We start from the raw sequence: 61,041 nt of genomic DNA, 5'->3' as shown, positions 1-61,041 counted from the left end.
CCTACATAATTATTAAAGTAATTAATTTAATTTTTAATGCTACGATTGGATGATAAATTTTTTTCAGAAATTATTACATTTATCATATTATTAAATTATTATTATAAATTGGTTATATGGTATTTATATCATACTATAATATAAACTAGGTAATTTTAAATTTAAAAAAAAGTTTCTGTAAATATTGTAAAACACTAAAAATAGATTTATATTATGATAAATAGATAATATTTTAGAATATTCAATATTTATTTTGGCGTTTAACATAGGTAACCTATAAATATTATAGGTTATCTTAATTAGGTACCTAAATATTTTAAATTTAAACCTTGGTAAGTGCATTTTTTCAGAAATTATGTATAAACATTAAACACATTATATAAAGGTATTATACCAGTATACTACTATCCATATTTTATTAAATCTCTATTAGGTATATTATATCTAGTTGTTATAGTCTATTACTTACCATAACTTTCTTGTATACCTGAGTGGCTGAGTAAAAACGTATAATTATTACATTTTACAATATTAATTTGATAATCTTGTATGTTTTAATAAGTTACAAATTGCACTCTAATTACTTTTATTTATTAATTATTTTCATCATCCCATATCATGGTTTATAGCAATGTTTGTTTTTGGATTGGTCAAATACCAATTATAAGTAAGTAATTTCTATGTTATGATCACCAGCCATTGCCATAATAAATTAGATACATAGGCTTGAATGGGAAGTATCTTAGATAAATGTGTATATTGTGTTTTTTTTAATTTATTAAGAGTTTTTGATTAATATTTTTTTTTTAATTCTGGTGTAATTTTTAAACGAATTTCATTATTTGATCATAATATACACGACCATAGTCCATAGGTAATACATAATATTTGGTCCTCTTTGGCTTAATATTACGAATAAATCGATAAATTATTAATTTAAAATCATAATATTATAGTAATATAGTCCATGCGGTCATGCAATTGTAGAGTACGTATAATATGTACCTACATTGTATGTGCACTAAAAACTAGGTATTAAAATGTATAAGTGCGTTGTATACGTATAATGTATATTCACCCTTAAAATGACAAGAAATTATAAAGATATTTTAAAATAAAGGTTAGGTAGGGTTATGTAAAGCAATTTTTTTTTTATAAAATTATGAATAAAAATATATTTGTTTATTCACAATGGTATCGTATGGTTCATGTGATGATATTGATAGGTAGTGCAAATGATGCAGCAGTTGCGTTAATAGCTTTCTCTCTAGAACTAGATAATTATATGTGCTGTATTTAGTCTTTAACGTTTAATGGTTTGTAGCGGATGTCTAGATAAAATTAATCGGTGTTCCTAAGCAGTATTAATGGGTTAGCTAATATTGGCTGATAAAACAATTTATAGAACAGATGTGTATTATTTTGAATAATTTATAATAAAAAATATATATAGAAGTATTGCAAGTATACTTAATCAATTGCTGTATTATATAAAATTACAATTTTTATTTACGAAACTATTAAAGAAAATAAAATAACCTATAGGTACATGGATGAAGATAAATATTACATTTACTTATTATAAAGGTGTTATAAAGTGTCCATGAGGGATGAGGGTCCTATTTGTGAGTTTAGTAACACATCAACGTAGGTTCTCCATGCGCAGGATATATAAACATATATATATAATTTGCCTATGCAAAACGCCTAGGAAAGCTCGTTCAATCAGGTTTTATTATTAGTTATTTTTTAAATTTATACCCGTAGGTGATTAGTGGTTACAATGTATAATAATTGTATATACAGTTATTATATTTAATATTATGTATGGTAGGCCATTCGTATTCGCTAAATCTTCTGCTTACTCGTGGTCAAATATAGGCGTGCAGTGAGCACCATGAATATAAAAACTGTGTATTTCATTATTTTCATGTATTAAAAACGATATTGAATCGCGGTCATATAAAGGTATTTTGATCAATAATGAGCGACAAACGTATAAACCGTTAATAGCAACACACGAAGATATAATCATTGAACTGTGTTAAATATTATTAACTTGTTCTTGTAGATTTAACTACTTAGAGTTCATACCAAAATACTTAATGTACATATAGATGATAGATTATAGAATGTAGTACGTTTGATCAAAATCAAATGCAAAATTCAATTAAAAAACAGTAATACTGTAATATTATTTAAAATAAAAATATGCGTGTTTATTGATTTTATTATGATTATATTTAAGTTGTTCTGAAGTATAAAATTAAAAAAACTGCAGAGGTCTGTGGAAACTATGTACCGCAGATATCTATTAATTATAATTATATCCAACTTTACTCACTTCATCCCATAACAATGGAAGTGTAGATTTATATTTAAAATCGTTTTTCAAATGAATATTTGATGACCTATCTTTATTGCTTTTAAATTTATATAAATAATAAATATAATATCAATAATGCATATCACTGTTTTAAATAAGGTGCCATAGCCCATAATAGATAAAATGTTAAGACGATTGCTTTAAGGTCCCATTGAACGAGATTTTCGTATGGCCACAAAGGGCACTATTTTGATTTTTATGCGATATAAGTGATTAAATGAAACACAAAACGAAAAACGCTTTCTTTGTTACCAATGGCTATAGTTTTGATAAAAACATAAAATCACAAAACGCTATCGTAAAATGCAAAATTGCAATCTTTAGATTTTGGATCTCGTCTGACTTATAAAATTTTTGCTACCTATTTTTATTATTATGGTTTTTAGAATACAGTAAGTTAAATTTGATAACGTTGTAAGCTGTCATAAAAAGCAATATTAACATTTTTAATATCAAAACCCAGAAGTCAGGCAAAATAATTTATTAGTAATAATTAGAATTAAATATAGAATTATTTAATTAATGTCTACATACATTTATACATATAAAACTTTGTTAGTACCTATACTCTCATTAACTGTTGTAATAGCTTTTGTAGTATACCTTATACCTACCTAGCTATTTAATATTATTATTTATTACAAACACTTACATTATAATATTATAGGTATGCTATAATATCTAAATATACATGCTGGAGTTGAGCACTTGAGTATAGAATAATAGTTTTTCTTTGAGAGTATTTACTGATTTATATGAGAATTAATTAACCTTGACAATTTATATGTGATCGTGAACATTTTTTCGTAGTTTGTGGCTTATTAGAAAGTACCTAGACATTGTGGTATCGTAGGTATTTATTTTATAAACAATAACTACGTTGGCATAGAAAAAAACATAAATGTATAATAATATAATATGAAATAAAACATTATATAATTTTGCAAAATTTGTTGTCTGTAGATATACAATGCAGTTAATTTATTCCTCGTAAAAAAATATTGCTTAGTATGCTAATTTGTTATGATTGTATAATGAAGTTAAATAACCTAATATATTATGAACTTCTAAGTCGATGCATTAGCTTTAAAATTTTAAAGAATACGATTATCTTGATTTATTTTTCTCGTTGATTTAAACATGGTAAATTGAAAAATATTATTATTATCTATTATGTGCTACATTTTCAAATGGCTCTATTATACATGTATAAAAAGAAAATAGTTAATGTTTTATGATATACTTGGTTAATATATTATTGGTTGTTTATTAAGTTTCATTATTTAAAGTATATTTTACTATATTTTTGTGTAGGTACCCACAGTAATTTCAAAAATATTATCTTAAAAATATAGTTATATATTTCTTTTGACGTACAGCCAAATCATACAATAATATTATTCAATATACGATAAAGTTATAATACTCATAATTTAACCTTTCCAATGAAAGTCAAGTCAATATATATATATATATATTTTGTTAAAACGTTATTTTTAATTGTATATTTATAAAACTTTTCTTGCTACTTAATATTTATAAACATTATACATTTTACGGAATAGAAAAAACAATTTGCACAAAATAATATTTGGTTTAATAAATGAAAACTAAAAATGCTGAAGATGAAAATCTAAAGTATTTGTATGTTTGCGTCATACCCGAAAATACACCAACAACGTTACTCAATACGTATATTTTATTATTAAATTTCATTAATAAATTGAATATTAGGTAATTTATTAGGCTAAAAATTAAACTAAGGAAATCAATTTTTAATCTTTTAATTGTATTATAATTTAATGCAAATTAATATTGATATAACTAACGCTTAATTTTTAGAAAAAATTTTTTTTTTTTTTTTTTATATATTTTGTGTTTATAACATATTTTTAGTTTGAAAATTAGTTTTAGCAATTTAAATATTGAGTTAAAAGAAATAATTTTTCAAATACTAATTACATGCAAAACATATACATTACCAGTATGTTTAAAGAAAGATAAGTGGGGAATATAGTATTTTTTGATTGAAATAAGGATTAATGATAGAATTTTAAAGGCAATTTTTGTGGATTTAAAACCGGACAATAACTGAGCGCCATTGTAATGATTATTTAGAACAGTTAAAGATAACAAGATAGATGCAATAATAGTATTGTCTAATGCTTTTTCTAACAAAAATAATGTGTTAAAAATTGATTTTTTTTTTTTTAATTGGTTTATTTTTAGTAAATCATAATTGATATTAGATTATTTTATTTTAATCTTATTTATTTAAATTCCTTGTAATGATTTTTTCACTTCTTAGTATAATTGTTCTAAACAATTCATGAGAGTTAAAATTTATAAATTATAATGAAATGGAAGCTATTATATTCATGTCACTTTTAGTGACTAAATTAAGTTATTTAATTGCTATAGGTTATATCTCCGACCTAGCCACACTGGACTTAACGGAGCCCTATCATATAAAAACTGGAGGGGAGAGTAGCTTGATGTTCATCGGATGAAATAAGTACACGCAGAAGCAGAAGACGTTTAGCGAAGACGCTTGAATGGACACATTGCTATATTTTCAGTTACATAGGTACCCTTAAAAAATCACATTCGGAGCTTATTGTACAGGTAAGTAATTTATTTATTGTATTCTAATCCTTATTTTATTATTATTTTTCACTATAGTGAATTTGAGTAAATTATAATTATTTTAGTAGGTATTTACAATATATTAGTACATACCTATATTAGGTATTATACTTACTATATAATATATAGGTATATATATATATTTATTTAATTTTAAATTAAATTTTATATTACTAAGTATTAATTCTTAATAATTATTGGCTATTAATTATTATATATAATTTTAAAAAGTATTTATGAATGACGGATGTCCTTATTATTGGATGATCTCCCGGTAAAAATAAAGTATACCTATATAATTGTATTGCCGTACCTGTACGACAAAGCACATTGTATGACTTTTAAGTAAAACAATTGATATTTTATAAAACTATAATATTAATTTATTACATTAATATTATGTTATAATAAATAAATAATTATTTATATATAAATAAATAATATGTATTATAATTTAATTTATAAACACAGTATGTTAAAATTGTTTATAGTTGTGTCGTTTAGAAAATGCCTTAATGTGTTTTATCTTTTAATTAATTTAAGTACAGTTTAAAAAACATAATTTGTTTTACTAGAAAACAAAATTATAAATGAACATAATATTACATAATATACTCGTATGTTTATCGAAGTTTTTTATTGCTATCAACTCTGAGAAGAAATTAAATACTCTGCAGATAAAATAATTTAAACAAGTTTAATTTTTACAAGTTCACATATATTTTGATATTTCGTGGGACTGCTAGAAGTCTATAAATATTAAATATGTTAATAAGTTGATTCTGATAAATTATAATTTATTATACATGCAAGTATATATAAGAATAAGAATAATGATTCTAAATTTAAAACATAATATCAGTCTAGTTTTTATTACCTTTTAAAATAAAAAGTAATATACTTTTATTTAATTATTTTATTTAGTTAACTTGGTCCTATTTAGGTAGTTTGTAAATTTTAAATAATATATGTATTGTTATTGCTATTATTATTATTATTGGACTTGTAGTATTGCCTATAGATATGTAGGTATTAATATTTTATCTAGTATGTATAGTTTTTTAAATAATTTTTCTTTGAAACAGTAAAATACAAAATATATTTAACTTTAGGTACGTAGTAAATAATAATGAACATTTTGGTATTTTATTTAACATTATTATATGCTGTTATTGTGTTAACAATATTTGTCACAAATGTGCAAACAATATTTGAATATAAGTATTTATATTTTCATTTTTTATTTAACGAGAGTTAATGTATACATGTTTATTAGAGCACTGGTAAATTTTAATTATTTTTGTCTGTATGTCTAGGTATGGTAAGTAGTACCTAAATAAGAACTATCTTTAAGTTTTAGGATAAAAAAATTGTTTTTACTTTTGACTCTTATATATTCATTTAAATATTTATGAATATTATAATTTTAAATACTTGTTTTATAATAAACAAAATTTATTGAGACTCTTTAGGCTTTATAGCTATCGCCTATATGGCTATTGGCTATATATATAACTTTATTAAAAATACACTATACACGTGAGACTAAAATATAAAAGGTACAAAATAACATATTATAAGCTATTAAGAATTGTTTTTGGATTCATACACAATATTTTATGCAGTACCTGAGCAGTGAGCTTTTCATTAAATGTAGATTCGTATCGAGAAAGTAAATCATTACATAGTTATAGAATTTCTAACTTAGAAAGTAATAATTGTCACCTGTTGGTAAATATATATAAGTATGCGTCTGTAGGTACTTATTATGTGTATATTTCATAAATGGGACAAGTAAATTATAATTATCTAGGTACACTTAGTATAATAAACAATATAAAAATATTACTGTTACAAATAAGTAACATTTTTATTTTAATTGGTTTCAGTTACAAGTTACTTAAAAAAAAATTAACTTTGCTTCTTATAACAGTGGTAACTTGAATGTTTTAAGTCTATAATTTTACAATAATATGTTTTTTTGTGTCTGTAGACACTTTTTTATGGTAGAAAAAATACTTTTACCAACAATTTTAAGGTAGATTTTTTGGTATCGAATTCGATATTATATCTGGTTATACTTTGTTAAAAGTAAAGCCTACAGTACCTATTTGTCAAAATAATAAATAATTAATAAACCCAAAAAAATTGTTCATTCATTTATTAATATTATTATTTTGCAATATATTTGACAAAATAAATTTTGTTTTTTACGTAATTAAAAACAAATAACCATAGAGATTTGAAATTTTCAACAAATATTTATGTTTGCATTTTCAATGATAACATTTCTTTTAAATATCTTGGCCCTATTTATTCTATTCAAAGACATTTAATTTTTTTTTTTTTTTACTTATATAGTATGATAACAATTGTTTATGAGAAAAAAATTATTATAACTATTTTTAAATGAAACTTAAATAGATATTAGATTTATTTTATGTTTTTTATTAAATTAAATTAGCAGTACTGAAGACCCCAGAGAGTTTACATGTTTCCGTCAGGTCAGTGGAGTAGCCAGGATTTTTTTTGGGGGGGGGGGCTGATCAATTTTTTACACAGCGGTGGTTTAGTAATATACAATAAATTATTTATTTAAAAAAAAACAATAAAAATAGTAATCAATTTTCTTAACTTTTCGGGGGGGGCTGCAGCCCCCTCAGCCCCCCCCTGGCTACGCCACTGCGTCAGGTTATGCTGGAATAGACCCGGGAGAATTTCCCATCGGGAGAATTTACAATCGCCCTAAACTTTAATACAATGTTCTTTTTAATACCAAGCGCGAAACTATTTTAAGCATCTCAGTTTTTATATAGTTATTCTGTATTTAAGTTATACTTAAACGAAAAACTAAGAATTTAAATATTAGTTGTAAATCAAAATTCGAGACTTGAAACTTTTTGCTATTACGTAAATATATTCACAATACATAATAATTTTGATTGATTTTAAATTATCTTTACCATACTATAATTATTAGTTGATCCCGCACGTCCGTTAGGTATCCGTGAAAAATTTAATAATACTAATAGATTTACTTTGTCTTAAAATGATATAAAATTAAAACTACTTTTTCACAGTAATAGAATATAATATATGCTTTAAATAGTTACAAATAACTTAAAAGGAGCCAAATTCATTGAAAATTAAACCATGTATAGAACACTATAAGTATAAATTATAAAATGTATTATAACATAAATTACCGATACTTAAACATAGATCATAAGTAGATACTTATAGTTTTTACACCAGTCTCTTAAAGTTATTAACAAAAATTTTTTACTGTGTTAATAATACAATATATGATCTATAAAGTATTGTTTGATATTGAATTACAAATATTTCTTATAGAAGTTTCTTTTTATTTTGGAAGACAAAAGTAATAGGTATCTATATTATTCTGAAATAATCAATATTTATTTGAGTTAAATTTTTTAGTATTTACGATTTACTTATTCGAAAACTATAAATCCTTTTAACTTAAAAGATATTTAAAAATGAAAAAGCTTTGTTCTAAATGAAATTTTATATTTCCATTTTCCACCTCTATCCATACAGTTAGGTTAGAATATTATGGCAGTGGCACCGAATCTATAATTCAAGAGCAGCAACCACTCCTTTTTTTCAGTGGGCGGGGTCTGCGTGTACCCAAAAAGCTATGTATGTAAGTTATAAATGTATAGGTAATTATGTTTACCAAGCCTTAAAGAATATAGGGATAAACAACTAGCCGATAAATAACATACGTAGCATAATATTTGTTTTGGTAAGTTATGTAGCCATGTATGATGCAAATGGTGGTGGGTAACAAGAAATAAAGTTTACCCTCCCTTCAATTCAGTTTTAATAAAATTCGGTTCCACTATATTATGGCTTTATGAATCAAAGGTTTAAAATCAACGAACAAGGTATCAACTAGGTATCCGGAAATTTTTTTCCATTTTATATGTTGTTGAAACACCACTTTAGGAATATGGTTTACGTACTTTATAATTTTTTAAAAAAAGCAACTAATTAAAAATACCTTAATCATATTATAGACCTCCTTTATCGTATGTCAGACGTCTATAAAATCAGATAAAATAAGGTGGGATAAGAAGGTATTACAGTATTAGTTTTTCAAAACAGTTAGTGTTAGTGTGTTAGGTACATTCATAATAATATAGTTATTATTATAAAATTCTTATTTTAATTTAATAAATTAATATAAATACAATTTAGTATATTATTTTAATAAGATAAAAACTTAATATTTTCTAATTACTGTATCCAAAGTAGTTAATCATAATATAATATATCCATAACCTAATAATCATAGTTTGCAAATATAAATATAACATTCTACATACAACATATACATCATACACCTATACCGGTGACATAGGATCTATATATCTACCTGTTTTTAATTATTGCTGAATGATGAATATATTGACAAATTGTAATAGTGATGATGTGTAGGTACTCAATGTACCAAACATGTCATGTCTGTCATTGTTCTCATTGTATTCAAACTAATAGGTAGATATTATATGTATAATGTATATTAATATTTAATAGTTTTATTTTTTGTTAATCCTTTTGTTCTTTACTATTGTTTCATACGCATGCAATTGTTATCTATGTATAGACTTAAAATCTTTGTGATCGTTTAATTGTTTGTTAGTGTGAAGATGTTGCACACTAATATCAGTTGTAACATAACAATATGAGAAAATATATTATACCTGATAGAAAGTCCTAGTGGGCTTTTAATTTCGGAAATTTTGATATGATTTAGGTATAACTAAAAATGTATTGAGTATAGGCAATTTGGATAAAAATAAATGACAGTAGATAGGTACAACATACATTTTTCAAAACGTACAAGTTTATATTAAACACGAAATTTGAAATTACTCGTTTCGTAGATCATTAAATAATTAAGAGAACGTCACATTCAAGTGTTAATCTTTGTCTTATAAACGTGCGATATAGCAAATTCATGTTCAGCAATTTAAATTTTGTGTAGTAGGTATCCTTTAATAATAGAGTGAATTGACCCATTATCAAATTTAAAGGTAGGTAGCTAAGAATAATACAAGAACATTATTTGTGTTTTTACGATATTTTAATTCTTAGGCAAGTTATAAGCAATTATGATTTTATTAGGAATTTTAAGCATATAAAAATAAATTTAAATTCAATAAACGCTTACATCATATACTATAATAGTATAATCATTAAAAATGTATAAGTTTCTATGTAAAATATTTACAAACCTAGCTATTTTATATGTAGCACATTATAAATAGGTATTTATATTGTAGATATGTATACCTACTACATTTCTGCATATTATATTACAATTATTATTATTCGTACTATTTTAATTACAATTATCTGTTTTTTTCTGAAAGGCGTTGATTGTTGTTATTTTTTCATTACAATTATACAAACTAAGAGTAATAACTAATAATATATTACTTTATGATATAAACATATTACAGGCGACAACTGACAATATAACTACTAAATATTATACATACCGCAGTTTTCAATCACAAACCTTTAGACTTCATAAGAAAAAAAATCTAAAAAAATAAAAAGTTATTGTCGGTACACGCGCGCTGCATCACGAATGACGCACATATTATTCTCAGTTTACATACACAATACAACAGTATTTCGTGCGAAGTTTTACAAAATCATTTGTATTATAAGGTATCGAGTGTTTCAACTATAAAAATAACTATTTTTGTATTTTCCTGTATAGGTAATTATACTAATATTATATTACTAATATAATATTGGTTAAATGTAATGACTAATGGACTTGAATTTCGAGAATTTTTTTAGCACCCAGTTATCATGTATTATAGGCTTTAGCTATTATAAATATAATTTTTAATGATAAATTAAAATTTTTAATCATGAATTTTTTTAAAAAATTTTTTTCAGAACTAATTTTATTGATTAAATCTATCAGCCATGCCGGACAGAGATACTAACTCTTCGATGAATAGTCACGATGATACGTATAAGTGTTCGTTAGGCAGCGATGACTTTATACTCGTAGAAGAAGTCGTTTCCGGTCGGAAAACAAGTACTGTGGAAGCGGTGCAAGGAATTTGTTTGTGTATGAAGCAAAAACTCTTTAAAACAGTGGCTATGAAAAACGTGAGGCGTAGGGTACCGATATTGAAATGGTTACCATGTTATACGATTGAAGATGGACTTGGTGACATAATGTCCGGCGTGACAGTAGGCTTGACTGTCATACCACAATCAATGGCGTATGCCGGATTGGCGGGTCTCCCGCCGCAATACGGTCTTTATGGTTCGTTTCTTGGGGCGTTCATCTACACGTTCGTTGGCAGCTGTAAGGACGTGCCTATGGGACCGACGGCCATTGTGTCGCTAATGACTTATAGCACACTGCACGGCTACGGTCCAGAGTACGCTACACTATTATGCTTCCTCACCGGCGTCATACAACTAGCCATGGGAGTCTGCGGGTTGGGCATAATTATCGATTTCGTATCCGGTCCCGTGTCGTCGGGATTCACATCCGCCGTGGCGTTGCTAATCATCGCATCCCAGATAAAAGACCTGATCGGTGTCCACGGTACCGGGTCCAGTCTGTGGGAAATGATGTGTTCCCTTTATAAAGACATCAACACTATTAGCTACGGCGACACTGTCATCGGGGTCGGGTGCATTGTGTTTTTGTTGGTGTTGCGAGTTATCGCCGAAGTCCGTATCGGTCCCACAGACCCTGAACAACAAAGCTGCGTTCAGAAATACACAAACAAGAGTTTTTGGTTAATAGGATCGATCAGAAATTCGATAATTGTCATCAGCTGTACTATCATGAGCTACATGTTCATAAGTGCTCAAGACGAAAAAAATGAATTGCCGTACAAGATCATCGGAACAATTCCAGCGGGTCTTCCGGAATTTCGTTTACCTCAGTTCACAATGCAAAGGAACAACGAGACCATAGGTTTCTTCGAAATCATGTCCACGATGAAGTCAAACGTGGTCGTTTTGCCGCTGATTGGTCTGCTGGAGAACATATCTATTTGTAAGGCTTTCGCCAACGGCAAGACTGTGGACGCGACCCAAGAACTATTGGCTATTGGTCTGTGTAACATTGGAAATTCGTTCGTTCAAAGTTTTCCAGGTTCTGGGTCGTTTAGCAGAAGTGCTGTGAATAACGCCAGTGGAGTACGTACCCCTTTGGGTGGATTATACACCTCGATCCTAGTGATCGTGGCTCTGTTGTTTTTAACACCATATTTTTATTACATACCTAAAACTTGTTTGGCAGCGGTTATCATAACGGCAGTGGTGTTCATGGTAGAAGTGAGGGTTGTCAAACCAATTTATCGTTCGAAGAAAAGTGATCTGATCCCGGGGATGTTCACTTTTTTCGCATGTCTATTCCTGCCTTTAGAGATTGGTGTCCTATTTGGCATAGGGCTGAACCTAACTTCGATTTTGTACCACGCAGCTAGACCCAAAATATCCATACAAGAGTACAAAACTCGCGCCGGTTTCAAATATTTAATGTTAACCCCGGACAGATGTTTGGTATTTCCGTCGGCCGATTACGTCCGTAACCTGGTTACAAAACACAGTCTCAAGCGGGATATGCCGGTAGTCATAGATTGTTCTCATGTGTATGGAGCTGACTTCACCGCCGCTAAGGTCATCGAAATGCTTACTAAAGATTTTTCGGACAGGGGTCAGGCTTTGTTTTTTTACAACCTTAAGCCTAGTGTAGTTGATGTGTTTAGAGGGGTTAAACCAAAAGAATTGGTGTTTTACTACAATAAAAAGGAATTAGACAGACTATTACAAAAATCGACAGAACAGCGCTACACAATGTTACAGCCGTTGTTACAGACAAAGTGAATACGATTTGTCTAATTTTCTCCCCTGGAATTTTTATAATTTTGACTTTTGTTTTTGATTTTTTTTTAAGGGGGGTAGGGCATAAATATTTTGTTAATAAAAATTGTTCATAACAAATGTTTGTACATAGAGCGATATGTTTTAGAAATGTAATACCTTGTAAACAATAATATACAGATACAATATACAATAGAATATAAAATATAAATAATAATAATAATAATAATATAACATATAAATAGCATACAAGTCTAATAGGAAATAATATTATTATAGTGCCCAAGTACCCTGAGGTAAAGATTGGTTTTGTTAAGTCAATAATTTTTCTGTGTGCATTTTAAAAATCCACATAGCAGAAATTTAATTGCAAAATAGGTATCTAGTAAATTAAATTTGAATATAATATGTGAACTAGCTATCTTTTTAAACAACTTATTTATCTCAATTCTTAAACATTTTAAATAAACTTAACAACAGTTAACACCCTATAGGTCACTGTCATAGGTACTCAAACACTGGGTTGTATGAATAATCCACTATAAGCATTTAATAGATCAATAACTTAATTTTCATGCGACCCGATAATACTATTTTATAAATAAAAGAAATAATTTAAGTAGGACTTACACAATATGTTTTACAATACAGGTAATGGTCATTTATTGACTTCGATCTCTATTTACTATTTAGCCATTTTATTTATCCACTTTTTTCCATAAATTACATTGGTATCACACATTTTTATTAACTGACTTTAGTCACAGTTCAACCATCTTTTCTACAGATCTACTTACCACTATAAACCTTATCCAATGTTATATTTCCAATATTCGCACACATTGTATGTGCCACATGACACATTCTAATTAATTCTACCTAGGTATGTTAATGGATACTACCATTGTAGTTATTGGCTATAAAATAAAGATACCTATATTATAATCTTAGTAATAGTTCTAGTTATAATCAATAATTTTAAATTAGTTATATACTAATTAATGACTAATTTATTACAAAAACTGTAATAAATGTTAGAAAATTAAGTATAACAATCAAATTAAGATTTCACCCACCAAGTTTAAATTTATTTTGGAATATAATGTACTAGTATTTCTTATATAATAATCAAAGGTTATAAATTAAAACTAATAAACTTACAACAAAATTAAGTGTTTACACATAGAAACAAAGAATAAAATAAATAATACAAAATTGACTAGATAAAATAAACATTTTTAAGTAGCAATACAGTATAGAATACATTTTTTAGGCAAATGTATTTTAGTTATTAATCTACAAGAAAAATTAACATAGCGTGATACATCCATAATATATTATATATTATCATTGCTATAAATTTGCTAAAATAGTTAAAGTTAATGATTTTTATGGACTTATTGAATGGTTGACATAAAATACAGATATATTATACTTATTTAATTTATAATTCGGTTTAAAATTAATAAAATTAATAATTATTTAATTTTAAATTAATTGAAATATTAATGATGAGTAATAAATTATAATTGTTGTTCCTACTTCTTCTCTCTTCTACAACTAGGATATTTTGAATAATTTAAATTAATCATTATTATTTTAATCAAAATTTTGACTCAGTCTTTTATTTTATTTTTATTTTTAATATATTTAAAAAGATTATTTTATTTGATATACTAACCAAAGTTTTTAGTAACCAACAATAAGTCTAATATAATTAATATTAATAACTTGGAAAGTTTAAAAATTAATAATGTGATATAAACTAAGCACAATAGAAGTATATTTATAATACATTTATATTTAACACTTTTAAGCAAACTTAAAGATAGAGTTTACATTAAAAAATAAGCTACAGTATTGAAATGCCATTGTGGTCACAAAATTATGATAAAAATAAAATAATTTATAGCATCTTAATTTAAAACAAAATTCAACATTCACTCAAAGTTGGAAAATATTAAATTCATAATCTATTATTAAATTATGTGTAGTAGATCATAGTATATTATACAGAATTGATTAAATAGTAAAATAGCCAATAGAATTAATGTATATACTATATAATTAGTAGGATTTATATAGATACTGAAACTTAATATAATCTTAGCTATTTTTTTTAAATTATTTTGTATGTGTACATATATAAACATGAACAATATGTATATAACTAGTTATTTTATGTGTCATTTATTGTTTTTAAATATTTGTTCAACATATTAACAGCTGTTAATAAATGTATGTTTTTGAATGAGTACCTTATTCTTTTTTCTCGTGATGTACATCTGAAAAATTAAAAATTAAGTTGATTTGACTTATAACAGTGTATAATAAAAGTAAATGTATCATTACAATATGATAAAAAAGTATGTATTTGTAAGATAATTAGATACATATTTAGTTATAAGTTGTTGTTAACTTTAAACAGCATTAAACAAACATAAATAAATATTAATTATTTTTATTAAAAACAATTTTTAATACAGCCAACGAACTAACGACTGATGCTTAATTTCAACAACAAAAATAAAAATGGAATAATTCAATAATTAAATGCTTTCAGACAAAAATACTTAACATATATTAAATGAAAGAAAAATAACATCGTTAATGAAGAAGCAAAATAAAATAATAAATTATTATTATATAAAAGTAAATATCAATCAGAAATTATAAATAATGCGCGGATTTGTAGGTATTTGCATATTTATTCTGGTTGATTAAATGATATGCTAAGTGAGCACAATATATTTTGTTTCATGGCATAACAATTTATGGAATGAAACTTTTTCAGTGTATATTTTTGCACATTTTGACATTTTTGTATTTAAAGAGCTTATTTTAAAATTTTAATTGCATATTTCATCTTTTAATGCATAATTCAATATTTTTTTTTTAGGCATTTTTAAATATATACTATTGTCTATTATAATATAAGAAAAAAATGTTATATTTTCATAGTTTCGATTAATATTAAAATAAATTAACAGGTATTAGGCCATGGCCTTAGGGCTTAGATCAATAATCAGGGAAATAAAATATGTGAACTAATAAAATGAAATATCAGTTACGACAATGATTAAATATTGACATTATTATATATATTTATTTCATTATTGATCAAAAAATAAGTTTTTTTTATACATTTATATTTTTTATTTAATATTTTAGTGCATATATTTATACATATTTAAGATGTTTTAGTGTATATTTGATTGGTTTATAATGTATATAAATCTGTGCTCTAATTATAAATAACAAAAATTTATGTTTAAGCAACGATTATGTACAATTAAATTCAAGTTAAAAGAGCACACAATACAAAAAATATTTTCTTAATTTTTAGTATTTAAAAAACTAAACTTTATATAAAAATGTTGATACTTTTATCATCTTAAACACATAAATTAAATTTCAAAAATAAATTATTTAGGTTAGTTAATTGCTATGTGAAGCAAGGAACTTTTAAATATATAAGATAGACAATTACAATGATCCGGGCCCAATGATATCACGCATCGTTTTTCAATTCCTCATAATTCATTGAATAATGTACAAAGAAATGTCTAATTTGTACCATTTATCTTAGAACTGAATGGTCTTTCAAATAAAAAATACTTATTTTTTGTGTTTTGTGCTCTTTAAGTTTAATAATTTTAATAGTCATTATTTCTTAAACATACCATCATCATCATCATCACTGGCATCCATAATGTCTGTGCAACATGTAGAATAGCATATTAGTAGCAAGAAGCCTAAAGGTAATCCAAATAAAACGCTAGCGACTGCAGGATTACTGACCCAAATATTTACTAAGGACTTCTTAGTCTCATAATACATTCTATACATTTGTATAAATACACCACTTCCTCCATAAGCCTATTTAAAAATATGATTTATTGATTATTTACATATTAAATTCATCGCATTCATATAATCAAAGATCTCAAAGAAAACGTAACTAGTAACTACTATAGCTTGGATTTTAATGCATTTTCATTTTTTTTTTTTTTATGTCTTACACAAGCTTTCCAAGCTTCTAATGTGTTTCAAGTACTCCATGTTGTATAACTATATCAATTTTTTGAGGCATTTTTAACAATTTAATGCGTTTTTTAATTTTTAAGATATATTTGTGTTCTATTTCTCATATATTTGACTAAATTTTTAAGTAAAAATAAAGGCTTTAAACAAATAAAAAATATACTGCCAAATATTAGAAGAAGAAGAAAATATTAAAATATTATTCCAGAAGACTTGATGCTTATCGATATGAAATTTTTCAAATTTGCTCCAGTCACTTCAGTTGATGTAGATATGTTATTTTCAGTAAATAAAAACTTGTTGGCAGACTTAAATTGATAAATTTAAAATTATTAAAGAAGCTCTAATTATGCAGTGTAATAAAAATATAATTTGTCAAATTTAAGTTTTTACTATTTTTTTATATTTATAAACGTACCTACACAATTTTATATATTATTATACATATTTTTTTGCTAAATTTACGATTAAATTCATTTTTTAGTTTCTAGGTCACAAATGCATTTTTTTTTTTTTGACATTTAAATCCAAGCTCTAATAATTACTACAGTCAAGTTCATATAAATTATATAATTTATATCATAATTAAATTGCATAACGTAGGTTGTTATTACCTTTACTGATTGATTTCTAACAGCTTCTAAAAATAAAGTAATTGATTCTGGTGATAGTTCATGTGGTTTTTCTTCTGGAAAATGATGATGTCTAGTAGATGAATTGTAAATTATTAATGATGGCAAGGTTACATCTGATGATATAATAGAATTGGCAAAATCTGGTGAACCAATCCATCCAAATTGAAAGTCCCTTAAAGGTAGTACGATTAATTAAATTCATTTTATCTTGAATACATTTATATAATATTTTACCTATGAAAACGTTCTCTATTCTTAACAATCACTGATTCTACCATTTGAAGAAACCTAAAAAAGAAACTCAATTTATTTTTTCAATTTTTAAATAAAAATATTCAAATACATAACAGTAAAAAAAATATTTTTATTATAAAATCAAATCTTGATATTTTCATTTTTTTGAAACAACATAAAATTGTTCATTTATTTATAAGCTTTCAAGTTTATGTAATTTTATGTAATGATAAAACATAGAAAGTATAGTAGAAATCAATTCAGATATTTGTAGCATCAAATATTAAGAAACAGTATTAAGAATTAGGATTTTTTTTATATGGAAACAAATTTGAATACAACCAATTTCCAATACTTTCAAAATTATTTGTACATTACTTACTCTGAATGGTGTGGAGGTAACTTTTCAATTTTATTCTCTTCCACTAATGCTAAAACTAAATACTTGTTGGTCTCCAACATATGGTGAATATTTGATCGAGTTACTTTTACAAAAGTATCAAATCTCTCGGTGTTTATCCATTGTGTTAAGCTTGTATTGAAGTCCATATCCCATTCTTCAGCTATTATTAATAATAACATAATAAATATTTTCCAATGTTTAAACATAACTCATTTACCATTGAAAGAGTAGTGTTGTTCCTCTTTATACACAACAATTGCAGGAGTTTCTCCAAAAACAAAATGCTATAAATAAGTATTTATATATTATACATTACAGGGTAGAATATAATTAATCGTACACAATATTTTTACAATTTGTACATTAGGTATAATAATCCTACTTTATAACCTTATCATATGTTTCTAATGTATATTATGTCAAAACAGTTAAAAATTAATATTATTAATGAATTGATAAATACCTGTTTTCCAGTTATTTCAGGAGTAATATAAAAATAAGAATGGGCTTGATACTGTTTTGCCAAATCAAAATATAGGTCCTGAGAACATGATATACAATCTATGAAAATTTATATTTTAAATCAAGTTTAATATTATAAAATACCCAAGTATGGCCAACACTTTTTCCAATATACATAAAGAAGTTTTTATAAGTTTGTTTGAGCATTTCAATGTCTTTACTATCGGTGACCTCTTGAACAGGAGGACGAGCTAATCGCTTTGCAAAATGAACCATTTCTTCTGTAGATCGTTCACTATTAAATTTAAATTCACCTTCTCTATCTCTAAAGCTGTAAGAAAATATGAAATATAATTATTAATAACACAGTTACTAAACTGTAACTAAATAATGAGAGTTATGGATAAATTGATAACATACAACATTATTGTAGGATACCCCGTCAATCCAAACTCTGAAACTACTCTTTTGTATCTAGTACAATCTATTTTTCCAACTCTTATATCAGAGTGGTGTAATGCTTGAGCAACATGTCGCCAAATAGGCTCTAATCTCTTACAATGGCCACACCACGGAGCATAAAACTTAAAACAAAAATGTAATTACAATTTTAATAGTTATAGGTTATAACTTAAAAGTAACTATTATTGATTAAATAATATTTAATAGTAATTTTAATTATTTATTTGTAATTTTATCATGATTACCAGTATAAACCAATGTCCATCATTTTTCATTTCGATGAACCTAAAAAAAAAAATTAGAAATTGTTTAATACTAATTAGTATACTATATATTATAGAATAATGACTAATTACCCATCACTAAGTTCCAATACTCTTGATGAATGTACGTCTTTTAGTAGAATAGTAGATACTAAAACAATACAATAATTGTAAATATTAAGCAACTTAAACAATAATATTGAGTGGTTAAATAACACTGACACATAATTAAATCCTTATTCTTTGCATTTTTTTTTTCAAATATCACAATTAGTTTAACTATGTAATTGTTAACATTTAAGAATATTATCTATTGAAAATGTAAAAGTCAATTAAGAATTGAAGAACTTAAACTATTTATACTGTTTAACTGTTGTATAAAATCATAAAATTGTAAATATTTCCTATATGGATAAGGTTAACTATGAGGATTTATTAACTTATAAATTAAACGTCTAAATCATAGATACATATTTTAAAACAGTAGGTTTTATTTAAAAAACTAATATAATTTTTTTTAAGAACTTTGTGAGCTTATGAATTAGATTAGAAGTTAGATATGTAATATACATTTTGATTAAGCTAAAATTTGCATCTTGTTTTACATTTTTTTATATAAAAATTAGTACCTATGCACTAGGTAATAACACTTACCAATAAAAACCATAGAATAAATTGCAGTTAATATATTAGAGATCAACATATTTGTACTATATTTCTACTATAAAAAATGTTAAGAAATTTTTTAGGTATATATTATGCTATAATACTACTCAGCTCAAAATTAAATGTTTGAAAATCAATTGCATTTGACAGAAATTTTATTGATTTCACAAATTTCTCAAACTATAAAATTTAATAGAATATTTATGCATTATTAGAATAGTTTAAAACTGAACTGTAGTCTGAAAGTAATCTCGTTACATAATTACATAACAGACCAACGTTGATTATTGACATAATAATTAAAAAGTGGAAAAGTAGTAAGTACAACTTGGTGTATTAGTAGGTGGTGTTTATGTTTAATATTTATCAGTTATCACTTATCATATTATCATGATATAGTTTATTATCTATATCTGTGGCCGCAGACTGACAGTAAATTTTCATACCGCGGTAAAAGTATAGAACAAATTGTTCTGAACAATGTAAAACTGATTAGCACTCGGCAGTCGGCAGCAGCAGCTGATCTGAGCCTCGAACAACGAATCCGTGCTCAGCGCGCACTAACCTGAGGTTATTAATTTCTATTGTTCAATGCATAGATAATATACATTATCTATAGTTCAATGGTGCGAGAATGTGATTGTGCTAAAAAATAATGATCTAAGGTCGTGGGTTATATTGTTATAAGTTGATTAAACGATGATAAGGATACTAGACACCGGTTTTTAGACTTTTAAAAATAAGTATTACAGTATGAGTATTACTCAAGCACCCGTTCAGTTTATGAGTTTATTACTTTAGACTTTAATTTTTACAAATTACAACTAATGTATCATTCGTCGTAATTCATTTTTCCTACACTTTATTTATTTCAACGAAATCGAGCCACTTTATTTGAACTTTAAAAATATTTTCTACAAAAATGATTAGAATTATTAAAGTAACTAATTGTATCTGGAGAAATGCAAATCATACTCAAAGGTTATCAGCGAGTGCCTTGCGTTTTTCAACTTCTAACGTTAAAGGTAAAATGCCTATAGTTTATATATTTCAGTACATTGTTTAATAATAAATATTTACCTAAAACTATTGTTTTTAGATCGTTATTATACTGAAAAACACGAATGGATTGATGTGAAAGATAATATTGGTACCATAGGAATTTCAGATTATGCTCAAGTAACTATTCAAAAGATGATATATTTTATTAATATTTAAGACATTTATCTAAAACCTTTAAATAAAATAATATATTAATCAGTTAGGTAATCACTTATTGAATATGACAAAAAGCATTATTGGGTTAAAAATATTCAATTAAAATGGAATTTTCACCTTTAAGCTGAATAAATAATTACTAAAATTATTCACCTACCTATTAATTAAAATAAAAACTAAACAAACAATATGGAATGGTTATTTACTCAATTAATTAATTTTATTCAATTGTCTAAATACTTCATACTTACTAAAAAATTTAAATTCTATTTAACATTGTTCACTGTATAATAATCCTTTGTGTTGTTTAATAAAAATTAAAATCATAGAAGTGTTGAAAGTTCAAAACAAAGGTTATCAACAACTAGATTAATTTTTTCCTTTTTAAAATTAAATTTCATTAATTATTACATATTTTCTTTTGTATTTATCACTAAAAATACTATTTTAATATAATAATTAAATCAATTGGTAGATATACTTTATAATAAATACAGAGTGATTAAAATTAGTGGTACATAAATTATAAAGGTTGCATTATAATTGTTTATAATTTCTACCCGTAATAATTAATAACTAGTTATCAGTGTTGAATAAGTTACTTTTTTGTTGCCAAAATACTGTAATAATAGTGTCACATTACCTTTTTAACTTAAAAGTAAGTAGTAATTATTCTGTCAGGAATTTTTTTATGATGATAAAAATGTAATTAGTTTTTTAACTAAAATTTCTCATAAAATAATTAATGTAGTTGCTTTTGTGTTACTTCAATAATAAATAATAAAGTTACCTTTATGTTACTACCCAACATTGCTGGATATTATGTTTATATTTCTGTCATTTTTTCAGTGTTTGTCATTTAAAAACAATACATTTATAGCCCTATTTTTATTTTTATTATTATTATTATTATACTTAGGAATTATTAATGTGAATGTAAATCTATTAAAACTATTTAGAAATATATTACATAATATTTAGTTAGTCATCTATTTATTCTGATTGGTGATATTATTTGTAATTAAATATTGTACTATTTTCATGTGAACAATTTTGCATTATACTCCGACCCACAAGAGAGCACTACTCCTTCGCGCATACAAATAGGCGGGCAGAGGTAGAGCGGCAATGGTGTCGGCGGTGTGTTGACGACAGCCAGTGTTTTGGAGAGTTTAGTGGTGGGAATGTGCGAAAACAGATGAATTTTGGTCGCCGCTTAGAAGTGGTCTCTCGTGGGCTGGAGTTTAGAATATTTTTATTTATTTTTATTGCATAAATTTATGTTAAAGGAACACAATACTGACTGTTTATATCTTTGTCTCATAGATATGGAACATTGGAACATAAATTTAGACATGTTCCTTACCAATTGTATCAATTAATCTAATGAAGTGATAAAAAAATCTGAAAACAAATTTAAATTTGTTGTTAAGTCTACTCGAGATTGACTTCCCCTCATTTTTGATTATAACTAGAGCCCGAAACTTGATAATCTAAAAATATATAAAAAATACATTAAAATGATAAATATTATTTTGATACAAATTATAATTGTTAATTATAAATCAGTTAAATAAAACTATATATTATATACACCAATTAATTTTTTTGATGGATAGTTTTTGTAGAAAAAAAAAAATGTTGGGCTCAAAAATATTTTTTCGAAATTTGTCAATAAAAGCTAACAAACATGCTCTAATTGGTATTTTAATTTAAGGTATTTTTAATTTACATTTAAAATTAATAAAAATGACACAAAACAGCACTTTACACTATACAATAGTAGCTACCAAACTAACAATGCTGTCTAGTGTCTAACTCAAATTAAATGAGAATTATGTATCTGTAACTAGTATCTGCTTTTATAAATAGTCATAGACTCGGAGAGCGTGACAACAAACGATAAAGATAATGAACATCAATAATCTACAAGCTAATCGAAACTGAATGAAAATTGAATCTGTTTTCAGATTTCTTATTACTTTACTAGATAAATTGGTACATTTGACAAAGGCCATGTTTAAAGTTCTTTGTTTCATTTCATATGTGTTGGACAAAGGCAAAAATGGTTGGTATTGAATATTTTAAAAAAAAAAATACTAAATTTAAAAAAATGATGTTATGTAATATTTCCATCTTCTAATACTTGATTAATAATAATGAATAAATCATTTTACATTTTCAATTTGCTATTATATGTTATATAGTTATATATGTATAAGTATAGCTGACACATTATTATAATGTAATTTTATGTTAAGTTTCTTATTTTATTTTTTGTAGGAATTCTGAATAGTTTAGAACCTTCGAAATTTGATATTATATTTTATTACATAGAGCATTAAAGACCTATAGGTTTAATACTTTACTAATTATTTTTATTTTATTTTAGGATGCTTTAGGTGATGTAGTTTATGCTGAGCTACCTTCTGTTGGAACTGAAGTAAAAATTAAAGGTATATAGATTATTGATACTACATAATATTATATTAATTGCTAGCCTAAAATGAGGTGAGTGATCATCAGTTACCACATATATTTACTGTGTTAGCAACTAATGAATACAGATTGTTTATACCTTAATATAAAATAAAAAATATATATTTGTAAGATTGATAATAAACATTATCATAAATTCTATGACATTAAGCATTAATTTAAAAAAACCTACCTATCTTTGGTAGGTAATGTGGCTTAAACTATTAATTCATATTGTCTTATAAATCATCCCATATATGTGTTGTCTCTGTCTGATACAAGATTTTGCATAACTTAAAATGTGTATTAATACAAAAAAATATTTTTTATAGAAGAATGTGGTGCATTAGAAAGTGTAAAAGCTGCAAGTGAATTGTATAGTCCTGTATCTGGTAAAGTAGTTGAAATTAATTCTCAAGTGGAAACAAGACCAGCATTGATAAATCAATCTTGTTATGAAAATGGTATAATATTTTTGAATTTTCTATTGAATTGTATAGTTTTATAATGTTAATCATTTCATATACAGGATGGCTTTTCAAATTAGAACTATCATCTCTGGAAGAAATACCAAATTTAATGAATGAAGAACAATATGCCGAATTTATTAAACAGGATCACAGTTAGTTTTAAAGAAAGTAACTTAGGATCTGTTAGACAAAATTAACTAAACACAGTATGTTGTTAATTGTTTTACGTTGATTATTTCTTTATGTGTAACAAGTAGCCCAAATATAGGTGACTTCTGGTATGTGTATATATTTTTTTCTTATTTAAACTTTGTTATTAATTTACTTAAGTTGTATGCATTTATCTAAATCAACTTGTATATGATTTATATTTAAACATTAACTACATTATAGACTTTTTTTAAAAAAAATCTTATTCAATAAAATATGTATTAATCTCAAATATTATTCATGTTAACAATTATTATGATCTAAATTGGACGGTTTTTATGTAAAGGGGCACAAGTCATTTTTCGTTGGTTTTCAGGAGACTCATAAAACATTCCCAAAATTTTAATTTTTTCTGAATTAAATTTTTTTTTTTGTTTCTACTTTATTTATAATTTTATATGTTTTTTAAACCTACTTGTATACAAGAAATTTCATTATTTTTCATTTATTAATGACTTGTGACCAATTGCACATACAATATTGACTTGTGACCTTTCTCATATACTGACTTGTGCCCTATTACACATTTAATAAAACAAGATTTTGACTTGTGCCCTTTTTCATTTACTTCATAAATTTAATTAATATGTTAATGCTTATTGATTAATATAAATTAATATCATAAGGTAATAAAAAAAAATAAAGACATACAACAACTAATAATGTATATTTTAGTATTTAAATAATAAAGATAACAAACTTAGTTTTAATAATATTGCACACATTCTTTGTGACTAGGTACTGGTTAAAAAATAATAAAGTAATATCAATTAAAATATATCATAATATTAACAACAAATAACAAAAAATAATTGAAAAGGTAATTCCATTTAAACATTTTAATAATATTGCACACATTCTTTGTGACTAGGTACTGGTTAAAAAATAATCAAGTAATATCAATTAAAATAATATATCATAATATTAATAACAAATAACAATAAAAAACGTTACTCGTCATCAGACAGTATTGGGTCGTTCACATTTTTCTTTGTTTTTAAATTTTTATAGTAGTCATGAAACACATCTGGAATCAGTGGTAGTAGTGATATAAGATCTGTTTTTTTTTCAATTGTTATGGGTAGTTCTTCGTCATAGGCCATAGGTAAGCTACTTTCATTACTTTTTTTCCGTGTCAAATCTACTTCAAGAAATACAGCTTCATCTTTTAGTGATGTCTTGTAAAAAACTGTATTCTTTTGGTCTTTTACATAACGCATCCATTTGACATCATGGAACACAAATTTTTCTCCAGTTGGTCAACTATAAGTTAGTTAGTTTATATTTTAATTTGATTTAAATACCAATTTCATACAATAAATACTGAGCCACACTGAAAAAACTTGTGTGGGGGCTTTTGAGTTATATCACTATTATAGTTTAAATATAAATAACCATAACATAATAAGTCTAGGCTAAAACAAAATCTATTTAACTTTATGAAAACAATAACTGATATAGTGAAATATAAAAAAAATATTTCATAAAAATTTCTATTTTTAGCAAGTCCCTCCACATGTTTATAAAATCTTAAGTTGAGATTATATATTTTGTAAACAATAATATAATTATTTGAAATGTCAATTACCTGGATTTTTTTATGTGGAAGTCCATTAAAATTAAGTTTTCTCTTAGCAGAATATGTCACATTAGTTTCTGAAGCTTTAAATTACCACATTATTTTTCTGGATTAATTATTTGTATAACAGAACAAATATAGATAATATTATAAAGATACTTACTTGTAACACGAGATAATAAATTTAATGTCCTTTTAGACATCGTGTAACGTGTAAGCTGGTTGTTTAATAAAAACTAATATAAACTAATAAAATTATAATATTATATAAATTAAATATGACTTGTGCCGTTTTGCATAAAAAAAAAAATCGTTAATTTAGACTTGTGCCTTATCGCATTTCAATATACAGTGATAACAAATCATCGTGCGACCACGACAGTGCTACCATTCGATCGGGCATAAAATTTCACACAAAATTAATGTATAAAAAAAAAATGTCAAAATATGACTTGTGCCCCTTTACATAAAAACCGTCCAATTGTTGGGATTAGATATTATGTTTTTAATATTGTAAAATCATATCTCAAAATGTATTGCTCTGTCCACACAACATGATTTTGACAACTTATAGTAAATTATAATGTTTACGTACTTTTTAATTTTGTCAACAAGTAATACTCAAAACTAAACTATGTGAAATTGGTTTAATGGTAGTTATACATTTGTCTATATCTACTGAAGTATTATTTGGAGTAGGAAATTTGTATATCTATATTTTTTCTTATTTTATTAAACTTTATTCAAATGTATAATATACTATTATACCAGCTGAGTGCTGATCCCTTAAACTTTGTTGCCTGATAAAAATGCCAAATCAATAATATGATTCAAACTTTGTTTAATTTGTTATTTAATATTCAGTTTGACGGTGTTCAAAACTTAAATATTGACCATTTTAAATCTCAAAAAATTTGTGCAAGCACCACTTTAAATCTCAACATTTGTAAAATGCTTTCTTATTGCACACTTAATATGTGGTATTAATTTACTATGTAAATTGCAAGCCTCAATCTATCATTATTTAGGCTCTATGTTTATCAGTCAGTGAGTTAGACAGGTTATATTATACCCATTCCTCTTAGCGTTGCCTGTGAGACTTATGGTTATGCAAGCAATATATTATTAGGTAGACAATCTATCTATGGTGGATTGTGGACCTCATGAAATGTGTAATTAAGTTTATAATTTCTAACCCTTAAGTTTCAAAGTTAAATCAATTTATTTATTTTTTTACTTCAGTAGATTAGATACAGTAATGTGCCATCTCGTGGTTTTTTATATAATTGGTATAACAACCTGACATTCATCTCTATTATGACAACTACATAATTATTATTAAAAATCAATAGCAGCCATTTCTAAACAAAAATTTTCATTGTAAATCTTAAAATCCCTATTTTAGCACCTACAAAAATTGGGCTTTTCCAACATTTTCTTATGTAAAAACCTCCTAGTAATATTACGAAAAAAATATACAATATACATTGTATAATATTATAAAAATAAAATGTTTTTTTGAAGCAATGTTATACTTCAAAATAAATTTGTGATGGTTTATTAGTTATTAATTATTATAATATGATGATTTACCATGAAAATACTTGCATAGGTACTGTAAAATAGACATTTTTTATTGTTATAAGAATAACTTGTTTATTATAAATTGTGAATCTTTTTGACCAAGAAACATAAATATTATCAATGCTGATAGACAAATGTTTTCTGTAATTAAAATACATTTAAAAGTATAATTTTCTTATTACCATTAACTTATATGTATATAGAAATAATAATTAAATAATTTTTATAATGTTTAGTTGTTCTTTTAATAGATTTATTTACAATGTTGGTACTCAGTGGCTTGGAGAATTTGAATTTATAGCCAATAGGTGAATATCATACATTGTATTATAAATAACAATTATGTACTGAATAAAAAGAAATTAACACCTAATTATTCATAATCAACTACTCTTATTACTTGTCTTGTTAGGAAAGGTCTTAAATAAAGGTATGGTCCCCTCAGTGCCTAAAAATTTGGTATCCACTCCACTTGCGCATGCTATTTGAAAATTTAAGTATTTATAAATGTTACAATTTTATGAAAAAATATTTTGCTATTTAAGTATAACGTTTTAAAGTTATGTACTTATGTATATAGCTTTTCTGAATTAAATCCATTAATTATAAATCACTATCTATATTTTAGAATGTTATGGATTGAATCAATTTTAATCGTATCCAGTTTGTTAGTTCCCCGCCGGATGTAAATATTATACACAGGTCTTAGACTTATGTCACATGTAGTTAGAGGAGTATTAACTTTCAAGCAGAGGCGTATTTAGGCACAGGCCCTATAGGGCCGAGCCTAGAGCGGCAAATTTCACGATTTTTTTTTTGTTTTACAAAATTATAAAAAGTATTTTTCATTTGATGAAAATATGAAATCAAATTCAACTAATTTTTCGTTCGCTCAAAATTAAACAGCTATCTACATGCACTTACTATATTATACACATACACAACATAGTACGAACCAGTAGATTAGGTTAGGTAGAAGAAAAAATTAAAATTTTTAAATATAATTAATTTGTGAACTTTAAAAAAGATATTACGTACAATTAATTTAATGTTCATTAATAATGTATCTATTATTATATTATAGTATAATATAACAAATTGTGTATTTAAATATGTTTTATAAATAATTTTAGGAATTATAGGGGGGGGGGCTAAGGCGGCGAATTGGGAAGTGTCTATAGGCGGAAAAACCTTAAATACGCTACTGTCTGCTTTCAAGTGTTCCTATCAGTTATCACAATATCAACACGTCACAAATTTACGTACATATACTTAGTATAGTAGGTAATAAATATGCTGATGTGTTCAATAAATAACGTGTAGCAATAGATATTAGGTAAGAACTTAACAAAACTCTCATTCTGTGGCATGCATTTTTCAAACATAAAAAATACTCTTGTACCTACATAATTACGTAAAATTATTAGAAACAAACGTTTAATATAAATCTTAGTGTGATGGATTTGCGTTTTCGTGTACAGCAATAATGAATGACAAATGTGTACTCGCAGTTCGCACGTAGTACGCGAATGAAGAGACTTCTAAATTACAATTACTATAGGTACTTAAGTAGTTAAGTACCTATATAATATATAAGTACTCGTCTAAGAGGTACCACGGTAGGCAGCAATAGCTGGTTACGAATTCATATAGGTAATATTATAGACTAGTTCTACCAGTATGGCCCATATAACGTGGTTTAGTAAAATCAAAACAGACTTGTACGTTTACAAAACTAAAATTATTTATTACACTCATTAAAAAGTGCTCACATAGTAAGTTTTAGGGGTATGTTATAATATTAATATTGTATTAGGTAGGTATATATACTATTTGGAGCATGTCAACAATAAAATTGTAGTAAATGCATAATAAATAATAATGCATGATGAAGTTCTATTATTAGCGTTGTTATAATAATATTTAAATATAACTATATGTGCCTTGTAAGTTTCGAGTTCATAACAATTTCACTAATAATAGTATATAATATGGTATAAGGCTTATACCATATATTATAACTTAACCCTTACCAAATTTTTTCGAATACCTTCTTTTTAAATTTCATGTTAACATTTACCAAAATAATAATAATCATTTTATTTTATTATTATATACTAAGTAGACATAACAAAACATACAAATTTATAATTATATCTTGTTACGACGTATCAAGGATACGGATACCGCGGACCGAGTATCGTTGACCCCGTACATGAGTATCGCGGACCTCCGTGGGCCGCGGACCATAGGTTAAGAACCGCTGATGTACATATTATTATTATTATTAACATTATTGTTTCATTTTGCCTATCTCTACATTATTTGACATTATTGCAGTAATAAATTAATTAGTTGGTCGTTGTTGTAGTAACAAATATAATATTGTCGTCAAGGGAGCTGTTTTGTTTGTAATAATTATTACAAGTGTATTTTTACAACACTATTTATTACAATTATTAATGTACCGAAGTTCATTTAATTTATAATTGGTTGCAATTTTGTTTCGCTCAAGTTTTCATGATGTTTTTATTGAAATTTTTCAAATGGATTGTAAAATCCATAAGATCTATCGGAAGTAAGTGATGGTTTTAATAAAATATTATTGTTAATTAAATTATTGTTTGTTCCCACCAATATTTATAATCTATAGTAATTTTAAGAAGTTGTTAATTGAGAATTGTTTTTGAGTTCAAGTACTACAAACATACATAAATGTACAGTGACACAATGTCCATTTGCTAATTTCTGTCTAATAGAACATTATGTTTATTCCAAAAAATAAATTATTCTTAAAATCAATCAATTTCTTAAAAAAATATTGAATATTTGAATGCAATTAATTGTTTAATGGCATTGTTCTTAAATTCCAAAATATTATTGGTTGTTACTTGTTATAAGTATAGAAATTAGAAACAAATCTACTAACAGTGCCAACTCAATTTGTTTTCATATAGGAACTAGATAACTTTATTTCTATTTAAAAAGTTTTTGAAAATATTATTGCTAAAATATATTAATTTTATGTAATAACCACTTGTTTTAACAATTAGATAAAATAAAAAAGCACAACAGTTGGTAGTGCCAATCATAGTGTAAAATCATCATTCATCAAATTGTTTTAATTTATGTAGTATTTAAGAAAAATAATCCTTAAAAAATAGAAATAGTTCAGGTATTTAATATAATTTAACTAAGTATAAATTATATTAATATGTTTGATGGTAGTGAATAATGCAAAATAACGCACAATAATATAGTAAGTACTATTCAACAGCTTCTATAATTTTTGTACAAATTATAGATTTTAGAATATTAAATTGGTGCATATTTTTATGGTAGAACTTTAAGAACATGTATAGGAATTTCTCAATATTCCTATATTATATATATATATATATATATATATATTCCATTATTATACATATAATATCCTATATTATTATTTATATTTCTCAAAACCAAAAACATTTTCATTCTTAAAAAATGAAAGCAAATAAGATAAAGTTCAAATTCATTTAAAAATTCCAATCAATCGTATGCTGTTCCTCACAAAATTACTTAATCTGATTCGATTTCTGTCTATCACCGACAACATTAGATTTATAAATTGTAGGCAGTGAAAGTTCTCCCCCCAACGGGACCTACTTTGCCGTGGTGGGGGGCTCATAGGCCATTAACTTGGTCGGTGCTAAGCGGATCCCAAACGTGGACTAGCGCTCACCTTAAGTGGTTGGGGTTAGAAAGGCCTTGTCCACCTGCTACCACAAACCAACAGACTCTGAAGGTAACAGTAAATCCCCTGGCAGTAGGTAAAATGCAAGTGAAGGAAATCACTCTAAAAACCCAATATGAACGTTATTAACTGTGATATTGTTACCGCATTAGGGAATTCGGACCCCCAGATGCCGGCAGTCAAAAGTGAGCAAGCGGGCTCCCGGCGATCGTCATCCTCCGAATGGCAGAAGAATGGGCCTGATGATTGGCAGAAAAATAACACAATGAAAGCTGAGTTACAGGCTGTCCAATCTGCAACCAAGATGCTGGAATTGCAGCTGGTTGCGCAAGATGGAGGGCTCAAATTGTTATTCCAACGGGTTGAACATTTTGAACTGGCGGCCAAATAAATGCACAGCCCAACAGTTAGCACTGCCATCTCCGAACTACTGGAAGTCGTAGGAGCACTGAGAGATAGTCGGGAGTGCGTAAATAAGGCGTTTAATGAATTAACGGAGTTAACCAAGGACTTGGCAACCATGGCCATATCAGACCAGACAGCGAATGAAAGTTTGCAAACGCCAGCAACGCGCACTTCCACCGTAGATCCATGTACCAACACCCCCTGCTGGTGGGAGGAGCCAGCTAACCAACAAATTGCGAACATAGTCCCAGGAGCTAGCAGCGAACAGGGAACCAGAAAGAGAACAGAGGTAACCGAGTAGGACGAGTCTGAGCCCTGGCGCCAAAGGGACCCTAACGGTGGCAGTCCTAACTCCGTTAAAGCCTTCCCGGATCGTTAACTTGTTGGCTGCTATCAATTCTTTATCATGTGCCTCGAGTGTAGATTTTAACTTGCCAGCGTTCACTGAGTCTTCTATGCCGATGAGCAGCAGGCTAATGCTGGGAGATGGGCGTCTAATACCTTTTTCTTCGCCGAATTTCTTCCTGAGTGCGTTCGAAAGTTTGATGAAATTATTCCGTTGTATATAAATAACTATATATCTAATTAAATAATTGTCGAAACTAATTGTTACACAAAGTTTCTATAAAATAAAAAAAAAAAACCTGCAGAACCTTGATTTAAGATGGTTGTTATATGTTAGTCATCATTCCGTGGGTGCCTTCTTGCGCTGCTCCTCGGCGCCAGGGTTCTCACTTGATTAAGATGCTGTAGAGCTTGACTGAGGGAGATCGCAGGCTGCGATCAAATGCCCAGTCTTCTTACATCTGAAGCACTTCCTAGTTTCCTGACCCGTGCAATCCGCAGTTGCATGATCGGGAGCAGAGCACTTAGCGCAACCTTGTCTAGTAACCAGTTCTTTAACCCGGCAGATGGCCCTGCCAACCTTGATCTTTTTTTGCCTGGACGAGTCTAAGCCCTGGCGCCAGAGGGACCCTAACGGTGGCAGTCCTAACTCCGTTAAAGCCTTCCCGGATCGTTAACTTGTTGGCTGCTATCAATTCTTTATCATGTGCCTCGAGTGTAGATTTTAACTCGTCAGCGTTCACTGAGTCTTCTATGCCGATGAGCAGCAGGCTAATGCTGGGAGACGGGCGTCTAATACCTTTTTCTTCGCCGAATTTCTTCCTGAGTGCGTTCGAAAGTTTGATGAAATTATTCCGTTGTATATAAATACCTATATATCTAATTAAATAATTGTCGAAACTAATTGTTACACAAAGTTTCTATAAATTAAAAAAAAAAAAAGTGTATTTGTTAAAATGAAAAATAAATCTACCAATAGCGTAAAAAGTTTGAGTACAATTTGTATTTATTATATTAATATATTTATATGAAATTTATATGAAATGAAAGACACTCAAGAGACAGGCACATTATTGGTAGCAGGCAAATTGGTTGTCAACTGGGTGGGGATGTCAATCAATTATATGTGAAATATGTATTTTGTGAATCATTTTTTATTTATATACATAAATGTTTATTTATTAATAACGAAAATATATTTTATTTATTTTTAAATCTAAATGTTGTGTTTTATGTTTTGTTGTACCAGTTATATTAACATCCATATTAGGTACCTACCGTTTTGTATAAATGTGGTATTATGAATATTTATAAAGCTTCCATTATTTAAGCTGTTTAATAAAGTTACTTATTTTAAATATACGATTTATAAATTAAAAATAGGATCTTATGCAAACTATTAAATCAGCTACAGACGTAGAAACAACGAATGTCATTGAAAAAAAATTTCTAAAACTTTTTTAAATGATATGATTAATAATGAAAATGTAAAACCAAAAGGTAGAAAGTATCACGACAACGTTAAAAAATTTGCCACAACATTATACTTTTATTCACCCAAGGCATACAATTATGTTAGGTAATTATCGTAATGGTTTCGCACCTATATATTCAGCATAATAAATATAAACTGATACCAAATTCTTAAATAGGTCAGTTCTCAGCTTACCAGATCCAAGCAGTATAAGGAATTGGATTACTAATGTTAATGCAGAAACTGGTATTTTATTAGATGTCTTGACAGAAATTGGTAAATTTGAAACGAATGATTGTTGCTTAGTCATAGACTCAATGAGTATTAAAAAAGAAATTCATTGGGATCGAGCAAATAATAGGTTTGTTATTTTTCTTCTATCTAAAACAGTTATTCATTATAAGAACTTAAATTAATTTAATTACCCAGATATGTTGGGTATTGCGATTATGGCAATAATATTTCAATTGAAGATTGTGAAAGTCCAGCAACTGAAGTGTTAGTATTTTTGCTAACTGGTTTGAAAAGCAATTGGAAATGGCCAATAGGATATTGGTTTGTAGACAAAATCAAATCACTTGTACAAACTGACTTGATTAAATTAGCTCTTTTAAAATGTCAAGAACATAATATAAATGTAATACCTAAGTATTACACTATTACATGTGATGGTGCTCATTCTAACCTTAGTACATTCCATTTTTTGGGTTGTGATTTGTACCAGCCATATGATGATATCAAGTATTACTTCAATGATGGTCAAAAGATTATATATTACACTCCAGATGCATTCCATAACATTAAATTAGCAAGAAATGCCTTGGGTTCGTTTAAAGCGTTTTTAGATGAAAATGATAATTTGATTGAGTGGAGATACATAAAGCAACTTTCTAAAATTCAAAATAATGTTGGAATTAAATTAGCAAACAAACTGAGTTCTTCACATATTTATTGGAGAAAAATAGTATAAAAGTAAAATTAGCTACCCAAACTCTCAGTAGCTCAGTTGCAGATACTCTTCAATTTTTACAAAGCACTTCAGAAGAGTTTAAAAATTGTGAAGCTACTATTAAATTCATACGAATTATCGATGAGATTTTTGATTTTTTGAATTCAAGGAGTCCATTTGCTAAAGGATACAAAAAACCAATTTATCCATCAAATTTAGAATATTTAGAATCAAGAATGAGAAATAATATAGCATACTTATACTCACTGAAACATACATCAGGACAACCATTATGGCAATCAAGAAGAAGGACTTTTATTATCAGATTTGCTACAACCATTAAAACAATTTTTTCAGTGTGTAAGGTTTTATTTGATCATGATTTTAAGTATGTATTGACGTATAAGTTTAGTCAGGATGCTATTAAATTACTTTTTGGGCATATTAGAGGAAGATTTGGATGTAACAATAACCCAAACTGTTTACAATTTAAATATGCCATTCACAGTTTTTTACTCCACAATTCCATTAAAATGTCAACTGGAAACTGAACTCTATTTATGTCAAATAATGATTCATTATTTTCATTGAAATGGAATTATAAAACAAAAGAAAAAACAGATGAAATTATTCAAAATGTTCAATTACTTGTGGACAATTGTAACGATAGTTTTTTAAACACAATCACTGAAAATATATTATATTATATTGGTGGATATATTGTCAAGCATATTTCTGAAGATATTAATTGTGAATACTGTATCGAAGCAATATCAGAATCGTCATGCACTCAAGATCACACTTATAATAAATGATCAATTGATACAGTTACACAATAGCTTTGTGACAGTTAAAGATGGAGGACTTAAACATGCATCTAAAAGTACTCTAAAAATTGTCAAAGTTACTGAACAATATTTTAAATCTATTATTATAAACAAACATACATTATTAATAAAAAATATTGATCAAAAAATTATATTAACTGTTCAAAATTTGTTAAGCTTAGATTCATCAATATTACCATCATGTGACAAATGTTATGAAGCAATAGATTTATATTCCACTCCACATAAAATTAAAATAATTGCATTAATTAGCCGAACATATTTAAATATAAGACTTAATTCGTATAGTAAAATTTTATCTAGTTCAACCCACGGAAAAAAAACCCAAACTAAAAAACACACCCCGGAAAAAAAGCCTAAAAAATATATTACACATAATATATTTACATTTATTTATAGATACATATTTTAAATAATATACACAGTAGTAAAATATAATACTTTATTAAATTATACAATATACATACATACTTTTTAGCAATGGTGGGCATTAACTTATTAAAAAGTTAATTTTTTTTTAATTTTTTAACTTAACTAGTTAGTTATTTTTGTTTAATCAAACTTATTAATATAATATAACTTATTCAGTTAAATGTTGTATTGTTTTAACTTAGCTTTTTATAGTTAATTATCATTATTATACATAGTTAAGTTAATTTTAATTTTTTTATGTATAGATATAGCCTACAAGTTATTATTGAATTTTATCATGATTGTAGGTAGAGACTATTTATCGAAAATTATTTTTTTAAATTAACAATTCATTATTATTATATAATTTAATTATTATGACTATGATCTCTCGTATTATAATTATTAGTTATTATTATGTTACCACAAATGAGAATATTTTGTATTTTTAATATTTTGTTCCTATGTTCTATTAAATAATTATATGCTAAAATTATTTAAAAAATATTATTATTTATTATTAAAAATAGGTATATTATATGATTGTAAATCCATTGTATAATCAACAATCAATCACAGTTTATAAAATATTTCATAATATAAGATTACAATGATAGCACTTTTATTTTCTTGGGCTTATTTTCCGGTGTGTGTTTTTTACTTTTTTAGTTTGGGTTTTTTTCCGTGGCCAAATTTTTCCGCCTTCCAGTTGGTAGTTACCGTATTTATGTTAGAGTTGTGCTCGCACGTCACTGATCGACGATTGCCTTTCCACGTATTTTATAATTATACTGTTTTTATTTTCGGTTTATTATATTATTTTATTATTAGTATATATTATACATTGTATAAGCTCACACATCAACAATGGTGTAATAAAAATATTAAATAACTTCACCAACGACGGGTTAAATATCTATTAATGTATTGTGATTTGTAATTATAATTATAATTTTATTATTTATTATTGATGTAAATGTGTTGTATTATTTGACTATCATAATAGTATGTTTAGTAAATTTAAATAACAACTTGAAGGAACAAGATGCATAGTATAAAATATTTTATGTAATTTAAAATAATATATTAATATTACATGGTTCTCTTGTGTTATTATATTGTTCAGCTGCCCTTTAAAGATGGCGGACTACCGGCTCGGCGGCTTCAAATTTCTCCATTACCAATAACAACAGATAGCAATCTAGTTTATTATCTATATCTGTGCCTCGGAGTCACACTAGATAAGAGACTGACCTGTAGCTACACTTATCAATAAAATAACAACTAACAAACCGTCGAGTATTGATGTGATTTATAATAGGCAATCTAAACAAAAAATCAATTATTTAAAATGTTAACAATAATTGTTAAATCTGGATAACAAATAGAAAATAAAGAATATAGGTATTTTTACGCTAAACCAGATGTTGACAAAATAATTTCTTTATTTTATAATATAATACAAAAACGAATAAGTACAGAAACTTGAAATTTTTACCTTTTTACTAAGCACCTTATATTATTATTTTTTATATATTAAAATATTTTGAATTTTTTGAACTATATTCAGACAATTAAAATTTTCAATTCTTTTTAAAGTTTGTTTTATAAATGTCAATAAAGAAATTATAAATTGGTAAAAATACTGGAAAATTTATAATCACAATATTTTTATAAGAGTATTACCTATTTAAATTTTGATAGAATTCGTGAAAACATAAAAAGTTTTTTTGTAATTGAAAAAACATAAACAGTTTTCAGTTAATACTTGAAATTTGAAAATTAAATACAAAGTTTTTCAATTTATAAAAACAAAAAAATACAATTTTTTTTTTTTTTTTGAGTATTTGAAATTCGATTGTTTACAACATTGAATATTTTCCCGTATAATATAACTATTTTTTTCTAACAAATTTTATTTTTTGTTGCATTTCAAAAAACTCTTAGAAATATCTAATGTCTATAAATTAACTAAAAAAAATCATTTAAACTTAATTAAATGGAGTTTACCTTGCAAATTTTAAATTTGTGCTTACAAATACTTGTATTTTGATGTGATTGAAGTTCAAAAAATTCTATCAAGTATTGTTTACTTTTGTATTTAGGTTATACCCTGAAATTATATATAATTTGGGTTGAGTGATTTACAAATTTTAAATTAATGCTTACAAATACTTAAAAAAATTACACATTTTCACAAGGTTAAAAACTTGAAAATAACGACTGCCAAATTTTAAGAAGTTAACAAGTATTTAAGCTTTTGTGAATAATTAAAAATGGTAGAATTTACAAATGACTTATCAATAACTGAGATATAAAAAATTATAATTTTGGTTAGGTACTTAGGTACTTCTCGAATCTAATGATTTTTCATTGATTTTGACTTCCACTCATCCATTAGACATTTATTTCAATTTTAAATGAGGATCTAACTCGGTTTTTTCTGATATAAAAGTGTACGAAATACTTTAACTTTATGTGTTTATTTTTAATTGGAAATTTAATAAACATAGAATAAACTAAAGGAATCATTTTAAGAATCTTCTATTAAATTATATCATATAGTTTATTGTTAAAGACTACAATATAAAAAAAAAAATTCCTTCGTTTTTAACAAATTCAATTATTTTCTTACTATTTTATTCAATGTTATAAAATAATTGTCTTAAAAACTACTACTTTTTAAATAAGATAATAAGAAAATTTAATTTAGTTATCGGTACATTTTATTAAATTGTTTTTACGGAAATATAAAACAAATAATCGATATAAAACCAAGTAAATAATAAAATTTATAATATAAATTATATATATAATATATATATATATATAGTACATACTATATAGGGCCATTTGGATTAGATATCTAGATGTAGGTATAGTAGATATGTATAAAGTTCAAATGTTATCTTATTTTTTTAAAGTACTGAAATGAAACTACATATTGCATGTATAATATATTATATTATGTATGCTTATATACCTACGTATACATTACATAAACATTAAGTTTCCCATTTTTTTTTTTTTTTTTATGTATATCTAATATCCTGTGGGAAAAAATTATAATTATTGTATAATTCGTTTAATTTTAATTTTAATATCATCAATCATCATATACTTTTTTTGTACCGGCATAATAAATGTGGGTATATTATACAGGTGAACACTACCAAATTCTGCTCAACTAACGAACACTAAAATTTTAATATATAATGTATTTTGTCATTTAGATACCGCACTGATATCGTTATTTTAGTTTTAAATAATTTAAGTGTTTTTGATTTTATTTATTTCGTAATTAATTGATTAGGTTAAATGGATAATAAATTCAATTGTTTAAAGTATGATTAAATATATTCAGACGTAGTTTTAAATTTTATCTGCAGTATAATAATAATTATAATACAACATATTTTATTAAAATTCTATCTTTTCTGTCTTATTTATTCATTTTTGCTGTCTTTCAAAAATCTGATAATACACCTATGACTTTAATTTTAAAAATCAAAATTTTTCAGTTATTAATAGACATATTATTAATACCAGCCTGTTAACAGTTATATTTTTTTCACGAAAAATTCAATAGTTGGTTTGATTGTGAGTTAATTAGCGTTATTATAATTTATAGCGTGGAAAAAGAAAACATAACTTTATATTTTTATACATACAATAATATTATAGTTTATAAATTAATTCACTTCAAATTTATCGCAGTTTAATACGTTTTTTAGTTATAACTTATAGATAAAATACCTCGATTACAATAAAAAAGTGTGGTCAAGTGGGTAAAGCTCTGCTGTACAGTAGATATCGAATGGATTTGTACTACAGTAGATCACTTTAATGTGCGTGTTAAATTTTAATGCAATGATAAGTATCATTGTATTCGAAAAACGATTCTGAACAGAGATGATTTGTCAGCTTAGAATATATAATATATTCCACTGGGTGGTGAAAAAGGTGGTTTATGTTTTAATGAACTGAATACATCTAAATAAAAATTATAAAATCATTTATAGAATATGTCAATCTAATCAACTGGTATAGGTATATATTTCAAGTTTCTACGATTAGTCATTTTTAACTATAAAAAAATTCTAAAATTATTTGATTGTAAATAATCGTTATTTTACACGTGAATATTTGATTTTGTAAAAATTTAAACTTAAGATAAAATTTTTTCAATTAGCTAATGCTCAATATTTTTTTTATAATTATTGTAAGTTAAACTTATGGTTAATCTTGTATTAAATTTTCAACTCTTAACTACTTATGCAAAATTTTTTATGAATTATATCTCAAAAATAATTTGCAAATATTCATGATTTTGACGAATTTTTGTCAAAATTTGAACTTCAAATATTAATAAAAAAAAAATTATGCCTAAGTATTCTTATAATTTTTTAATCACTATAATAATAACATATGAGGAACTTTGTATAAAATTTTCAAGTATTTTGATTGGGGCAAAAAAATCTTATCGACACTTCAAAAAAAATTTTTCAGAAAAATTGAAAATTTCAGTTGTCTATAAATAGCTCAAAAAAACTCAAAATATTTTGAAATTTAAATCATGTAAAGAAAATGCCAATTTAAATAACTGGTAAAATTTTCAAGTATCTACGACTTATACTTTTTGAATAATAACAAATATTTAAAATCGTTTGAGGATAAATCGTTATCGTTACACGATTTCGTAAAAATTTAAAATTCAAACGCACTTAAAATTTTTCCTATAATGATGCTTCGAGTTTTCTCTATAGCTACTTGAAGAAATACCTATGGAATACTTAGTGTTGTATTTTTAATCCTTAGTTATAAACACAAAAAATTTTATGATTTTTCAACTTCAAAATTACTTGCAAATTTTCGCGTTTTCGACAGATTTCGTAAACATTTGAACTATAAACGCTTATTAAAAAAAATTGTGACTAACGAATTTTAATTTTTTTTAGCTACAATAAGAACAACTCATAAGGAACCTTGTATTACATTTTCAAGTTTTTTTGGTCATCCAAAATTTTTTTACCCACACTTCAAAAAAAAAATTCGCATATAAATCGAAAACTTCAGTGGTCTATAAATAACTCAAAAAAAGTCAAAATTTTTTGAAAATTTAACTGTATATAGATAACACTAACATAAACATTTGGTGAAATTTCAAGTATTTATAGTGATAAGTTTTTGAATTACAACCATATAAAAAATCGATTCGGTCGAAAACTGGTTTTGCGTAAAAATTCCCGTTTTTCCGTCATTTTTTTTTTGTTTTTCTCGATTTTTTTGAAAACTGTTGGAAAATGTTAACTAAGGATATTCACTTTTCCATCGGAAACCAACCCTGAAGTTTGAAATTGAAGTATTATTTCGACTAGTTATGCTGTACACAGAGATAAAAAAAAAAAAAAACAAAAAAAAAACATACATCATTGTAAAATCAATACATTCATCACTCCATTCAGAATCTAAAAAATACTTAGAAAAATCAAAAATTTCAGTTGTCTATAAATATTTCAAAAATCCAAAATATTTTGAAAATTCAACCATCTATAGATAAGACATTAAGATTAATATAAAAATTTACTGAATATGTCAAGTATTTACAGTGATTAGATTTGTTTGTCGAAAACTGGTCTTGCGTAAAAATTCCGGTTTTTCTATTACTTTTTTGTGATTTTTTCCGAATTTTTGAGTACTGTTGGAAACTTCTTACTTTTAACTTCTATAATGCACCATGAATATTCAATTTGCCACCGGAAATCTCTCCTGAAATTTTAAATTGAAGCATATTTTGACAAGTTATGGTGTACACATGCAACACAAAAAAAACACATGTAATCATTGTAAAATCAATACATTCATCACCTTAACACTCTAAAATTGAAATGCTATTTTATTTTTAGTGAAATATTGTATTACATATATTAAATAAATATTGTTTTTAATTGAATTTGAAATAATAAATTATTTGGTAATTAGTTTTAATTATAATTTCGATGAGACAGTTTTAATCTAAGTATTTTGCTTTCATAATATATTGTACATGTTTACAAGGAATCTAAACAAATTTATTTACAAGTCATTTTGGTGATAAAGAATTTACATAAATAGAATGAAATATGTATAAACAGGCATAGTGTATCTGACCACCAGTCAATTGGTCAATAAATTTTAATCTTTAAGTAATTAAGTACCTATGTAGTTTTGTCATATACTTTTATCATATAACAGGAAGTATAAACGTGTTTCTCAAGTATTATTATACATTAATTTAACTTCAAACCTGGAGAACTACATTACTCAAGGTAACAATTATATAATTCCATATTTTAAACACCTATTATCTATAGGTATTTATGTATTAATATATAATGCGAATATTAAAGAACAAGACAAATAGAATTGCTTTTGACTTGATTTCCTGTTCAATAAAATCGTATTAAGTGCGATGTTTGTAGGGCTTGTGCATTATTTAAAGTCTACGTAGGTAATATATGAAGCGTACATACAAAAATGTTTAAAGTCAAAGCAACGAAATGTAAACAATCTTAATTTTGTAATGTATATATTTAAATGACAAAAAAAAACAACGATATAATATAGGTAAACTATCACAATCGAAAATGATAACCAATATAATATTATACTTATTCTAGACGATATTCGCGCGCGCGCGTATTATTTGCAATGTTGGTTCACTGCTTTCGTAGAGGTGGAAGCGGCGGCCTCGGCGGGTGAAATATTGACATGTTTTCCGTACCGTGTACGCGCTGCAGCCTGCAGTCAGTACTCAGTGGCGTGGCGCCTGTCCGCGGAGTAGTGTATTTATCCTGGTCGTCCGTTACCAATAGTTCTAGTTTTCGTAATTTTTATTGATCGTTACCGTCGTGTTTTTTTTCTCAATTTTCATCATTTGCAATCGTAACTGCTATTGTGTTCTTTAGTGTATTTTTTTTGTTTATTCTTCCAATCGAAATTTGTTTAGATACACTGCAAAATGTCGAAAAACGTATATCTTCCGTATCACGCGACATCCGAGAAAGCTCATATCAAGTCTATGGAACAGTATAGGGAAATGCACAATAAATCGTTGGAGTCTACCGAGCAATTTTGGTCGGAAATTGCGGCACAATTTCACTGGGAAACGCCGTACGACATCAACAACTTTTACTCGTATAACTTCAACGTTACGCAAGGGCCCGTGCAAATTAAATGGATGGAAGGCGCTACTACAAACGTGTGTTACAACTTACTGGACAAGAACGTGCGTAACGGGATGGGTGACAAAGTAGCTTTTTACTGGTAAGTTCGGCACCTGCAGATAATAATTACATTTTTGTTTTTTGATTTAATTGATATACACTGTTTAAAAAAATCAAATATTTTTACATCTTTATATAAATTTACTATAAATACCTACAAATAAACATAAAGAAAGGTTTTCTTTACTAGTAATATCGGATCGGTCTTCTAGAAAAATGTCTTATGGTATAGGCGTGGTGTTAACCTAGATTTCGATATGTTGTAACGAAAATATGGACATTTTATATTGATAGGTAAGCGATCCTGTGTCATTGTGCAGTTGCTTATTTCTGTATAAATTAAAACTTAGAGTGTTATTCTTAGGAATTTATTTTGGAATTTTTTAAATTTTTATTTGACAAGCGGCAGCCAATAATGGGAATTCGTAAGTTAGTTACTAGTTGTCTTATTTTTTCAGTGTATAGCAATTGAGAACATTTAAACTGAAAGGTTGAGCTACAGTGTAATCAGGAATTGGTACTTATTTGATTCGTACTTTATATAGATATTTTCCCAATTACAAGGGTTGTTGCATGACTGTTATATTACTTTACGGTAATATTTTCAGACCTGATCAGTGCATATAACCTTAAACAAAATATAATTACAAATATTAACTTATTAATATTATATAGTTATTAAATTAAATAAACAGTATTTAATTGATGGTAGGTATGGGAGTAGTATATAGGCGAATATAACGAATGTCCCGATCCTGGACAACAATGTCTTATATATAATTCAAATGACGTTCAATATTCATAAATATTAATTAGCTATTGAACCAAATATAGTTACCTACTTACTAAGTAGATTAATTTGAATAATGTACTTTACTTTTCTTAGCGTATACACATGTCAGTAATAAAACAAACCTAAACTATTGTAATATCTACCCGGAGTTATAACTCCCTGTTATAGGTCAACTAAGAGGTCTTATATTTGATTCAGATATTGAGTTTGGTACTTAGGTATTTATAAATAGTACACATTTTTTACAATTGTACACACCTATATAGGGTTTATCACGAATAGTTTTCTAATAATGTACCTAATGTTAATTAAACAGTATAAACTGCAGCTAAAATTGTTTGATTAAGTACGACTATACACATATTTCATTATAAAACAATATAATCATTTTAAGTTTAATGCTTCAATAGTTGATTTAAAATTTAAATAATAAAAATACAATTTGTTAACTTATATTATATACATTGTGAAGTCCTTATTAAACTAATATATAGCTATATTATAATATGCTCTCTGATAATTAAATGTCATAATAATTCATTTTAACATAATTCTTCATACAAATGTGTAAAGTAGGTACTTTGTATTTAAAATCTATGGTAAAATAATATTGGTAAAATATTTGGTAATTAGGTATAAAATAAAAATAAATATTTATGTAACCATATAGTTACCTACTTAAAATCAATAAATTAATTAAATAACTTCCTACCAACATATATTAAATTAGCTTTTAATTATTATTGTTTTTGTTGCTAATATAAAATCGAAAGTAGGCCTATACCAAATACTTACTGTACTGTTCAAATAATACAAATTACAAAACCTTACTAGTCAATCATATTATTATTATACTATCCATATATTTTATAATTAACAATTAGAGAACAATTAAGACATCACTAAAACACGGGTACTGTACATAGCTTTGCAACATACTATATTTTTATTTAGGATTTATTACCCATCTACATTTTTTTTTTATTTAAAAACTTAATTTCGACTATTTCATAAATTTAGCTTATGTTTAAATTATTATTAATTGAAATACTACTTAAGTTTAAAATCAATTGAAACTTATAATTTATGCTTAAAATGATAACATTATATTATCTACTCATAGATTTAGAAATTGAAGGTTAACGAGTTAATTGTATTACAGTTTCGTGTTTTTGTATTATTTTACAATAAATTATAAGTTATTACTTATAAGTACTTGTATATAGTTATATACTTAATTTTCATGGTCATTTTTTACTCATAAGTAAATAAGTAGTACTAAAGTTGTTTTAAGTTAAAAAAAAAATAACAAACCTATATTTAAATTTACGTTTATAATATTCAACTTACTTATTATTATATTAAAACAATTGTCTAAACGAGAGTTCTTTTGATTTTATTAATACAATTCAAATATTAAAAACCCGTTAAGTAAGTAATTATTGCTGTAAAATTAGTATCGGATGTACCTCGTCATTGAGTAGATCACTTAATTAATCATTACCTAATTAATGATGGACAAAACGTAAGATTTTTCCACTGTCCAGTAAGGCGCGATTGAGTATACCAATATACCATATTATTAGGTATACATTATGTTATTTTTATGACTTGTTATATTTTGTATTATTATATAATTACCTACTTAAATAAATATTTTTGTGAAATATAGTTCAAAATTGAAAATGGCAACGTTGCGGAGTTTTTTATGTTCAATCGTGTAAGTTTTCTTTTGTATTTCGATTTTCTGGATACGCCGACAAATTTTCTTAACCGTGTTGCAAAAAAAGGTTTTTTATGCTCAATCGTGTCGTAGCCGATATATCAAACCTGAATTCAATAATAAATCATTGTACGTAAACGATGAAAAAACCATTCTGAGCGAAAATAGTCCAACTTTTTTAATATAATCAATTAATTATTTTAATAGTCTTATTACAATTTTAACTGAACATATTTTCGTAACTTTCTTTTAATTTATGACTATTTTTAAAAGTAGTTACTGTGATTATTTTTGTCCCCAAAGTATAAACTAAATCCAATTTGCTATTAGAAATCACCCCTGAAGTTTAAAATCAAAGCATTTTTTTCTGCTAAAAAAGTGTTTTCGGACACAAAAAAAAAATTTAAAAAAATAATAAACATCATTATAAAATCAATACATTTATATCTCATCAAATAAACAATTTAATTCTTAACCTAATATCAAATTTATCTCCACAATATACCTAATTAATCATGATGTTTATACAAGTGTGTAACTATCACTCATCTGACTCAACTGCAAAATATTGTAGAATAATTATATTTTTATGATTTCGTATTTTAACTATCTAAATTTTATAAAGAATGATATATTATTTATAGATATAAGAAAACTAATAAAATATTATTGATTTAAGAGGACGTGCTACTCTATCTTAGGTATACTGGTTTATCAGAATCTATTTTGTTAGTTTAGGTAAATAATATCAAAGTGAATTGACTTATATAATTTAAAAGTAAAACTCTTATCTATGTTGTATAGTCAGCTATTTTGATATTTTAATTTTAAAGCGAGTTTGTTAAACCTAGGTTTCTGGTATAATAATAATTTATACAACCGTGTTTTTATGTAAAATATTAAAATTTAAAAGTGCTTAACAGTTATCACTTATTTTATTATTTTATATATATAAAAAAACCACAGAAAACACAAGCAATAATCTTAGCTTTAAATAGTATATTAGTTAATAAGTAAATTATACACTGAAATATTAATAGGTACCTACTAACAACTCAAAATGGATTCCGCTAAACGATAACTTGCTATATTATACGTTATGACCATCAGCATCACAACTATTTTTCAAAAAAAAAAAAATAAGAATTCCAATTTCCGTAATTTCTGATTATTTGATTTCTTACGTTTATTTTACTTAACCCGTAGGTGAGTAGGTACTTATATAATCAATGTTCGTGTTTCACATATAATTAGCATTAATAGTTTTGACATATTGAGTCTGCGTATTTTATATATTTTTAATTATTCAAACCTTCTTAACCGTTTAATAACCATGAATTAGTTATTTTCTAATACAGAAAAAACTAGTAGGTACACGATATAATATTATGTTTTTAACTTAAATAATTGAATTTATTTCGTATGATAAAGTTTTATATTTATTATAAATTTTAATTTAAGATAATTAATATTAATTTATAAAATATTATTTATTAATTTAATTTAATTAACATGAATTTAATTGGTATAAAAAATGAATTGTTTTTCATTCAAATTTTGTTTTACCGATGTTAAGTAATATTTATAGTACCATAAATCATAATGCATAAGTTTGCTACTATATAAGTATTATATATTTTTTATAATACTATATTATCGATTAGAAATTATATAATCAATGATTAATAGAATGTTTGATACCTAACGAATGTACAATATAATATTACAATTTAAAATAACTATATAGTAGTATAGTCAAACCTATATATTTGATATTGTTATCACCTTAAGTACAAAAAACAGAGAATTTATTCTGCTATATTATAGAATATAGATACTAGTTGTACCTGTATGTAGTATGTTTCGAGTATACCTCGTAGGCCATTGTAATGGATGTGTTAAATTTGATTTAAAATGATTCAATAAACAATCATTGTTAACGAAAAATTGATTCTATATGAATGACAACTGCAGGGGACTAGAGCGTAAATGCGTAATGCATAATCATCTTTTTCAAAAGTTACCTTGTGTTATATTATAACGAGTATATTTTTTTACTCGGTATCAGTAGGTTGAACTAATTTTTGCCAAAAAACATTAAATTTACTAGTCTATTACCAAGAGCGTAGGTATTTAAAATATCTTATGGGGGAGGAGAAAGCGCTAAACAAAAAATTTTAATAAACTTAACCATGTGCCAGTGCGCGAAGAATAAGAGAGGTTAATATTCTCAATAATAAAAATTAAAAAAGTATAAAATACAGGGCTACAATTCATTTGAGCACAATTTTCGAACAATAGAAACCTTTTTTTGGAGAAATTTAATCACGTATATACGTAACCTGCATGCCTCTCTAAATGTCCGAATTGGTCATTAGTCATTACTAATAGTGAAACATTATATACTTAAACAAAATTTTCTTTCACCCTTTATAAGGATTAAGACTTTCTGTCTAATCATAACCTAACCTTTTAGATTGATCAACAATTTGTTCACTATTATTATTTACAATAACATTAAAATTACAAAATTTATTTGTACATCGAAAATTAAAATATTCATTTTGTAACAGTCTGTATTCTCAAAATGTTTTAATTATTATTTAATAAACAAGGTTTTCTCTTCGTGTTAAGTAAATAGAGACCATTTGGAGAGAGAGCTGCAATCGGAAACTTATAACTAAAGTGTTTAAGATATTTATTATAACTTATAAGGTTAATCAATTATCGATGGAAATGTTTAATAAAAATAGAGTAAGAAATATTATAGCAATGAAATTCAAGCCTGTCCCACACTCTCACACGGTTCGTGTACTTGGGCGAGCATGGTAATCGCGATTATTACATTTCTGATAGGAAACCATGATTAAAAATAAAAATTATACTTTAAGTTTATACGGACACCCAACATTGTACCTACAAGCGTGTTTTCTTTGTTCACTATTTTGTACTCAAATGATTAATCGTAAATTTATAAAATATATTATTATGTGCTCAAATAAATCTCAGCCAAAAAACTGTGAAGTTGAGGGAATAAAGACCCTAGGGCCTAGGTAATAAGGTGTATGTAATTTGCGCCAAAAACAACCCCCCAAAAAAATATTTATGTCATTTGCGCCTCATCTAAAAATTTATTTGGTAATTTGCGCCAAATAAAATTAAATAAAAAGGCATTATATAATCTGTGCCATCGTATACCTTCTAAAATAAATTGTAGTCTACGCCATTGTTCACCTTATTAAAATTGTAATTAGCGCCACTGCCGCCACTAATATTATAATTATAAATAAAATGTAGGTACCTATATAAGTAAAACAAACTTCATGTATATTAAATAAGTAAATTTTCGTTTAGTATATACTATTTTTGTAATATAGCATAATTTTTTTTATAAAATACCTAGCCACTTATAATACCAACCTTACTCACCTTTTTTAATACTTATAGCTTAATAACAAAATTAAGCCTTTTCTGTCAATTTTATTTTGTTGATAAATTGAATATAGTTTAAAATGTGGCGCAAAATACCAAAATTAATTTGTATATATGGCGCAAAATACGTGTTATATTTTTATATTTTGGCGAAAATTACATACGTACTCAATTGTACCTATTCGTGGCGTAAATTAGTAATTATAAGTATTAAGTAATCAAATTGGCGCAATATACCATCTCCCAGGTAATATTTTCTTAAGTTTTCTAGAATACATATTCTTAAACGACCATTTGCTAAAAGCCATTTCAAGAAAATATAAATCTTGAATATTCGATTGCCAGTCTTATTACTAGGCTATAACTAGATTTATATATATAATTATTAAGTATAAAAATTAAAAATATAAAATAGTGGGTAGGTACGTTATGTTTATACTAACTACCTACTTTAGTTTCTAATATTTCGTACTTATTCTATTACCATGTGGCCATGTGGATAATACTGTATCGAGATAACGTGTCAGCGTACAATATCGATGACAATTTTAATTGTAAGACGACAAGCGGTTAGTCAAATGGTAGTCATAAATTATTAAGTTTTAAAAGCTATATAATAATTACAAACATAATAAAGGAATTGAAAAGAAGATGTGTTATGTTTATATTACCTACTTTAAATACATACCTATCTTATATTTAATAATAATTATTATATGGACTTTGGACCACGATAACGCATCGACTGTTTTAATTTTATGTTGACTATACACTGTCGCAGTGTCATATAAATATATAATACAATACTATTGCGATCGTCAATATTTGTAAAGTAGTGTACGTGTACCTAAAATATTTTAAAATATTTCAAATTTTAATATGAATACGTGTACATTAAAAGTTATATTGAGAATTGGGATACTTATTTGTAAACTGCGTGATAAACAGAGTACTAGACAGGTGATAAGGATAACATAATATTCTGATCCATCACATGGACTATGGAGGTTTGGATTTATAAAACAATTAGAAATTGACCATTCTGTAAATCAAGAAAAATGCGCTGCTGAAATAAAAACATTTAACTAAACCGAAAAGCTGAAGAACATTCAGAACGTAACCTGCTCAAATCGTACGTGTTTAATTAATAGATATATCTAGAGAAATTTCAATCAATTACCAGAATGAAAAAGTATAAAAAATAAAACAAAAATTATAGTTTAAATATTTTTAAAACTATAGGTATAAAATAAATTTAAAACTTGTTTTAAGTTTATTTCTATGGTTAAGTTTTTTTTTTATTCATCATAATAAAACAACTAAAACCTTAATGAAAAAATCATTATTTTACGTTAAAATATTCAAATTCATCAAAATTGGATCTCTAACGCTTTTTAAAAATATTCGCTATATATTTTCTATAATTTTTAACTTCTTTAAGAATAACTTAAAAAAAACTAAGCCACACCGCCCACACCAATCACCATTTATTACATTTTCAAGATTTTTAACCAAGAAACAAAAATGTTAACAATATAAATTTTAAAAGCTTACATATCTACCCATCTAGTACACGATGAACGTCATTAATGGATAAATTTTTATCTTATCAAACATTTCTAAAAATATTATGTATTTATTATTATCATTAAATGTTTAATAAATAAATATATATTATGTATGTATTCTTTCTCTACCATGTATGCATATTTAGTAGATTACAGGTATAAATTATAAATTGTACATTGTAAATAAAGAAAAATAAATATACTATACTTTAAAAATATTATAAACACCACAAGTCTCATTTTGTAGAATGAGAAACGAAAGTAAACAAATCTTTGAGTTTGTCTAACTGTAGAAACCAATTATTAAAATCTTCATATACTTATTATAGATATAAGTAGATACTACCGTTAGTTCCTATAAACATAATTTTATAATACCTAAAATGTATATAATATGACAAAATCCCAGACTACAATGTTCTATGCTACTTTCATTAATTTAATTTTCTATTTACACCTTCGCTTGATTTTACATAATGAACTTAATCTCAACAATATCTGCGAGCTTCAAGTCGTATCTATATATAATGATATACCTACCTATACTATATAATATACAGTTTGTATTCTTATTAAATCTCATCCAAACTACTACAATGTTAAAATGTAATAAAATATACCTATAATTATTTATTATAAACTAAAACAGGTACTATGCTAGTAACTAATTATTATATTTCTATAATCCACATTTGCATACAAATTACAAATAGTATAATCATATAGTAGGTAATAAATATAGTCAATATTGAACATAAGTAAGTTGCATAAAGTTCATTTTCTCTATTTCCTTAATATTTCATAAATTAGTGTTTTAAACAATCATAACGTTTATAATTGTCTTAATTACCTATGGGTTATTCATCTTATGTAATATGTTTTTAATCATGAAATAAGTAGGTACCTATATCGTAAGATGTAAGAATACTTAATCTGCATTCAATCGAATCTTTATTTATATGCAAATTATATAATATTTTTTTTTCTTTATCAGAGCTTTTTTTATTTATATTTTATAATGAAAATATTAGCAAAATTGTATTAAATTTAACAAAAAAAATAACACTTTTCCTTCATTCCTTCATTGCAGGGTATTTTCATTCAAGCCAACGATAAGTTCATTAATAATACTTATAATTAAAAACATAATACAATTTACATTTATAACATGAATGTTTTCATCTCGTACTATACATTTGATAGTTTCGTTCGATGAACATATACTATTTTACATTCGAGAGGTGAAGGTTATAAGGTCAACGTTTTTGTTAAATATAGCACTCAAATTTTAAAAACAGATCTTTTGACTTTCTTATATAATTTAAAATTTATTTTATTTATATTTATAATAAATTATTTAATATAACTGTGTTAATGATAAATGATAATTAATAAATTTAAACTATTTTCTCGTATTCGTATTAATATTGATAGTATAGTATTTATTTTTATTCCAGTTCAGAAAATATTGAAAAGTATAACACATACCTTACATATTAAAATTGATTTAAATAATATTAACCATATTATTTATAGTTTATTACCCAACTATTTTTATTTTTTAGTAGGTATCTATCCAATTAAAATGTAAAATTCGATCTATTTTTATAACAACAAATTGTCAATGTAGTCGATCTTATACGTTTGAATCAAATTACTACTACATTAATGGTAGTTGAACATAGTTGGTATCTACAATCTATCTATTATTTACTAAATCATGATATTTTTCAATAGTTATATTGCTTATTATTTAATAATAAAATATTTTTAAGAAATCTATCATCAGATTACAAAAAATGCCTATATCAAAATTATACCAATTTAAAATATTATTTATTGGTTACTTATAATTTTTAATTTAGTTTAAATATAAATAAAAATTTAAAATAAATTATTGTATGTATCTAAAACAATAACATGTACGTATAACAACTGATTGAAAATTTTAATAATTTTATTAAATTGCAGTCAATACCAAAATATACAAAATAACCAATAAGTACAATTAATAATATATATATATATATTATATATACACCTAAATTAAATCCAGACTGAATAGTACATCATTATAATCGTTTTATTGAATAGGTACATACCTATAAGTTATAGGTAAATTATAATACTACTATATGGTGAATTCATATTTCATAATATAATAAAAATGTATAATACATAATTAATTATAATATTATAATATCAAGGTGTTTTAGATTTAATTAACTGATTTCAGCTTATTTGTAACTTATAAAATTATAGTAATATATAATAAAGTGTAAGGGTAACTTATATTTTAACCAAACTAATTATTTATTGTGGTAAATAAAAAGTGTACATCTCTAAAGTAATTTTATTTTCCTAACCCGTTATATTAATGCACCCTATAAAATTATGTACCGTATCAATTGAACTGGCGCAGGCCCAATATAACCTGTCGCATGTCGGGCTTGTTAAATATTGTGACTGTCTGTCTATTATTATATTGTAGAATTCGACTATTCGAGTATTCGACATAAATGATTAATTATTGGCAAGTACCTAAACTATATAAAAAAAATTTGAATTTTGGAAAATAATTGACATTATTTTTAACATCATGAACTTAAGTATTTGCTAAACAATTTAATATTTGCTATTCAATTTAACACAGCTTCAAAAACTTATTTTAATTTCCATTATGAAAGTGAGTTGTAAATATTTAATATTTACAATGGAAATTTAATACATAATCACGTTTCTATCTAGGTATTAATTATTATGTAATTTCATATTTTGATGAATTAGGTACTCTGTCGATATTTAAGAATAAAATCATTATATTTTATGTAATTAGTTTAGATAATTAATATTTATTAATTAATCAATAATATTATTAATTCATAAAATTTGTTTTATTGATTTAGGGAAGGCAATGATCCGGAAGACTATAGCAAAATCACGTACAAAAAGCTTTTAGAAGAAGTATGTCGGTTTTCAAACGTATTGAAATCCAAAGGTGTAGTTAAAGGTGACCGTGTTGCAATTTATATGCCAATGGTTTTTGAGATCGTGATTGCTATGTTATCGTGTGCAAGAATCGGAGCAGTTCACTCTATTGTAGTAAGCTTTAAACGATTTTATAGGTTATGATTGGCCGACTGGGATATTAATATACATAATACTTTTAATAAGATAATACATTACAGACTAATAATTTATATTTAAAGATATGTTAGCATATTAATTGGGTAGTTTGTATACAGCCATAAAGGTAAATTAAAATATAACATACAATATAAGCAAGTTGCAAAATCAATTGATAAACATTAAGTTGGATTATGATAAGTAAGAATGTTAGATCCTATCCTTAGCTGAAAAGAATAGGTACCTAAGTATATAATATAACCATATACGACGATCGACAGCTATAATAGACATTCACATTATATATCAGTCAGAACCACTCTATAGGTACCTAGTTGTATACAGACTACCAAATATACCAACCTGCTATGAATCAATTCGATAATATTGATTAGTCGTTGATAAGTCACTCGTTATTTACATGCAAATATCTTCATAATATATTGCTAGGTAGGTATAGTAAATAGTCGGATGGATTCTAAGTCAAAACATCCAAACCAAAATACTTCATATTCAATAGATACCTATTTTGATGTTTGTCGTTTGATATAATCATATTTAAATATTACCATATTTAGTAGGCATACCTACATAGTTAGTCAGAAATCAGCTGTTGAAAACCTATAATAGAACATAGGTTAGGTTAAAAAAGGTATTTTATTGTATTTAAATAGTAACAGAAGGATAATATAGCTATGTTAATTTCGCCCATGAGTAGGTACGGATATCAAAGTGTTCCAAGTGTGAATTTCTGAAGTATAGACTAATTAGTGTATATATTATATATATGGGCACCGCGAGCGGGGGTGCAAGGGGGTGCACTTGCACCTCCCTGGCTTTTCAAAAAAAATAAAAAAATTGAATGGTATTATATAATGTATATTAGAATTAGAAATCACCGTATACTATGCATAAATGCACCCCCCTGATAAAATTCCTGGCAGCGCCTATGATTATATTTATATATATATATATATATATATATATATATATATGAATATGAGTATCTCTAATAAACTTACATTCAAGTGTAAGTACCTATATAATATATATTATTTCAAAAGTCAAATTTAAAAGGCTTACTAGGTATTTAGATAGTTCAAAGATTTTCAATGATATTTTTTTTTAAACAATACCTACCTACTCAATATAAATAATTGTAATACTAGTATTAATTTTATATTACCTTGTATTATTTTAATTAGCTCTCATACTAGTCTATAAACTATAGTAATTAATAAATAATAATAACTCAATTAAGTTGAATAACTCATAAGTCATAAGCTTATATTTTTGAGTATTAGTTCGCAGGATTTTCATCTGATTCGCTAGCAGAACGTATGGCTGACTGTAAGTGCAAGGTCCTTGTGACTGCTGATAGCGTATACAGAGGAGACAAGTTGTTAAACATTAAAAGCCTTTGCGATATTGGTAATAAATTAAGATACATGTATATTAATTAAATTAAATTTTAAATAAATATATTTTTTTCACATTCTAGCAATGGACAAAGCCAAAAGTTTTGGCCACGAAGTTTCAACGTGTATTGTAGTTCGTCACTTACCACGTCTTCACAGATCCATAAATACATCTAATGGTACAAATGGATCGAACTCCGACATAATAGATTTACACTCTGATGTAGGTATCTAGGTATATGCAATAATAATTATTCTATTAAATAATAATCTGACGTCTCGCGACCATAGCGCAATTTAGAAGTACCTAATGTAGTGTTTAATTTCTTCTTACTATTGTTTTGTTTAAAACAATAATTTATTTCATTATTATTGATTTAATAATTACATTTGTTTGACCCCTGTTTCATGTATACCTATAATTTCTAGAGCCTCACACGGACTTGACCTACCTTACCCGCACAGTCAGGTTTTTATGGTTAAAAACTTAAACCATAAGTTCGAACACTGTTCGGGTTGCTGGGCTTAATTAAAAATAATAATACTATGATCGGATCAAAATCAGGCTTCTAATAAAATAATTCGGATGGTATACCAAATTATTATATATTTATTTTGGATCGGGTTAGTGTTAGTCACAAGATATTTGGTATAATATACGTAGTTAATTTGTGGGATTTTCTAGCCGACTGCATTTTCGATTAGGGTTGGGTCAAATTTAAGTATTTATATATTTTTTGTGGTTTCATATGACTAATTTTCATATTCTCGTATCGGATTTTATTGAGTCTGTGTAACTTAGAATTTCCGTAGGGTTAGTTATAGCAGCGGTTTAGTAACTACGTTCTACACCTCAAATTGCATCATTGTGATTATCGAAAAATGATGTAGAAAACCAGTACCTAATATGGATCTTGTATTTAGGTACCTTGGACTGATGGACGAGATTATTGGTGGCATGATGAGATGGATGATGTAGAACCCTCTTGTTATCCAGTTTGGGTATCTGCAGAAGATCCACTATTTATGTTATATACAAGGTTAGTATAGATATATATAAGACATAAGTACATAATTTCCAAAAGTTTTTAATAGTTTTGAGCAAGATAGTGCTTATGTTTTCATTAATGAGACAATAATCGAATAGAATAATTAAAAAACTACTGGTGGTTATATTTTCTTAATCCAGAAGCTTTGAATTATTTCAATGTCAATAATCGATCTCAATTAATTTTATATTAGGTATTTAGGCATCTAGCTAGTTATATTAAACTAATAAGTTATAGAACTAGTTATTTTATGACCAAATTCGTATTAAACACAACAGTAAACACATGAATAAATAAATAAATATACTTAAATGATGTACCTAGTAATTTTTTTCTAAATTTTAAATATATTATTATTATTTTAAGTGGTTCGACGGGAAAACCAAAAGGAGTGCTTCATACAACTGGTGGTTACTTATTATATGCAGCTACCACGTTCAAGTATGTTTTTGATTACCATCCAGGGGATATTTATTGGTGCACTGCTGATATTGGTTGGATCACTGGCCATTCTTATGTTGTTTATGGACCCTTAGCAAATGGGGCAACTTCAGTTATAGTAAGAGCTTTTTTCTCATTATTAAGTGCATCAAGAGTTTGATTATTAGAAAAAATAATAATATTATTTTGCTTAGAAAATTAAAAATGTATTTTAAAACACAAAACAAATAAAATATAATTAAACAACGTATATTTTTTTAAACTTTAGTTTGAAGGAACACCATTTTATCCAGATAATGGTAGGTACTGGTCAATTATCGAAAAATACAAAGTTACACAGTTTTACACTGCACCGACAGCTATTCGTGCACTAATGAAGTTTGGAGAAGAACCAGTAAAAAAGTATGAACTTAATTTGATAACTTTATTGCTTTAAATATTAATTTAATTTTGTTTTTAGACATAATCTTGATTCACTTAAAGTATTAGGTTCAGTAGGTGAACCAATAAATCCGGAAGCTTGGTTGTGGTATTACCAAAATATCGGTAAAGAAAGGTGTTCCATAGCAGATACATTTTGGCAAACTGAAACTGGAGGGCATGTTATAACTCCACTCCCAGGTTGTACACCAATGAAACCCGGATCGGCAGTAAGTGTTTAACTATACAACTAACCAGATCATTCCAAACAACTACCAAGTAACTCATTGGTGTTTATAGTCATTTCCATTCTTTGGGGTTAAACCAATCCTATTGGATGAAAGTGGTAAAGAAATTGAAGGAGTTGGCGAAGGATATTTAGTGTTTAATAAGCCTTGGCCTGGTATGATGCGCACATTATTTGGAAATCATGAAAGGTTCCAATCAGTTTATTTCAGCAAATTTCCAGGATACTATTGCACAGGAGATGGTAAATTCAAATTAATGTTTAAACTACAAAGTTTATAATTTATTAGAGAATAATTGACATTTCATAATAGGTGCAAGAAGGGATGAAGATGGATATTTTTGGGTGACTGGTAGAGTAGACGATATGTTAAACGTATCTGGACACTTAATGAGCACTGCTGAAGTAGAATCTGTACTCACTGAACACCCAGATGTGTCCGAAGCTGCAGTTGTATCCAGACCACATCCAGTAAAAGGAGAGTGTCTTTATTGTTTTGTTACTCCTAACCATGGCGTGGCTTTTACACCAAAACTTTCATCTGAGTTAGTTAAAAAAGGTAAATTTGAAATAGTTAATTTGAATTTAAACTTAATTAAAACCACCTAGTTAATATTTATTAGTTAGCTACACAAATAAAATACTCTGCTTTAGTGAGGGAATCAATTGGGCCTTTTGCTATGCCGGATGTTATTCAACATGCACCAGGTCTTCCAAAAACTCGGTCTGGAAAAATAATGAGAAGAGTTTTACGAAAAGTAGCAGTCAATGACAGAGAAGTGGGGGACATATCAACACTAGCTGACGAACACATAGTTGAAGAACTGTTTAAAAACAGACCAGAAAAAGCATAAAAAGTTACCAAAAAATAATTGTTTTATAATAATAATATTGTTTGGTGCAAACATGACCGACATATCAAATTGTGAATTTTTTGTCTAAGTCCTGAGTAGTATGTAATCAAATAAATTGTCTTAAACAATTAATTTAGGGTGACATATAGATGCTCGTGATTTATTATAATGAATATTATTTACTTATTCTAATAAAGTGATGCTCACTACCATAACTAATTGAGCTCATCTTTATTATAAGTGAATTATATTCAATACTCATTAGTTGACAGTTGCTTATAAAGTTATAAGTTTGACAACTAGTGTTGTCAGTTGTTAAGTTTATTATTATGTTTAAACTAGTTATACAAAACTTATTATGATGATAAAAATCTGCTTTCTTAATTTTTTAATAAGAGCAATTGTATCAACATAATATAAATGTACCTAAACAATTACAGTTGTAGTATTATAAGTGTTACTGTTATAATATAATTATTGCATGGACGATTAAAATGTAAGAATCGTTACCTAACTTATATTAACTATATTTACTAAGTACCTAATCCTCTCCAGCAATGATATTTACAATATGAAATTAAAAATAAATACTTATCTATTTATAGAATGTCAAATGTATACTTATATATTACATATATATTACTCTGTAAGCTATAATAATATTATATTATACTATGTTTATGTACAAATTTTTCCATTGAGAAATCAAAATGCAACAAATGATATCAAACTAAAGCACAAACCATTTATTTTTATTTTGTGACGCTATTTGTATTGTTAATTAAAATATGCTTACAGGAATGAATGTCATAAAACTAAAATTTAAGAGTATCACATACACTTACGCAACACATACATATCATTTTAAAAGTTATTTTATAACAGTATAAATTGTTAATTATATTTAATCTATATTGTATTGTAATTTATAACCATTATTCTTATATTATTTGAATAAATAAAGAAAAAATTATTGATACAAAAATTGGTATAAAATCTTAATTTATTCATGAATTAAATATTGAGAATATTGAGCTATTATTTATTCATTTGAAATACTAATACTATCAGTTTTAATTAAATCTCCATAGTACAATGTTTTTGAGTTCAGTATGTTGTTCAAGTAATTACTTTCTATTTCGGCTAAATTGCCTTGGCCAGCTAAAGAAATACACTAAACAATAAAATAGTTTTAATTAATACACTTGTTAGGTAATACAAATATTGACATAATATATACATAATATTATAATTATTACATAATCCAAAAATTATCAGAAATAAATTGAAACAAAAAAAATTGCTCTTATGTAAAGTGTATCTATCTCACTAAAATAGACAAACAAAAAATGTATGGACACAAATAAATAAATGAATTTATTAATTTAATAAATAAATTATAAATAGATTTTAAAAAGTTATCACTTTAACAGGTTATAACATTTACATATTTGAACCAGGAACTAAAAACCAAAAAGAAGTGTATCTAGAACCGAAAGGTGTTTAACATGTTGGAAATCCAGAGTTGAATTTAAATATTTTCAATTAACAAAAACAAAATCAAAACCCATATTTTAAAATTAAAAATATTATGTTTTACAATGGTAATTTATTAATTTTGTTTTTACCTACACAATTATTTTTCAAGTGTATAGAGTTATTTTATAATCTATTATTATTATTTTTTTAATAAATTATATTTTGTGAAATCCTAAAATTTAAATTACTACAATAATTTTGTTAATTCAGACTTGATGAAAAGACCACTATATATTTATATTTTATTTTTATAATATGTATAATGCAAATTATTATTTTTTGTGTATCTAAAACTATAAATTAAACAAATACTACATCCTAACCTAAATAATACTCTAACCTACCCTTCACTTAAGTATTTCAAGAACCTAAAATAAAACTTTAATGAAATAATTTAATACTAGAACCAAAAAAAAACAAAGATACCAGCCTCTGATTTAAATGCTATTTAGTTTTTTAAAAATATTATTAAGACTTTGTAATTATAAAAATTTCTATATTCCTTTAATTTTTAGTAGACCAAGCTAGAATTATTTTTTATACAAATAAATTTAAAATGCATATTTAAGAATTTTGGAAAAAAATTGTTTACTTCTTAATTTTTATATAAATTTTTTTTTTCATAATTTATATTTTATTAAAACAATTTACTTTTATTCTCAATGTAATATATGCTCAACTATTTTTTATTTTTAAAGGTTATGTGAGTAAACAATAAATCAAATTTATATAAGTGAAAGTATTTTATATAAAATTATAGGTATTTAGGTAAAACAATTTCTTAAATTATAAACTAATTATTTTGATATTTTATAAAATAGGTACCATTTTAATTTTTGATTTATTTTCAAACCAACTAAATATAACTATATTAATCATAACTTAACTACCAGTTATTCTATTATTTTAGGATAATTATGTAATTATGTATTTGTATTGAGATTTAAATATTAGTAGTAGCTTATATCATAGGTTAAATATATTAATTTACAGTTCAAATTAAACATACTTGATTGTCTTCAATATTCCTTGGGAGAAAGAATGCAATATTTGTAGTTATCTGACGAGTTAATTCATAAAGGTATTTACCACCTCCGTAACTTTGCATTATATCGTCAATATTAAATTTTTTTTTTTTGGAATATGAGGGGCCGCCCCATGGTGGTGATAAAAATACAACATCCGCTTTTAAAGTAGGAACCAAAGCATAATAATCTCCAATAATAAATTCTATGCGATCTGATACACCATAAACTTCAGCATTATTTCGTGCAAGCTCTATTTTCTTTGGATCAATATCTATTGCAATAACTGAACAATTTCAATCATTTTAATTGAATTTTCATAAAATCTTTAAAT

At 25.8% G+C, this 61,041-nt stretch overlaps 5 protein-coding genes and 1 long non-coding RNA gene across 6 annotated transcripts in view; 3 read left to right on the top strand and 3 right to left on the bottom strand.

Moving 5' to 3' along the window:
• The first annotated feature begins 591 nt into the window (after nucleotides 1–591).
• On the top strand, nucleotides 592–12,960 carry LOC114125259 (sodium-independent sulfate anion transporter-like). The gene is made up of 3 exons (XM_050204285.1): nucleotides 592–667; nucleotides 4,808–5,011; nucleotides 10,976–12,960. Exon 3 carries the CDS (start codon nucleotides 11,006–11,008, stop codon nucleotides 12,932–12,934), a length of 1,929 nt encoding a protein of 642 aa, XP_050060242.1. The 5' UTR covers nucleotides 592–667; nucleotides 4,808–5,011; nucleotides 10,976–11,005; the 3' UTR covers nucleotides 12,935–12,960.
• Nucleotides 12,961–13,991: 1,031 nt separating this feature from the next.
• Nucleotides 13,992–20,446, bottom strand: LOC114125256 (protein disulfide-isomerase TMX3-like). The gene is made up of 12 exons (XM_027988833.2): nucleotides 20,089–20,446; nucleotides 19,528–19,585; nucleotides 19,417–19,456; nucleotides 19,130–19,293; nucleotides 18,854–19,040; nucleotides 18,711–18,788; nucleotides 18,465–18,531; nucleotides 18,227–18,407; nucleotides 17,845–17,898; nucleotides 17,590–17,782; nucleotides 16,615–16,810; nucleotides 13,992–15,216 (listed from the first exon to the last, which is right to left on the bottom strand). Exons 1-12 carry the CDS (start codon nucleotides 20,135–20,137, stop codon nucleotides 15,191–15,193), a joined length of 1,293 nt encoding a protein of 430 aa, XP_027844634.1. The 5' UTR covers nucleotides 20,138–20,446; the 3' UTR covers nucleotides 13,992–15,190.
• Nucleotides 20,447–20,632: 186 nt separating this feature from the next.
• Nucleotides 20,633–24,553, top strand: LOC114125257 (glycine cleavage system H protein). Its single transcript, XM_027988834.1, has 5 exons — nucleotides 20,633–21,125; nucleotides 21,200–21,279; nucleotides 23,711–23,774; nucleotides 24,129–24,260; nucleotides 24,326–24,553. Exons 1-5 carry the CDS (start codon nucleotides 21,023–21,025, stop codon nucleotides 24,421–24,423), a joined length of 477 nt encoding a protein of 158 aa, XP_027844635.1. The 5' UTR covers nucleotides 20,633–21,022; the 3' UTR covers nucleotides 24,424–24,553.
• LOC114119040 (uncharacterized) lies at nucleotides 24,499–26,677 on the bottom strand. The gene is made up of 3 exons (XR_003591996.2): nucleotides 26,219–26,677; nucleotides 26,065–26,138; nucleotides 24,499–25,739 (listed from the first exon to the last, which is right to left on the bottom strand). It is a non-coding gene; the product is annotated as an uncharacterized LOC114119040 (long non-coding RNA).
• Nucleotides 26,678–42,586: 15,909 nt separating this feature from the next.
• LOC114127466 (acetyl-coenzyme A synthetase) lies at nucleotides 42,587–58,638 on the top strand. The gene is made up of 11 exons (XM_050203972.1): nucleotides 42,587–43,112; nucleotides 53,495–53,690; nucleotides 55,019–55,145; nucleotides 55,216–55,355; nucleotides 56,057–56,172; nucleotides 56,548–56,740; nucleotides 56,891–57,024; nucleotides 57,083–57,272; nucleotides 57,343–57,532; nucleotides 57,603–57,848; nucleotides 57,944–58,638. The coding sequence occupies exons 1-11, from the start codon at nucleotides 42,808–42,810 to the stop codon at nucleotides 58,141–58,143; spliced, it is 2,037 nt and encodes a 678-aa protein (XP_050059929.1). The 5' UTR covers nucleotides 42,587–42,807; the 3' UTR covers nucleotides 58,144–58,638.
• Nucleotides 58,639–58,868: 230 nt separating this feature from the next.
• LOC114127469 (trimethylguanosine synthase-like) overlaps nucleotides 58,869–61,041 on the bottom strand; it is a 3,390-nt gene continuing 1,217 nt past the window's right edge. Inside the window, exons 3-4 of the mRNA XM_027991709.2 lie at nucleotides 60,692–60,993; nucleotides 58,869–59,317 (exon numbers count right to left, since the gene is read on the bottom strand). Of these exons, the coding sequence (XP_027847510.1) occupies nucleotides 59,186–59,317; nucleotides 60,692–60,993 (434 nt within the window). The 3' untranslated portion in view covers nucleotides 58,869–59,185. The remainder of the gene's footprint in view (nucleotides 59,318–60,691; nucleotides 60,994–61,041) is intronic.

This window comes from Aphis gossypii, chromosome 1 (genome assembly GCF_020184175.1).
Source record: "Aphis gossypii isolate Hap1 chromosome 1, ASM2018417v2, whole genome shotgun sequence".
Classification (NCBI taxonomy): Eukaryota; Metazoa; Arthropoda; class Insecta; order Hemiptera; family Aphididae; genus Aphis; species Aphis gossypii.
Note: the sequence above shows the minus strand (reverse complement) of the source record. Positions and strands in the feature narration are given on the sequence as shown.

Coding starts and splice junctions, on each gene's coding strand:
- LOC114125259 (XM_050204285.1), top strand. CDS start 11,006: ATGCCGGACAGAGATACTAACTCTTCGATGAATAGTCACGATGATACG.
- LOC114125256 (XM_027988833.2), bottom strand. CDS start 20,137: ATGTTGATCTCTAATATATTAACTGCAATTTATTCTATGGTTTTTATT. Junction 18,408..18,464: donor ACAACACTACTCTTTCAATG/GTAAATGAGTTA, acceptor TATTAATAATAG/CTGAAGAATGGGATATGGAC. Junction 16,811..17,589: donor TTAGAAATCAATCAGTAAAG/GTAATAACAACC, acceptor ATTTTTAAATAG/GCTTATGGAGGAAGTGGTGT.
- LOC114125257 (XM_027988834.1), top strand. CDS start 21,023: ATGATTAGAATTATTAAAGTAACTAATTGTATCTGGAGAAATGCAAAT. Junction 21,280..23,710: donor GAATTTCAGATTATGCTCAA/GTAACTATTCAA, acceptor ATTTTATTTTAG/GATGCTTTAGGTGATGTAGT. Junction 23,775..24,128: donor AACTGAAGTAAAAATTAAAG/GTATATAGATTA, acceptor TATTTTTTATAG/AAGAATGTGGTGCATTAGAA.
- LOC114127466 (XM_050203972.1), top strand. CDS start 42,808: ATGTCGAAAAACGTATATCTTCCGTATCACGCGACATCCGAGAAAGCT. Junction 56,741..56,890: donor ATGGGGCAACTTCAGTTATA/GTAAGAGCTTTT, acceptor TTTAAACTTTAG/TTTGAAGGAACACCATTTTA. Junction 57,025..57,082: donor GGAGAAGAACCAGTAAAAAA/GTATGAACTTAA, acceptor TTTTGTTTTTAG/ACATAATCTTGATTCACTTA.